Source organism: Dryobates pubescens, chromosome 14 (genome assembly GCF_014839835.1).
Source record: "Dryobates pubescens isolate bDryPub1 chromosome 14, bDryPub1.pri, whole genome shotgun sequence".
NCBI classification, from domain to species: domain Eukaryota; kingdom Metazoa; phylum Chordata; class Aves; order Piciformes; family Picidae; genus Dryobates; species Dryobates pubescens.
In genome coordinates this window covers 12,825,106-12,897,194 of record NC_071625.1, presented here as the reverse complement: position 1 = coordinate 12,897,194, position 72,089 = coordinate 12,825,106, and the positions used below count along the sequence as shown (strand labels likewise).

The 72,089-nt window shown below is 41.3% G+C and overlaps 1 protein-coding gene across 1 annotated transcript; it reads right to left on the bottom strand.

Annotated features, from left to right (window-relative positions):
- Positions 1-28,260: 28,260 nt before the first annotated feature.
- On the bottom strand, positions 28,261-47,830 carry SLC30A8 (solute carrier family 30 member 8). Its single transcript, XM_009897146.2, has 8 exons — positions 47,620-47,830; positions 38,529-38,733; positions 34,511-34,649; positions 32,110-32,263; positions 31,401-31,590; positions 30,295-30,400; positions 29,488-29,622; positions 28,261-28,478 (listed from the first exon to the last, which is right to left on the bottom strand). Exons 1-8 carry the CDS (start codon positions 47,697-47,699, stop codon positions 28,333-28,335), a joined length of 1,155 nt encoding a protein of 384 aa, XP_009895448.2. The 5' UTR covers positions 47,700-47,830; the 3' UTR covers positions 28,261-28,332.
- Positions 47,831-72,089: the final 24,259 nt, after the last annotated feature.

Here is a 72,089-nt window from a genome sequence, read left to right as displayed (position 1 = left end):
AATCTCATGCCTGTCATGCCGCATCTCACAGACTCTTCTTCATACTAACCCCTAGAAATTTTCTGATGGCAATGAGATTAGTGCTCCCTGCTGTGGCCAGGTTTACCTTCTGCCATGCAGTGGGTTTCTTGTGTTCCAATCAGTCAGAAAACACCTCCTGGGGTGTATGAAATGTAAGGAATTATGTGGGTAGCTTTCCCCCACAGCATCAAGACCGCACTAAGGCATGCCCAGAGTTGGGAAGGAAGTTTCATTGTGGTAATGTAGCTGTAACATCAGGAACTGGTCTCTCTGGGCTCTCCAAGTATGTGCTTGGTTTTAGGGTTTAATGTAGAAATACCCTTGGCTAAATGTGCTGAAGAGTGCTGTTGGAGTGTAGAGTATTCAGTTCTCCATAGTACCAAGACTGCAAACAGCCAGATGTTTTAGCATATGAGTCCAGAGGACTTCGAGGGACCCATTCCTATGATTAAAGGTATGCACATGCTGAAGTGCTTTGCTGAATGAGAGCAGTTTGAAATATGGGTTTGTACCTCCTCCACTTGAAAAATCATAAGCAGAACTGAGAAGACCAAGGAATAAGAAGGGGGGAAAAAAACTGGAAGAAATATGTAGGGGTATTTTGGATTCTAGATATGACGTATCTGCAGCAGCTATTTTATGCACCCACATCAATTCTTGTGTGTATAAAACAGAGATTTTTAAAACTTTTTATTGTATTTTATGAATTGACAGTAGACTATATAATACAAGGCAAATATAGAAGAATAGCAAAAAGAAAAAGACATGGCTGAGAAAGTCTCTCAAAAGTTTTTTTTTTATGGTCTTTGTCAGGGGAACAACCTTCCCATCCTTCACTTTCTGTTGTTACCTGCACATAAAGATGGAGCATTAGAACAAAATCTGTTCAGAAAATTCTTTCAATGCATCTCCACAACAATAAAAGCGTTTGAATTAGCCGCAAAAGTGATACAATGATGTTGGTTGCAAGCAATACAAAATTGATTAACTAAAATGGGATGTTGAAAGGCTAAAAACCGAATCCTTTTCCATGTCAGGTGTAAATTCCTGCATCTTGTTAGTATTTTACTGCTATTTACTTGGATAGTCTTGTAGTGATGTAAAAATAAATGGTCAGATTATGCTGGCAGAAGAACATGCAAAGTGTTAATGTTCTGGGAGGTGTATAGCTTAGAGACAGTTTTGCTGTAATGCCAGTTACTTTATGTTGCATTTGTGTGTAAGTCCATTTGGTAGAAAAGGAAAGAGCTCATCTTCACCACAAAGCCACTTTAGCTTTGCTGGGCACAGGAGCAGTTGAATCATTTGTATGATATAGTCAGAATACTCTATGATAAAAATGAGGTATTGATTCAAGGAGATTTTAATTTAGATTAGTTCACTTAAAATGAGTAATAAATTGAAATGAACTCTACAGAGCTCACGTTCAGAATGAATTTAATTGCCACCTCACTGAAACCTTAGGCAAGGAATAATTCTAGTTATGGCCCTAACCCAAAATCACCAATTTTAAATAAGAACTGTACAAATAATTTGGACAAGAGAATGGCAGATGTGGTGTCTGATTTGTAAATGAATTCTAGGGAGGGGAAAAGAAAAAGAAGGAAAAAAATTGTTTTTCTAGAATAAGTCAGAAGGAAAATGTAATATCAGTACTATTCTTCAGTACTAACAGCTCCTCATGTATCTAGTGCTGTGTTAATGTTTGATCAAATCTTGCACATTGCTAATTGTATTTCTTTCCAAGAACAAGTTTGGTTTTTTTTCCTCTTTCCCCCTCACCATCTCTCTGGATCAGATTTTTAATAAGTTATTCCTTCACTGAAACCTTGTACAAGAGCTGACAGTTCTGTTTGCCAAGATGTCTTATGCTGATTTAACCTATTTTGCTTTACATATTGTTTATTCCTGCAGGTTTACAATAGGCATGCTTGGCACTGGCACTCTGACTGTTGGTATATATACACACATTCACACACTTCAGTATATGATTTCCTCTTTACCCATTTTCAAGCCCCCAGTTCCTTGCCCATTCTTTTTACTGCACTTCTGATGAAGATTTATTTTCTTCATCCATTTCCCCCTATCTTGCTGAATTTCATTTCCACATGTGTTAAATTTGGAATACAAGCTCTAAAATAGGTGACAGCATTGAAAAAACCAAAATGCATATATCTTGCTGCTTCTTTTTCTGTAATGAGAGCTTGATGTTTATTCTCCATCTTACATATTTATTGGGATATTGGGGTGGGGTTTTGGGGCATTTTTAATAGTGAGTTTTCATCTAAGAATTATAGAATCAACCAGGTTGGAAGAGACCTCCAAGATCATCCAGTCCAAACTATCACCCAGACCTATCCAATCAACTAGACCATGGCACTAAGTGCCTCATCCAGGCTTTTCTTGAAGATCTCCAGGGACAGTGACTCCATCACCTCCCTGGGCAGCCCATTCCAATGGCAAATCACTCTCTCTGTGAAGAACTTCTTCCTAATATTCAGCCTGAACTTCCCCTGGCACAGCTTGAGACTGTGTCCCCTTGTTCTGTTGCTGGTTGCCTGGGAGAAGAGACCAACCCCCACCTGGCTACCACCTCCCTTCTGGTAGTTGTAGACAGCAATGAGGTCTCCCCTGAGCCTCCAGTTTTGTCACCCTTCTCTGGACATATTCCAGTACCTCAACATCTCTCTTGAACTGAAGGGCCCAGAACTGGACACAGTACTCAAGGTGTGGCCTGTCCAGTGCTGAGTAAAGGTTGATGGTCTTTGTTCAAGGCTTAGCTCACTAGAGATTCTGAGAATACTTTTAGACATCTAAAGTCAATAATTTTTATGTTGTTTTTTTTTTTCTGGGTGAATATGGAGTGTGTGGAGAAGAGGTCTTGCTTACCATGAGTAGATCTTCTGGATGTATGGCACAATAAAGTGTCCATTGAATGGCACCATTCATACTCAACAAATGTATGCAGATATTTGTCTCTTAAGTGCTACAGAATATGTCACATATTCATAGCAGTAGGACCTTTGATAGTCAAACTATCATTACATCAAAACATAGCATTCTTATGTAGATATGTCCATAGCACAGACACTTTGGTCCTTTGCTGCCTCTGTGTGGTGACCCTCAGCTCCCAGCTCGTCTTCCCTCATGGACCAGCCCTGCTCCTTCTGCTCCCTGAAAAAGGGACTAGAAGGTGATTCCTTTAAAGTGATCCTGATTCCTCTCATTCTTTCCCACACTCCCATGGGCAAGCACTGTGATCTATATACATAGGAAGTCTATCCAGTATGAATTCATGTGGTCTGTCTAGGGTTCATAGTGAAGGACAGGGAAGCATCTATCAAGCCCTCTCATTTTGTCTCCTGGTCTGGGAACCATGTGCTGATTTCTGCACATGCCTTTCTGTACCCTTCCAGGCCTGATGGTAACTAGGATCTCCACCCCATCTGACTTCCATGAGTTGTCAGGATTTACTCATTGTCCTTTGTCTCTGATTGGGGCGTCCTAAAAAGCTGCACTTCACTGCATGCTAGGACTGTGATGAGCTGCTCTCTCAGAGTGTCTTCAGAGCACAGTCAGACATTTCCATTCATTGCCATTGACACCAGTTGCAATGTTCCTTTTACTTTTCTGTACACATTCTGTACAGGGTTGTTTTATGCACTGAACCCTTCCAGTGGTGGTCTGATCTAAAAATATATCAGGGTGCCGCTTCTTCTTTCCAGAGGAGTAAATCAAATGGCACTAGCAAATTTTAGACACTTTAATTTAAGAAGAGATACATTTCTAGGAGCAGAGATAAAGGGGAAATTAATACATTTTCTCCATGTTGTGCAATAAATTCAGGTCTAGACTTAGAAGTAATTGTATTTGGCAACAGAAAAATACCTGTCTTTGCTGTCTGATTCAAAGGCTATGGGCAGAAAGACACAAGGATTCTGTATGGGAGAAAAGCCCCCAGCTCTTTGATTGCAGTTTCTGTGCTCAGATGTAATTATCTGTGTAAAAAGGCAGCATTACCAAGAAGTCCTTGGAAAAAATGCTGGCATTCACTTTCAATAAGACTTAGAATTGTGATCCTGTACAATCTGGTCCTTTCTGTCAACCTAATGTGTCTGTTTGCACCTCCTGTGACAAGTGAGAAGATCCTAAAATTGCTTTTTGCTATCAACCAAATTTGCAGTATTTCTAGAGAGATGTGTTTCCCTCAGGAGTCTGTGACCATGTAGACAAATATGTCCAGGGCTGTTCTCCAGCACTGTGTCCAACTGATGTACCATAGCCTGTATCCATCAGTCCCAAAACAAGTTACTCATGTGCAGATTGCCCATGGGAAGGACTGCTTGGCCATACCAACTTTAAAACCTTGCCTGGGAAGGGAGCTAACTGCTTGGGTACAAAATCATGCCAGAACTTGTTCAAAGAGTTTACCTCTGTAAATGGACGAGGACTTTGGGCACATTTTAATTTGGCAGTATAGACATAGCTAACTATGTTGGAAAAAATGTGACATATCTCAACATTTAGAGTCAGAAAAGGGGAAAGACACACACTGCACTGTGTCCAGATGTGTTGTGTCTAGATGGTTTTACTTTTGGTTTCTTCTCCATGTCTGCTTCAGTTATATGATCTCCAGAGCAGATGTAACAGTATTTCATCTTCCTTCTAATTTTCTTCCAGGAGAGCATTTAGATATTATCTAGATATTAATTAGATTTTCCCCTACAATTACATCACATCAAATGTTAGTAGGTGTAACTTTGATTTTAATAGAAATATATTTCTGCTCTGTAGATAGAACCAGCTAATTAGCAGAGGGGATCTCAAAGTCAATGTATGGAAGCTCCTTCCCCAGATTTGATTAAATGCTGATTGCAGGACTGTCATTTGCTCATGAGCGTTAATAGGATATTTAACATTGCTTGTGGTATGGTTGTATTTTGAGTTAGGTGAATTAGCAACTGTTCAAACTTTGCAAGAACAGGGTGTCAGCTGTGTGGACACTATCTGATGAGAAGCTGCTGGACATGGACAAGCATCACAACTGACTGAGGGGAGACCTCATTGCTGTCTACAACTACCTGAAGGGAGGTTGTAGCCAGGTGGGGTCAGTCTGTTTGTTGTGATCAGTTTTTGAGGCTTTTTGTCCCTTCAGGACACTGCTCTCCCAGGCAACCAGCAACTGAATGAGGAGACAGAGTTTCAAGTTGTGCCAGGGGAGGTTCAGGCTGGATATTAGGAAGAAGTTCTTCACAGAGAGAGTGATTTGCCATTGGAATGGGCTGCCCAGGGAGGTGGTGGAGTCACCATCCCTGGAGATCTTCAAGAAGAGACTGGATGAGGCACTTAGTGACACGGTCTAGTTGACTGGAAAGGGCTGGGTGATAGGTTGGACTGCATGATCTTGGACATCTCTTCCAACCTGGCTGATTCTATGATTTGTAAATGAGGCATTTAGGCAGCTGTGTTTTTCCTGTGGCTGGAGGCAAGAGAGAGGCACTGGAAGATGCTGAGCTGTGCTCTGTCTCTCAGAACCCTGTCATAAGGGGGCAAGAATGAGATGGTGCTCCTGGCCTCAGGAGTCTACAACCCCTTGGCTGTGGAATTTGGGGAGTATTGTGGGAAAGCTTGACCAATTACTTGAGCTATTGTGTTATTTTCCACTTAATATCTTATGCTGATCACTTCTGGAGACACAGTACAGGACGAGGTGGTTTGTTTACCTCTCCCTGTTCATAGATTTCCATTAACTTATGAATTATCTCTGAGATTTCTCTCTATTTCCATTGATCTTTATGTGGCACTGCAGTGACTAGTTTAGGGTAGATGCCCTAGTTTTAGATAAAGTCAAATTACATTAATTCTTCCTTAAAGTATTAACATTTCTGCTTCAGGAAAAGCAAACATACAAAAGGTTTCACTCCTTCTCCAGCAAGTAAATCTGTAACATCATTGAGACTCAGCATGCATTTAAAGGTTCATTAGTGCCTTAATAACTAAAATGATACTGAACCATTTTGGCAATTATGATAACACAAGTGTGCATGAATAGAATATTTTTCACCATGCTACAGTGTGCTTGCAAAGTAATCCTGCAAATACTTGCTGCCTAGCCTTTCTTGTCTCTGAAATGTTTAATTAATTCAGTCAGAGGCTTTTCTGTTTGCTTGGACTGGCTTTGATTTGGACACTACTTGAGACAGCATTATGCAAATTGATGGTAGATGTGCAGAAAATGACTTTTCAGTCATTAATGATTTTGTCCAATCCCTGTCTTGCTAGACAATGCTTCCCCAAATGACCTATTTATTTTTAAATGTTACAATTCCTTTCTCATTCCCCTAGATACATTGGAAAATAGTGATAGGATTTACCTTTAGCTAGGAAAATAATTTCCTCTTCTCTACCCTTCACAACACCTGAAATGCTGGACCACAGCTCCCTTCAAAAGAGTTCCCAGAGATGGAGCTCTCCTCAAGATTTTACACGGAAAACCAGAAACTCTGCAATCTGGCTGTCAAAGACCTGTGCTCCTTGTGCAGTTACAACAGGGATGTTGCATCTTGACCAAGAAAAGAAAGTCATTTTTTCTGTCTAGAGGTAGAACAAAAAGTCTAAATCCCAAATCAGCAATCAAAAAATGTAGGTCAGAAACTCCTTCATACAATTAGTTTAGGCAGATAGTCTTCATGGATTTATGTGCAGGTCATACTTACACTACTTAGTAAAAAGTTTCAGTCAATGGGAATTAATGGTCAACTATTACTATTAATGGATACTTTCATTCTTTAGCTGTTTTTAAAATGAATTCCCATATGTCTAGGTAATGAAATGTCATTCTGCCAACCAAAGCAGTTGTTATACTGCAATGCAGTGAAGGGAAAATATAATGTGCTGGTGTAAGGAAAATTTATCTGGCTTCAACTTCCTCTTCACTCAAAAGTTTTGAAAGAAAAAGTGCACCACAGTTCTAATAAAACTTCAGGGTTATAATGCTGATACAAGAACTCCAGGAGTGTTCCCATGCTGATGTTACAAATAATAATACATGTGCAATAATTGCAGTCTTGGAATTGGAATGTGAAAAACAATTGAACTTTCTCAGCTTCTATTGCATCTCTCCTCTATGCAAATCTGTATGCTTGCATCAAACTGTTTCCTTGAACACTAGGAATAAATGCATCTGTAGGATAATCTTTTTCCCTAGCCTATTTTTGTGTTTTGTTTTTTTTTTTTTTGCAATACTCATGAGAAGATTTTCTTCCTGGCATTTCTCCTTTGTTTTAAATAAATAAATAAATAAATAAATAAATAAATAAATAAATAATAAAAAGGCTATTTAGTACAACAGTAACATTTGAGGAAAACATCTGCTTTCCCTCAAAGCCTATTCCCCCCCACCCCAGGAAATTAAATCCACACTCAAACCCCCTTTAATCTAGAAATCCAAAGTTCATCTGATTTATGCTGGCATGTATTTACACAAAGTTTGTATACGTAGGTTTCAGACACTGCATAAGCACTCAGTGTCCTATGCAACTGTCAGACTCATTCCTGTTTATTCATAGCATACAGGAATGAGGCATCTTCTGCAGCTTCTGTCATTGTAAACCCTGATTACTGCTTTCTGCCATAACTTCTTGTTATTTTCTTGCTGTCATCAGCAGTCAACAGTCCATCCATCACTGTTGCTTTGATGATTGCCAGAGCCTCTGAATCAGGACCACACTGTCAGTTTGACATCCTGCTTGTGCAATAACCTTTCCACTGCAGTAGAGCTTTCTAGCAGCTCCAGTGCCAAGGGGACAGGCTATTCTTTGGAGATAATATGCGTGCAGATGGAAAAAAAAGTCATATCTTCCCTATTTATTTTTGGTGTGGTTGTTTTTTCTTTTATTCTTGTCTGTTTTGATTTGTCTCTTTGGTCATTCTTATTTCTCTCCCACGCTTGTGTTGTTGCTCTGACAAAATCTCTTATCAAGGAATAGCTTTTATGTACTTCAGCTAACCACAGTTAGCAGCAGCGCTTTGCACCCTGGTATTAGGTCTGATTTCATAGAATCATAGAATTGTCAGGGTTGGAAGGCACCTCAAGGATCATCTACTTCCAACTCCACTGCCATGGGCAGGGACACCTCATGCTAGATCAGGTTGCCCAGAGCCACATCCAGCCTGGCCTTAAAAACCTCCAAGGATAAGGCTTCTACCACCTCCCTGGGCAACTTGTGCCAGGGTCTCACCACCCTCATGCTAAAGAACTTCTTCCTAATATGCTAACTCTCCTGAATTATTGTTAGTTTTCATCTAAGTAGTTTTAAACAGCATGTTTAAAACTGGGAAACCGTAGATTTGCTTTCAAATATTCCCATATGTGCAAACTCCCCCTACACACATACACCTATATATATATAGAACCATTTTGTTACATGCATAAAGCAGGAGAAAGCAAGTCAGGGTCGAGGCATGAGAGGAACTGATGGTTTAGCTTTTGGAATGGTATTGTGTCCTTGCATATCTGGGATTTCCTTGGTGAAGGAACGCCATGATCACTTTACCATGTGTATTACAACCTGGGATATGCAGGCAGGCTCAGAGGGTTTCCATTTTATCAGTTATAGTATATTAGTGTCTTTCATGACACTCTCTGATGTCAAAACCCCCAAACAAAACAGATACTTATGTTTTGTTATAAAATGTGTCCTTTTTCTTCTACCCAACACAATCTTGTGCTCTTGACAGTCTTATCTTGAACTGCTTTTTCTTGTACTCAGAGGCTTGTACTATTAAATTGGCTAAACATCTCTGAGCATAGGATCCTGCAAAACATCTGGTTCAAGAGCACTTTCCCTTGTTGCATATTTGTTATATTTCTTATTGGTGCAGTCCAGGGTTGTTAAGGCAACGCCAAGTTCCTGTTTTGATATCTGGAGACTGACGTTGCCACAAAGGATTTGTGTATTCCCCACTGTAGCACAGATCTTCCTCACTGTAGTCAGTCTGACACACAACAAGGGGAGTTACCATTTTCCTTACTTCACAGAAATCAGCTAATGCATACAAAAAAAAAAAAAAGAGGAAGCTTGAACATCTGCTCAGAGATGATAAAAAATGAAAGTTATACTGGGACAAGGCTTTGCTTTCTACTTCCCATTATCAAAAATCATTGTATTTTCACAAGAAATCAGGAGGCTGTCACTCTCCTTGTAGTTACAGTCATGGGCTGCATCATCACTAGTAACCCAAATACAGTTCATAGTTTTCCACGTGCAGCTGCCAAAGGAAACAGAAAGCCCACCAAGTAACAGAAAATGTTGAAGAAATTAATAAGCAGCTTTTGTACAGTCCTGAAGGCAACATTTGAAACAGCATGTAGGTAAAAAGGTCTTAAAAATAGGAGAAAAAATATTTTGGAATTGAGCTTCAACCCAAATGTTGAGAGCCACTGAATTATAGAATATCATTTGATGCAACTATCACAAAAGATTATGTTCAATATCTCTATGGCAGAAAGTGCACCAGAAAATAAAGGGAGAACTGCACTTCATTACTGAAAAAAAATGAGCAGGCGTCATTATCTGCAAGCAATCAGCTCCCCAACTGCCAGTGAGTGGTCTGCCTTTGGCCGTGGCATCTGCACATCAGGAATTCATCGGCTCCTTTCAGAAAGTTTATGAGTAACTTTCTCATTATTTGGTCAGATAATTTCCAGTCTTGGTAAACAGATATATTTCAAACACATGAAAATGACAAAAACCCAACCAACCAAACAAAAACCCAACAACAACAACAACAAAAAAGACCAACCAACCAACCAACCAAAAAAACTGCAATAAATTTTTAGATGATCCAGGATCATAGACATCAGTTTTCCATAAGGATAAATGTCAGACTCTTTCAATGCTAGTTTTAAGCTGGTGTGTCCAATGTTGCCTTAATCTTCTGTTGTTCTGTGAGGGAAAACTCCCCAAATCATAGAATCAATAAGGTTGGAAAAGACCTCAAAGATCATCAAGTCCAACCTGTCACCCAAGACCTCATGACTACTAAACCATGGCTTCAAGTGCCACATCCAATCCCCTCTTGAACACCATTCCAATGGCTAACAACTCTCTCTGTGAAGAATAGTTCAGATGCTTTTTTTAGAGGCATGCAAAACATTCCCAAAGGGAAAGAGTTAGACATTCCTGCAGCAGAGTTCTCCACAGGTTCAAATGGTAGGGTCAATGATAGAAAGTTATGATATGAGGACAACCTCCTCCATCACAGGAAAGCCAGCCATTTATCCAAGCTTGGTTTTGTGTGCAAGCAGAGCTGTGTGACTACCAGAAGAAGGGAATTCCAAGAAGAGAGGAGAAATGAAATTAGAAGGAGAATGGATACCTCCAGTGTATCTCCTTGTCTGAACTTTCCTGGTTCTTTTTAATATCATTGTTGGATTAAATGCCTCATGGGCCAAGGATAGGCTGCCCATTTGGAATAGAAATTGCTCTCAGACAAATCAAAAGGACAGAAGGGCACCACCTTCTGTGAAAGAAGACAAGAAGACTTAATTATTGCCCATTCTCAAGCATTCAAAGGTCACACTCAAGCTCCAAATAATACGAGACCGGCTTGAAACTCACCGAATTGAATGGAAGGTTAGATTTATTATATTTACTGCTTGATTCCTGAGCCTCCTAGCAAGGAGACACTTGTGTTACATTTTCAAATTTCCCAAGGACCATTAAGGTTGAACCTTGTGGCTGTGATTTTTTTTTTTTTTCCTTTTAAAAAAGAGAAGCTGAGATTGGCACTGAGTCACTTGTTTCCGGAGGTAAATTTCCAGAGATAAACCATAAACCACTGCAGGAATCAATGAGATACTGACAGTTGTCTGCACCAGATTTACTAAAAAGTGGCAGAAATCAGACTTCAGCTTTACAGTTATAAATAATGCAAAGTGCAATTTCAAAGCAAGGAGGACTTAGGGCAAGAAATTCTTTTGTCACATTTGTGTTCTCAATTCCCTGTGGCTCTCTCCCACTGCCCATATGGCTACATTTGCAAGTGCCTATGTTAAACTTTTCTACTGGTCACAGAATTTTTAGGGTAGTTTGAAGAAGAGTGTTCTCCTCTATCAGCAAGATTTTGCTTTCCAGGTGTCTTCTGCTGAAGAATTTTTGCAGTCTGAAAGTTCTTTGTGTCTACAGAAGTTACCTTACAGAAGTTTCCTGCAACATAAATGCTACCATAGACTTAGGAGTTCAAACTTAATTTGGTATCTAGCCATCCAAGAATTATGACACCTCTCAGCCTCTAGGACAGAAGGCTGCCCTGACAGAGTAATGCTTTTTTGCAACCCCCTTTCTGATCCCTATGAGGAATAGAATACAGAATTAACCAGGTTGGAAAAGACCTTTGAGATCATCGAGTCCAACCTATCACCCAACACCATCTAATCAACTACACCATGGTACTAAGTGCCTCATCCAGTCTCTTTTTAAACACTTCCAGGGATGGTGACTCCACCACCTCCCTGGGCAGCACATTCCAATGGCCAATCTCTCTTCCTGTGAAGAATTTCTCCCTAATATCCAGCCTGAACCTCCCCTGGTGCAGCTTGAGACTGTGTCCTCTCATTCTGTCACAGGTTGTCTGGGAGAAGAGACCAACCTCCACCTGGATGCAACCCAGAATCCTGAGGGGATTAGCTGATGCAGTTGCTTGCAAAGCCACCACTCTCCATGATACTTGCAAAGTCACAGCAGTCATATGAAGTCCCTGGTGACTGGGAAAAGGGAAACATTGCACCCATTTTGAAAAAGGCTAGAAAGAAGGGCATGAGGAACATGAGGAACCCATCAGCCTCACCTCTGTACCTGGGGAAGATCATGGAACAGATCTTTGTAGCAGCTGTATTAAGGCACCTGGAGGATAGGGGGTTGATTTGAGGCAGCCAGCATGGTTTCACCAAGGGCAAGCCCTACCTGACCAACCTAATAGCCTTCTATCATGAAGAGACTACATCAATGTAAGATCTACAAATGTCATCTAACTGGATTTCCATAAAGCCTTTGATACGATCCCCCACAACATTCTTCTTTCTAAATTGGAGAGAGATGGATTTGATGAGTGAACTGTTCAGTAGATGATGAATTGGTTGGATGGTCAAATCCAGTGGTAGTAGTCAATGGTATCTGCAAACTTGCTGAGGGTTCACTGTCTATATCATTCATGAAGGTATTGAACAGCACTGGTACTAGTACAGACCCTTGAGGGACACCACTTGTCACCCGTCTCCATCTGGACATCGAACCATTGACCACTACCCTTTGTGTGCAGTCATCCAACTAATTCCTTATTCACTGAACAGTCTACCCATAAAATCCATATCTCTCCAGTTCAGAGAGAAGGATGTTGTGGGGATCTGTGTCAAAGGCTTTACAGAAGTCCAGACAGATGACATCTGTTGGTCTTCTCTTGTCCACTGAAGTAGTTAGACCATGGCAGAAAGCCACTGGATTGGTCAGGCAAGACCTCCAGGCTCTTTTCAAGGGTGTGTAAGTCAGGAAGTACCACACCACTCCTAGCTCCAAAGTTTATGCTAGATCAAAGCAAGGACAACTAAGGACTAATAGGAGAGCTTCTTGCTCTCAGGCACATATAGTGGATGGCAAAAAGATGAAGTTTCAGAAGATGGCTGTCCAAATGCAGACATCAGGGGGCTGGGACTTGTAAGCTGAGAGATCTTTGTTATGAGCTGCTTTTCTCTTATTTCTCAGCAAGTGCCAGGAGTGAAACTGCAACCTTAAATAGACTGATATTTCGCCATCACCTTGAGGAAACTGAAGATTTCACCTGCAGAGTCTGAGACTTTCCTTCTGTGCTAATGTGTGCAGAGAAGACAAGGGCAGGCTTCCTGGGGGAACCAAAGTGAAGGAAGGATTTCTATTAAAAAACCCCAGCCACCAACATTTATTTTGTAAAGCTTATTTTAGTCTCCTGTTTTGTACCCCATCCAAGGGTAAGCAGTGACTACTGTTAATGTTGCTAGTTTAGAACTGAAATAACTTTTGTTACAAGTAAGTGCCTTTAGGCAGGGATTTTTATAGCGATAAGAGCATCTTTGGGCTATCTTATAAGTAGATCTGACAAAATTAGTATGATCTTGGATCCTGACCCTAGTTATTTGGTATTATGAAAGTTAAAGACTTCTCTACTTTGTTTTCCACCCTTCTCTTCTAATAAATAGCTAATATTTTGTATTGCATCACAGTTACTGCATGATCATTGTAGATGACCTTTTATGTCTCTTCATTAAGACCACTGGTCATATTTGACTGCAACTTTTTGAGATCAATAAATGTTTAATGTGTTCACTTCTCAGTCTAATTTTATGTGACACCTTGCTGAGCCAGCAAAAGGAATGGAGGACAGATGGGGATATGCAGTGATATCCAAGAGGTATTTATATACACCAGCTATGGATTTGTGGTATGTTTGCCAGGATTACTAAGCTGTTTTCTCATCAGTAAGTCCTCTAACTACCTGCCCATAAAATGAAGCAAGGGTCATCTTGCCATTGAAATGCAGAACTAGGTTTCAATAGATCAGGATTTAGGTCCTATCCATGCCACAGACTTTAACTGTGACCTTGGACAGATCACTTATTTTCCCTGCCTCTCACTCCTCTGTAAGATGAAATAGGGATAATAATACCTTACAGGTGAGAATGGATATGTCAGCATTCATGTGGCACTCACACTGTTATTCAGCTCAGGGTCCTACCTCTGCCTTGAGCTAAGATGGGCTCAATCAAATTGCATTTCACCAACAGTTTGTTCCAAAGTGACCTTCTTGTTCTTCTAATATTTAGATATTCATAGGTGATGACTGCTCCCAAAATGATCACTCTGCACCCTGATAGATCTGAAGATATTTGTTCATCCTGTCTTTGGTGCAGTCCCTTCTCTTTTCCCAAATATTAAGCTGGATTCTGCCTTCATCTAAGGCATTTCAGAAGCAGAAAGCTTTCTGGGTACTCAGTGTTGCCCCATAGTCAGTAGCAGGATTTCATTTCATCTGTGTAACAAAGCACAGGTGGATGGGAAAGAAGACTCTGGATAAAGAATTTGTTGGTTTTTTCTCTATGATGTATATAATACATTTGTAATGATTACACCATTCAGCCTGCTCTACAGCATGCTAGGGGCCATTAAGCATCTGTTTATCTGTGCAGCAGTTAGCCAAGGTAAGCCAGCAACCACCTAACTCAGCTATGTTTTGTTAACAGTGAAGATTTAATAGTCTTCCAGAACACACAGGATGCCCAGAAGTTTGCTATTTAAAAGATTACCAAAAGGCCTTTGTATAGTTGTGGTGTGTTACACATAATCACTGGGATGCATTTGATGCTGCTGTGTGGTTCTTTGCCACTTACAAATGCTGTGGGCTCATCTGCCTCCTCTTTACACAATCATCTTCATGACCTCGTGCATCTGGCAGAGGACTCCTTTAGTGTCAGTACACAGGGGGCATGGAAGAGACCTAGGGAGGTCATAGTTGTGTCTTTCTCTCCCTTTCTTTCCCCATACTTGAAGAATGGCTCATACAGAGTGGTTCTTTTTCCCTTCCCTGATGGACATGCTCCAAGAGACATTTGGGTAAAATCAGCTGAATTTCTCAACAGTGCCAGAATCCTAAACCCCCAGCACATGATAGCTACATGGTACAAAACACAGGCAAACCCCAGCTTTGCCATATGCCATTGCCTATCAGTGATGGTTAAATGCAGTGATAAAGCAAATAATATCATGCAAATAATATCATGCTAATTTTTTTCCTGCATTTAAAATCCCAGAAAGCATCCAAGGCAACAGGAAACATGCTGCTCTGGGCCTGTGAACAGAGTAATTGCCACCTCCTCTCCACCACAAATGTCAAACCACTCTGGGTACCCATCAAGGCAGCCCTCCTGCTGCCTGAGGTGGTAGTAATTAGAACCACCAAAGTTGCCTTTCTCTTAATGCCAGAAAAAGAAATTTAAAAACCCCCACAAAAGTCACACTGAATCTGCCAGCTAGCCTTTGAATACAAATACACAGGGAATTCCCAACAGACATGGGATCAGTGCAAAGAGCAGCACTGGAATTACTGACTGTAGCTAGTAAATTATGAAATAAAAAAAAAAAAAAAGAATAATAGGAACCAGTCTTGTCTGTGTTATCTCAGATGTAACCACCTTTTGTATTGGAGAAACAAACTATCTCAAAATGAAAGCAAAGATAATGAAAGACACACTGGGCAGGAAACAGGCATTATCCTTTTAAGTTGTGTCAAGTGTATTTTATCCCGAAATGGGAACCATGATAGATAATTGCTCATTAGTGGCAGCTTGAGTTTTCAAATTAGAATCAAAATCCCATTTTATTTGATACATAAAAGGATAACAGAGAGCTAAAAGCTGTCCTAAGGCACTGCTGTGGTCTGGAGTGCCTCAGGGAAAGACTTCACAAAATGGCCCTAAAATTTAAAAGAAAAATATTCCCACAGGGAGGGTTTTTTTTGCATTGATGAGGACAAAAGGCATGTTGAAATTGTTCAGCTTTACAGAATGCAGTGTGAAAGAAAAGGTCATGAAGACTAAATATGAGCTAACAGGCACAGTTTACCAAGGGGTGAACTAGATGTTTGTTCAGTTCCAGTCTGCGCCAGGACTCTCAAAGGGGCGATGCCTACATCCTTTTGTGTTTCTCAAACTGTGATACCTAACAGCGACCTTGCTACTGGCATGTACACTGCACATTGATGAAATTCTTAATGGTACTAAAATCAAAACTGCATCTTCTCAACAACTACCCTTCAAAATCAGCCTGTGCATTACAAAAGGAGACACAGCACACACGCTGCATCAGGCCCCTTCTAGTCCCTTCAGTCAATTTGTGACTGGAAAAGGCTCTGCCCTCATCAGTGAGTATGTTACCTCAGTTAAGTGTGGAAGAATAGAGATAAGGAAACTCTGTGTGCATGTTGTGTCCCCTGAGGGAGGACTGATTCACATAAGAGGATTAGAGAAACAACTTCAAGCGAATTGATGTGTGTTACGTTCCTCTTTATATTAATCTTTGCATTAAAGTCCTAATTTCAGCTCCCAGTGAGAATTCATGGGGTAAGATTGGTGTTTCTTGAAAGTCTGCACTCCAAAGTGACAGATATTTATTAACCTGTAAAGATCTTAGTGCTACGATAGGTATGTCTTGTCATTGCCGGCAGATCCAGAGAGGTGATTCTGCCACTCTGCTTTGCTCTGGTGAGACCTCACCTGGAGTGCTGTGTACTGGTCTGGAGCCCTCAATATAGGAAGGACATGGACCTGATGGAGAGGGTGCAGAGGAGGATCATGAAAGTCATCAGGGGGTTGGAGCATCTCTGCTATGAGGACAGGCTGAGGGAGCTGGGGGTGTTCAGCCTGGAGAAGAGGAGGCTCCAGGGAGACCAAATAGCAGCCTTCCGATACCTGAAGGGGGCTACAGGAAGGATGGGGAGAGACTGTTTGCAGAGGCCTGTGGGGACAGAATGAGGGGTAATGGCTTCAAACTAGAGAAGGGCAGATTTAGATTGGATATCAGGAGGTTCTTCAGTATGAGAGTGGTGGAACACTGGAAGAGGTTGTCCAGGGAGGTGGTTGAAGACCCTTCCCTAGAGATATTCAAGGTGAGGCTCTATGATGCCCTGGGTAGCCTGATCTAGTTGGGGATGTCCCTGTTGACTGCAGGAAGGTTGGTCTGGATGACCTTTGGAGGTCCTTTCCAGCCCAGACCATTCTATGACTCTGTGATTCTGTAAGACTAAAGAAAAGTTTGACCTGAGGTCCCAAAGTTCCTGATGAAAATTCATTATTCTTTAATGACTGATTCTTTTGGTCAAGAACTTGTTGTGAATATAATTTCAGACTCCCTAGTACAAGAAAGATGCTGACAGACTGGAGTGAGTCAATGGATGGGCCACTAAGATAGCTAGGGGCTGGAGCATGTGACATAGGAAAAGGGTATGAGGGCTGGCTTTGTTCAGCCTGGAGAAGAGATAACTCATGGAGATCTTACTGCTAACTGCAACTGCCCAGTGGAAGGGTGCAGAGAAGACAGACACAAGCTCTTCTTAGTGGTGTGCAGTGACAGTGGAAAAGGCTAATAGACCAAACATGAAATTTGGGAAATACCACTTTGATATAAAGAAATCTTCTACCATGGCAATGATGAAATATTGGAATAAGTAGTCTGGACAAGTTATGGAACATCCATCCTTCAAGAGTTCTAAAAGGCAACCAGAGCTGAGCAGCCTACTTTAATTAGGCCTGCACTGAGCAGTAGATTGGAGTCAATGACCTCCACAAGTCCCTTCCATCTTACATTAATCTGAGTTTATGAGTCAGATCAACAACAGGTTTTCATTAGCTTATTCAATGGCTTGCATTTTCCATACTGTCTTTCTGAGCTGTCAGCAGAGAGGGAAGCCTTCCTTGTTCCTAGCTTTGGATAAAGTGGGTGCTATCATGACCTGCTTGGGTCTTCATATTCCTGAGAAATACCCAGACAACACTGAGGCAGAAGGAAGGAACTGAATGAAAGCACCATTGATGATGGCTAAATCCAATATTTGAAGCATAAATGCCATTTTTTTCCCCCTGGGGTATGCTCCTTAAAGCTGTGGGGTTTGTTGTCTTTTTTTTTTTAATGGAATGTCTTTGGAGGTCTTGGGAAATGCTTCTTATTTCATCTGCAGCTGCTGGTTCAGGCCCTTAGGAGAAGCAGAGAAAGAGACCGAGGCCATTTGGTACAACCACAACAAAATGAGACATTGTAAAAGCTGTACTCTGCCCAAGTATACTTCTTCTGAAGTCTGAGAAAAATATATTAGTGAGGTAAATGGGAGTAAATAGGGCCTGAGAGCATTTCACCTGGGTTTTCATTTAAGAATTAAGCATTACTCTGTTTTTCAGACTAATCTTGGTGCTTTATCTTATTCTGCACTGGCACACTTGCAACTGAAGGAAGTATTCATACAGCAGAATAATTCACATGACTGTTTTCCCTCCTGTATGGATCTACTTCTTATTTTATTCTTTTTTTCCACATTCCTCATACACGTTTGCCAGCCCAAATTGTGCTTGTTACATAAGCTGACAAGTTATCTGTGTAATGGTGTGTTAGGGATTTAGCTAGAGAAACAAATTCCCTTGGTGTGTAAGATTAGAACAGCATGTGTATATGATGGATTTGTGGACTGAAAATTCAATCAATTTTACTTTGATTATGAAGGCAAGGTTAAATGTGAGGAATATTAGCAGAAGCATAGGCCCTAGCTCTTCAAACACCCATGAACTTTAAAATCCCTGCAAAAGTGTTTTCAGTGTAGCAAGGTCTCATTAGAAATAGTATATCATCCCTTTCTGGTTTCTATTTCTTCCATTAAGCAATTAGAATTGCTAAATACTTCAGTAATCATCTTTCCTAGCCTCACTTATGTTTCACAAGTTCCAACTCTTCTGGATGCCCTCACAAGAAGAGTGCTTCCAGGTTCATCTGCACTTTGTGGAAGAGCAGAGAGAGCAAGACGAAACTCATGGGTTGCAACCGGACTCAATGATCCCAAAGGTCTTTTCCAACATTAGTGATCCTATGATTCTAGAAGAAGTATTACAATTCAAGGACTTATCAGCAGAGACGTTTGACAGCACAGCAGGGTTGTTGAATACTCATGCTTTTGAATAGTATGACAGAGTCTGATGCAGGTTCCATTTTGTTTAAGAAATAAGATCGCCATTAGGATGTGCTTTCTCATGTTTACCAGAAGGTTTCTAAACCCCTGAGAATTAAAGGCCAAGTTGTTGCTGGAATGTATCAGGAGCTCTTCTCCTTATTGTTTGTTTTAATATAAAGAAGCAAACTCACAATTTAAGCTAAAATTGCAAGTGAAAGATACCTCCCCTTTATATAACCCAGGGTTTTGCCTCTGTTACCGGTAACATCACACTCCTGTTTATTTCCCAGCGAGTATTGTTTGTAGATTCTTTCAGGGAAAAAGATTTTTCTGAAGTGAATATAAAACCCAGAGGGAAAAATCCACCTTTTTATTCCTTTTAAAAAAAATAAATAAGTATATATAAAAACCTGCAGACTTGTCCCTTTTTGCAAATTCTCTTTGAAACAACTCAATGAATTCCAAGGGTTTAATGGTTCAAACTGAGAACAAACATATAGCCAATTACTCTTTTGAATGAACATGTAAAACATAGAGCTACAAGGATAACATAAGGTTACTGAGGCACTTTGTACTTACCAGAGCTTTACTCTCTATTACCTGATGGACTCCTAACCAGCTTTGGCTTTTCATTGACTTTCCTCACCTTTAATTTAAGACTACATTGACTTTTCCTGTCACTTTAATCCATTTCTAGCATTAAATTTCTGCACAGCTAGCTATAATGCTGCTCAGTATTGATTATACTCTTTCCTCTTGATAATGTTTTGTAACAAAAATTGAAAAATAATTAAAGAAGCTTCCCAGTGCTTTGCTGGTTTTTAATAGTTAATAATTCCATGGGTCTTTTTTATTTTTTATGTTTTCTTCAGTGTTTCATTGTTTATTTAACACAGGTCGATGTGTTTGACAAGAGGAAGATGTGAAGAGGTGGCTGTGCAGAACTTACTCGATGCTTGGCATTCACCATAAAATGACAGCCACATGAGAGGATATCCTTACCAAGTCCTGGTGTTGGAATTCAGGAAGCTGAAATCTAGTTCCATGGCTAATGCCCAAGCAGCTTCCAAGCAGGGTTACTATAAAAAGAGGGAGTGACAAGGAGGATTGGAAGTTGCCTCGGTCTCAGGACTTCCCAGCTGTATAACCCACCAATAGGGAAACACAACAACCCTGGCTTCATGCTTAGGACAGTGTGAGCATCCTCCTTTCATGACCACCTACAGATGAACTCCTCAGGGACAACAGCTACTCTAGAGAATCAAGACCTGTCCATACGTAAGGTTTGCACAGACAGTGCCTGGAAAGCCAGAATTAATTTCCTCCATGCCCTTGCCCTAAAATGGTGGCAATATTTCCTTTTCATGCAGCTCTTCCCTGCATGGAATGTGGGGTTTTATACCAAGGTACTCAGTAGGGACTTGCCTCCATTACCACAATCCTGGACTGATTAAAAGGTATTTCTGTATTATAGGAGAATTGGAATTACCGAAGTGAAAAGATGAAAGAAAATATAGTAGTCTACAGGCAAATACTATATGGAATAACACTGTGTTAGATGAGACTTAAAATACTCTGGGGAGATTCAGAAGTTGCTTGAAGAATTACACAAGGAAAGAGAATTATTTCCACCACCCCCCCCAGCCTCGGGATTTAAGTTTGAATTCATTGTTCCATGACAGGATGTATCCTCTCACCACTTAGTGGAACACATAGAGAAAACTTCACTCTTCTTGTTTCTAGTAAAAAAAAAGTTAGTCATGCTTGCAGCCCAGGATCAGTCATGTGCCTCACTGGGTAAGTCTTCAATGTATTTTTTTGGTATAGAAAAGAAGGGACATTTCCCTGATAAATATAAAATGCTTTTTCCAACCAAAAGCATTCTGTGATGAAGACAAGTACTGTGTTCATTCCTGTCTGTCTCCTCCTTGACTAACAATGTCATCACTACACAGGCTCACTCCCTTGCTTGGACATTATAGAATCATAGAATTGTTAGGCTTGGAAGGAACCTCAAGGATCATCTAATTCCAACCCCCCTGCCATGGGCAGGGACACCTCATACTAGATCAGGTTGCTCAGAGCCACATCCAGCCCAGCCTTAAAAACCTCCAGGGATGAGGCTTCCACCACCTCCCTGGGCAACCTGTGCCAGTGCCTCACCACCCTCATGGGGAAGAACTTCTTCCTAACATCCAATCTGAATCTACCTATTTCTATTTTTCTTCCCATTCCCCCCAGTCCTATCACTCCCTGACACCCTAAAAAGTCCCTCTCCAGCTTTCTTGTAGCCTCCTTCAGATCCTGAAAGGCCGCAATTAGGTCTCCTCGGAGCCTTCTTTTCTGCAGACTGAACAGCCCCAATTCCCTCAGTCTGTCCTCATAGGAGAGTTGCTCCAGCCCTGAAACATAATACATGAAACATAATACAGAATAGCAAATCTCTTCTCCCATGAGACTTCTTTCTCTCCCAAGACAAAAAAGGCACACCTTTAACTGTCTTCAAAGTCAGCCTGATTAAGTGAACACATCATTAAGAAAAATTAACTATGCAGTTTAAAGAAAATTAAGATGATATATTTCAATGCACACTTCTAGGAGCAGCTTAAACCAAACCCCAGCTTTTGTTTTGCTTTATTTCTCCTCGTGTCTTGTGTTTGGGATCACGTTTGTTTTTTTAAGGATGAATCTTGTTTTGGTGTTTAATGCAACCCATTCCATACAAGAAAGTGCTAACAGGTATATATGATTGTATATATCACACATATATATGATTGTATATATAATTGTGTATATGTGTATATATATATACAATCAATTGTATATACAATTATATATACACACACATATTGTATGCATACACAATTGTATATGACTGTATATATCATATACATATGATTCCTGGGCAGAGCATTAAAGTACACACACACACATACCCCCAAACCCTGGTTTGTGTAATGGACATGGTGTGTGGACATCAAGTGTGGTGTCAGAAAAATCACTCTGATTTTCCCCATCCTGTTCCCTCTCCTGCCCTTGGCTGTCCAGTCCTCCTAGAGCAGAGCCTCATGAGAGCCAGGACTGTCTCTTCCCATAGGTAGCTGTGCCTGCTACCAACTCTGTGTGCTAGAAGAATACAAATTAACAACCTTAAGCTCCTCTTGAAAAGCCTTACAAACTCCCATCTTTTATACAATATTGAAGCCTATAGGCTTAAGCCTCTCTGTCACACTTAATACCAGTTTTCAGTCATATCTTTGCAATTGAAACTCAGTGGGGGACTAATGAATGACCAACTATTTTCTGCTAATGTGCAGTAGAAACGAGTGTGCCTGATCAATCCTTAAAAACACTCAGAGTGGTGAAAGTACTCAGAGAAAGTCGAAATGCTATTCTTTTTCAGAGAACCTTTCTTTTGTTTTTAATGATCCCTGATTTCTGCATTAAATTCTGCAAGTGCAGTTTAAAGGGCAGAGGGAGTTGTTAAATTTCATTTCACATTCACACTCTTCTCCCGTTGGCACTCCTGTGGAATTGTTACTGCTGCTCATGCATATTGAGGGGGGAATGCACCCCTTTTGCAGGCAGAGTGCATCTCTTCTGCTCGTTCCCAGCCATTTCCCAGCCACCTGTAACTGTGGTAGCATTGAAGCCCACAGGACTGGCCATTTATGCCCCTACCATTTTTTCTTGCTTCCTACAAAGGCGCTGCTTTGCAAAAACCATCTCTGTGGCAGAGGAGGACTGGATGCAACATCCTCATGAGTCCATCAGCAGTTTCTGCTGCTCCTTCAAAGTGCACCACATCCTTCAAAGCGCAGCACATCCTTCAAAACATTCCTAGCACTTGCCTGTCAGCAAATGAGAAAGCAGAGCAGGAGCCAAAAGTTAAGCATCCAGGCTGCACACTGCTGCTGGAAGGCACACCAGTTCCAAGTGTTTTGACATCAGAATTACTGAATCAGAAGGAGCTAGCCCAGAGTGCCTTGTGCCTCTTTGTGGATTAGCAGATTGTGCCATGATTAATGAATTCCTGCTTTTTCTCATTTAGACAGAAACCAAGGAACTGCTCCAGTCAGCTTCAATCTCCAAGAAGAAAATTAGCGCAGAATATAACTGCACACAGCAGAAGAAGGAGTCAGTGCTTCACCGAAGTCCCATAGCCAAGGAGCTTGTTAGCTAGAGCATACAACCAGTCTTACAGCATGTGTCACAGCCAGACATTTCTCACTGCATGTCATGGCAGTTTCTATGGTGTGTAGTAAGGAGATACAACACACCCTGGCAGAGCAGGCAGCAGTGCAGTTTGTGAGACAAAGCTAAAGAGTGCAAGCCATAGGGTAAAATACCTCTGATGCCACCAGGAACAGCATTTCTAACTTTTGTTCATTCATTTCTTTTCACCTTTTGGTGGTTGTTGGAGGTGTTTTGTTTTGTTTTATTTTGTTGTTGTTTGGTTCTTTGTTGTGGTTGTTTAATCAAAAATCAACTCCCAAAACTGTAGTGAAAAGCAGATATGTTTCATATCAACATTACACCTGGGAAAATTCTGAATGTGCATTAGTAACCATGTGAAAACCCCTCACTTGCACTTCCATTCCAGCCACTGTTCTCACTGGTCTGCTCTCCAATGCTGCTTCTGTGTCCAGTTCCGGGCCCCTCAATTTAAGAAGGATACTGAGACACTCGAGCACAAGCCCTATGAGGAGAGGCTGAGGGAGCTGGGGTTGCTTAGCCTGGAGAAGAGGAGGCTCAGGGGAGACCTTATTGCTGTCTAAAACTACCTGAAAGGAGGTTGTAGCCAGGAGAGGGTTGGTGTCTTCTCCCAGGCAACCAGCCCCAGAACAAGAGGACACAGTCTCAAGCTGTGCCAGGGGAAGTTTAGGCTTGAGGTGAGGAGAAAGTTCTTCCCAGAAAGAGTAACTGGCCATTGGAATGTGCTGCTCAGGGAGGTGGTGGGATCACTATCCCTGGAAGGGTTCAAGAGGGGATTGGATGTGTCACTTGAAGCCATGGCTTAGTTAGTCATGAGGTGTTGGGTGATAGGTTGGACTTGATGATCTCTGAGGTCTTTTCCAACCTTATTGATTCTATGATTCTGCTGCAGTGCACTCTCGCTAGACATTAACTGTCTGACATAAAGTCCAAGCAGAGAGAAGTCAAAAGAGACAATTAAGCAAATGGATGTCTCAGTTCCTTTCTTGATTAAACTTTATGTACTCAGATGGGAAAGGATTTTTTTTTGTTAGTTGAAAGAGATTATCAGCAGCCTTAAGAATATGAAAGAGTACCTTAATCTGGAGCCAGCTCGGGCAGTATTTTAGCTGTGAAAGTCCTAAATAACCTTAATGCAAAGTAAATACTTGGATCAATATGTGATGTCTGGAATGGTTTTTCTTCTTTGTTTTTCTTAAGTCCCTGTTATTATTGTACTTAGAATGGAATCATTAAAAAAAAAAAAAGTGGTTCATTATACCATCATTTTCAACAAACACGGAGCAAAAGGCAGTTTCTTTCTGAGGAGCTTTTATTTAATCACACAGGTTGAAGAGGAATGGGAACGCTTGTAAGCAGAAAGGGTATGTGATAAATGTCATGCTGGCATTGAAATTTGAATAGGTTGCCAGTGGAAGCATTGCTGGAAAAGAGACAAAAAGCAAAAACTATAAGAACAGAGACCAAGGAGTATGAAAAAGGAGGGAGAGCACATCTGCTATGGCTGAGGGTGGCATATTGGAGCATGCTAGGTTTTACAACAGAGGAGAGAATGCTCAGAGCTAAAATAGTTTGATATAACCTCTTGACAGTGGTAAAGTGATATTGCAGTCATACACAGTCAATGTTGTTTAGACCACCATTTTCTGCCATGAACAGGACTTGGACATCTTGTTTGGCCATTCTCTGGCGACAGCAAATTACTGCCGTGATGTCTCACATTAAGTGGGCAATCATATCCTCAGTTGTATATCTAGTTCTCATAATAACATTTCAGACAGGAGAACACAGGATGGTGTCTATGACTACAGTCACAGTAAAGGACTATTCCATTATTACTACTGACAGATTTGTGCCTTAACTGTTTCCAGTTTAAATAACTATAAATATTTCTGTCACTATAAATGTTTCTGTCACTGTGTGTTGGTCGTCTCAGCATAATGTTGGCACTTAGGCTCTTTGTTGGTGCTGAATGAGGAAAGTTCAGCTTTGCATGTTATTGTTTCATAGTTTCTGCTCTAAAAGGTCTTGAGCTTCTACAAACTCTTTATCCTCCGACTCTGCTCAGCATGTTACATTCTGGTTGTGGACAGTGAAAAGGAGAGTGTGCTCTTTGGGGAATGGAGAACCATATAATTTACAAGCTGCAAAATGACTACATTAAAATTTAGGGGAAGGTTGATATATGTAAAATTTCAGTGCCAGCCAGTAAAGCCAGGCACTTGCCCATGTGAAATGAACTCCACCACAAACCAGTCAGATGTGGAAAACACACCACTTATACAACATTATTCTGTTTCCCAGGAGTTCCAAGAATGATTTAGAGACAGCAATTTTTGGGGGGTCAATTTTCGTATTGTAATTCTCCAGACAATCAAAAGTTAATGAAAGCAAAGAAGGCTACAAATTGCCTCTGAATTTCTCAGCCCTGGCCTTTGTGTATCACAGTAGTATTTCTGCAGCAATCCTCCCCAGCCAGTCAATGTTCTGAAAACAACTTTGTGCCAAGATAATATCCCTGAAGATCAGACTAGATGGGGATGAAGATCAAATATATTATTTACATTCATATACATAGTGGAAGCATTAAAGGTCCAGGTCTTTGTATGAATATTCATAACTGCAGGTAAATATTTGCCTTAAATTAATTTTGAGTCTACCAAACTTAGGTAAAATTTTGTTAGGATTTATAAGCCACTACATTACTTTTGCCATAGTGTTCTGGTAGAGGAAATTCTGCAACAGCAAGCAGAGACACTTGCACTGCGTCTAGCTTTTGCTAAAGACATGTAGTTTAAGTCTTTCATCTGAAATACAAGGTCTACTGCTGCTAACAAACTCAAATTTCTCCTCTTCCTTTCCATTCCTGCCCTGAGCTTTACTACTCACATACCAGGCTACCATTCTCAGGGATGACTGTGGATGGCAGGTGCTACCTCACTTCCCTCTTAAACCTCCTTTTTTACAACTCCCCTATTTTCTCTTTCCTTAAGGATAATTCTTGTGAATTAACTCCTTCTTTCATCCTGACTCTGTACTTCTCTGCTCCTTTCCTCAAAACTTAATGAAAGATTTCCCCATCCTTTCAATTCATTTGGACAACAATAGCCTCATAATCCTGGTCCTGGATCCCTAATCTTTTTTTTTTTTGTCCCCAGCCCCTCTTGTGTTGCTTCCATCCAGCTTTTCCACATCTCTACTACTCAGCATAGCTTTCTTGGTGGACCATGTAACTTTTGTGTTCATTTCTTTTCCAAGAGTTCTTCTGGTCTTTCTCTCTACGTCAGCCTAAGCCTCAGAACTGACTCTGAGTCCCATTTGGATGACTCTGTCACCCATTCATTATATTTTGTATTGTCCCCGACCATAAAACTATTCCCCAAAATTCCCTAATATATTCAGGTCTGTGTCCTCATCTTATGCAAAGCACTCTGAAAGACTTTTTTTTTTTTTTCTTATGAAGGCCACACTATTAACTTTTCCTCCCCAGCTAATGAAAAGGATGGTCAGGTTATTTAACAAGCACAGCAGAGTTGCCTTTGACAGGAGGCAACTATCCTAAATTATACCAGCAGATAAACTGGCCAGAATACAAGTTAATTTATTCATTTAGGGTTTCTTACTGTGCTTTGATTTATCTGTTTTATCTTCTGGAATTTCAGCTGCAAAGGGCAAGAATTGTCTTTATCACTACTGAATACTGCTGCTATATACTCAGTTCTTTCAAGTCAGTAAATAATGAAATACTCTTGAAGTTCTTAGTGGGTGTTGTGTTTTATACCTTTTCTGATTTCAGTGGGAGGTTTACCTGACTAAGATCTGCTGGGATACCTCCATAAAGCATAATAATTTCTTGTTCACCCTACCAGGTAAGAAACACCAACTTAACACGTCAATCTATCACCACATAGTTATGTATGATCCATAGCCCAAAGCCCCTAATAATAAATTCTATTCTCCTTAGGATGATAAAGTAGAAAACTAATGTGAACCTGTTGCAAATAAAACTACATTCCCTAAAAAGCAATATTTCTTTACACCTCAATAACACAGTGCCTTTTTAATCTGTCAGTCTGGAAACTCAGTACCACTTGGTGTTGCATACTTTATTCTGTTCTGAAAAATCTGTTAATAAAATGAGCCCTACAGCTCATTGCTGCTAGTTTTGCATGGAAAGTGAAGCTGCACTCTTAAGGCCAAAGGCAGAACTGAAGTTGTTTTGTGAAGAAGCAGTTAGGCATGCATTTTGAAGTGCAGTCTCTTGGTTCTGCCAACAGGTAAGAGCTTCATTCAGTTGAGTGGACAAAAATAGAGGCACTGCAGCAAGACCTGACTCTCTTTTTTTCCTCCCTCTGCAGTAACCATTACAAGGTATGCAGAAGAGGAAGATTTCATACATCCTGTTAAGGAATCTGGGAATTAGCTGCCTGAAGGAGAGGCATATCATTTCCCTGTACAGGGAATGGCTTTGTGATATGGCAAATTAGTTTTAATTATCTGATACAACTTCAGGGATGTAGCATTACTGGATAACACACCACTACAAAGGACACTAGATATGATGTCATGTTCACAATGGTCTACAGTTTTATTTTGTCCTCATAATTTCCCCCCCTTTTCTAGGAGCATCTGGTCACAACCCAGCAGTACCTTTTGACATGGACACCCAAAACTAATGCACCATCAGAGCTTATCATGATGCAGTTACGAGCTGTCTTAGCAGTGGAGAATACTGCCTGTGTCAGGCAGAAAAGAATTTGGCTGTGAGCTAGCTGAAAGACAGATAGGGCCAAACAGAAAACAAAGAGCTATTTGCCTAATGTGAATGCAGTGAATCCCCCTGTGATCCACACTGCAGACTGTGGTGCACATTTGACACTTCCCTTAACATGCAGCAGGAGTCGTCTCTACCAAAGGGCAGGGAGAGCAGGTACCACCATTTCTTTCCCAGATCTTTTCATCCTTTGTGATAATTTAAATATTCTTTCATCCTGAGTAAGTGTTGTGCTTTGCTAACACCAAACTTATGAAAGTTGATTAGTTCTTTGTTACCTGTGATTACAAACAGGCACTCTTAAATGTTGTTTTAGTGGCCATATGCTGCTCTAGTTAAGAATAATTTAGATACTTCCTCTTGCGATTGCAAGTAGCTGCTGATGGACCTAGTTGATGGATGGACCTAATAAATGTTCTCTTCTGGTAGATGTTGCCAACAAATAAAGGCCCATGCACTGCTCACAATATAGGGCTTTTTAGTTCAGTTCATTAGCATTTGGTTTTAATCAATTAATCAGCACATGTATTGTCCATTGACTTATAAGAGGGGTGATCGCAGGTCTACACAGGGTACTCCTCCCTTTAATTGCTGGGCTCTTGGCAGAAGACACAGTCTTGTTTCTGATCCTCTCCCCATTCAATCTGAATGGTGATGGAGTGAAAGCTGTAGTGCTCAAAGAGGGCTTGGGTAATATCTCTCAAAATCTTCTGGCTGTCCGCTGTGTCTGCTATTGATAGCAAACAGAAAGAAAATCACAATGCAAGTAATATAATACAGCACTTTAAAGCAAAGTGTTCACTGACAGAAACCTGTTTGCAAACTTCTAGCAGAAGTTTGTTCTGAGAAGTGTTTCTTGTCCTTTTTATCCTCCTTTCAAGAACCTGCATGTCAGCAAAAGCATGTTCATTCAAATGTGGACGGAATATGCAATTTTGGCAAGAGCACAGCTAAGAGTAATCACCACAGAAATTCACTTTGGCAGAAGAGTGGAGGAAAGCAGGAATACTTAATAAAGATTAGTTCATCCAGTCAGGGAGCAGAAACTGTGCCAAGTGATTCAGGTGGCTGACAGACCCCACTGTTCTGGGAAGGGGGACTCCACGTGGGACTTTGCCTCTGAACCGATTCTTAGCCGAACCTAGGTGGAATATTTCCTTTAAATAAACATTAACATGTACAAAGAAACAGACAAACAAGAAAATCAATCTGAGTAGTGGGCAATTTGTCAGCAGGGATAAAGACTACATTTAAAAAAAAAAAATTTTTTTTAAAGATCAGCTGTTCCCCTGGAGGTACCCCTATGCTCCAAGCCATGTTTTAAAGATTATTGTACAGCTAGAGACACATAAGGAATGCAGATTTGACCTGTAAGTGTTTTGGGGGGGTTTAAAGGGATCAACAGTTTTCAAGTTTGATAAATCCACTTCAAAATACACTTGATTTTGTAAGGAAAAAAACCCATCCTGGGTCTAGTTTTTCCAATTTATTTAAAATCTCTTGTAGTTTACTTCTCTGCTCCTCTGCAGTTTTCAAGTCTTGCATTTCTGCCTGTTGTTTTGGTAAGGTTTCTGGGAGGAGGATTTTGAGAGCTGTGGTTGGTGCTATTTTTTTCAACCAAATGATGACATTTGTTGTAACAAGAAACAGATATAGTCACTTGTATCTCAGTCAAAAGAAACAGACCTTTACTAGGCAGCAGTTGAATACTTACTCCCTGTTTACAGAAATTTACTGACCTGTGGCAACATGAGCAGATAGAATAGTCTGATTCATTGTCAGAGACCAAAGATGAAGGTTGTGAACAGACTCCACTTTCTCAACTGCTAAAATTCTTGCTTTCACTGCATCGTAACCAAGTCCTTTTGATGTTCCTTAAATGGATAAATAGGTGGAAGAGAAATATTTTGAAGAGGCAAGAATGGTGGTCATTAGAGGAAAAGGCATCCTGAACTTTTATTCAGTTAGATGTATCACAGAATCATAGAATCAAGCAAGTTGGAAAAGACCTCAGAGATCAAGTCCAGTGACTGTTTTTCTAGATGGGATTTCTTATAAATGATGCTGAACCATAGAATCATAGAATTGTTAGGGTTGGAAGGGACCTCAAAGATCAGCCAGTTCCAACCCTCCTGCTATTGGCAGGGACATCTCGCACTAGATCAGGTTGCCCAGATCCACATCCAGCCTGGCCATAAAAACCTCCAGGGATGAGGCTTCCACCACCTCCCTGAGCAACCTGTGCCAGTGCCACACCACCCTCATGGGGAAGAACTTCTTCCTAACATCCAATCTGAATCTACCCATTTCTATTTTGGGCTCCCTGACACCCTAAAAAGTCCTTCCCCATCTTTCTTGTAGCCCCCTTCAGATACTGAAAGGCCACAATTAGGTCTCCTGGGAGCCTTCTCTTCTGCAGACTGAACAGCCCCAAATCCCTCAGTCTGTCCCCATAGGAGAGGTGCTCCAGCCCTCTGATCATCCTCAAGGAGAAAGATAGAGAAAAACCAAAATACAACAGCATTCAATCTCAAACTGGGTCCTACCTTCCATTAACACAATCAAAATATCCCTTAAAATGGTGATGGTTGTTGCCAAAACAAAGATGGAAAACACAAACGTGCAGATTGGGTCAGCTACTTTGTACTCCGGCTGGAAAGACGTGAACAGATTGCTTTGTTAATGTCACTCCTGTTGGTCATTTCCATTCTTAATTAGGTAATCTCTAAGAATAATATATTCCATTCACCTAGCATAGAATGAGTGCTGACCCTCTTTGCCAGTTAGAGAGCCACAGCACAGGGAATGAAGTTGCTACGTAAGAAGAAAGACACCAAGAAGCCAGTGTGTGCTGGGTTACACCCATCCTGGGGGTAGGTCTGCGAGAACCGTGCTTCCCCCCAGAGGGCAAAAGAAACCTGATCCAGGAGAACAGAGAGGGATTTGGTTTCCCCCTCCCAGGAGGGGGGGGTCCCCTGGGTCAAAGGTGGTCTATTCCACTGCCCCTTCCTGTCCAGCAAGCCTATGAAAAGGAGGACAGTGCTGCCATTTATCCTCCTTCCTCTGCCTCTATTGTTTGAGAGGACCAACAGCTGCAGCCAGCCTCCTGACTCATCCATGTGGTTAGGGCTGGCCTCTCCTTACTGCATCCATGCTTCTCTAAAGGACTGAAAATCCAGGTACATCCAGGGAAATAAAAGGCCATCCAGGCTTGGTTTTATATATTTTCTTATTTATCCTTATTCCTTGCCCTTGTAAACCCTCCCTGTTACTGCTATATATATGTGTTGTTAGAAAATGTACTTTTCCTACTTCCAAACTGACTCCAGATTATTTTTTGGTAGATTTACCTCCTTCTCTTTTCCCCCACCCCCTTTCTCTCCTTTTTTCTTATCAGAGAAAAGGAGAGGTGGGCAGAGGAGGAATTCTCAGTTTGCTACCATCTGAACTCTTAAACTCCAGTTAAGGGTCAAACCACAGCAAAGTGTTCCTCTCTCAACAGTCATTTAAATTCCCAAGAACTAATGTGTCTAAATTACTATCTATATTATTAAGATGGAGAAAATATTTACCTAGCAGCTAGTGTCACAATGCTATGAACACAACTGTTACGCTTAATTGTGAGGAAGGCAAGTGAACTAACAAAACTAACCTTAAAGAAGATGATGAGTGCACTAATTAGCACACTCATACTCTGGAACAGATCTCCAATGGCATGCACAAAGGCTGCCCTCAAACTGGCATTGCTCAGAGCTGGCTTTTCCAGGGGGGACAACGTATGTTCCCTGGCCTGTGCCCCATGGCTGTGCCCATGGCTGGTCTGGTGCAGAATCAGGCTCAGTCTGCAAGAGATGTCAAGCTACAAATATCAGTGGGATTACTGCATCTCTGAAAGCAGTGATGTCACATACGTCATCACTACTCTCACGTCTGAGTGCTGAGTAATAAAATCAGACATAGTAAGGGAAAATCCATAGTGATTGAACAAATAATTCCTAGGCAAATCAGTGCTTTGCATAGATATAAAAAAGTATGTGAAAGGGGTAATTAATCCTCATTTCCTATGGCATTCTTGAAGGTTCTGACATCTAATAAACAGTGAGATGGAGGTTAATTTTTTCCTGAAGTTTGTGCATTCATAATTTTCCTTCCCGGTGTGGAAGCTAACAGAATGCATGAGAATACCTTCAACCTTGAATGAGAAACGGGATGTCTCCCTTCTCCTGCCCCTTTCCATATCCTCATGAAAATTATAAACACTTAATATTTTTCAGGCAAGTATCTCTAATGTTTTTTACTGAAATACAGCGGCAGGTGTAAGGTTCAAAAGTTATATAGAAGAGGAAAACAAAGTCACTTACAGGATGTTGGCCAGTACGGCACAAGCAGAGGTAATGAGCATCACTGTGGCATCAATATTGTAATTGGGGTGTAGTAGCCTCATACTAGCCAAATATGCCAACACACCAGTCACCATCCAAATGATCATCATAGACAGCAAAGCTCCCAGAATTTCTAGGAATTAAAGCAATCTGATTTTAGCAAGAGACATAACAGAAATGTTACACATTTTAAGAGGCTGCTGCCAGTGGTTTCAGATTTGTAAGCTTTGTAACCAGGGCAGTTAATTCTTGTGTGCTGGCAGCCTTGCTGCTCACAGAAAATGGGCCAAAGCCTTTTCTGGTCGTAGCAAATAGCAGTCCTGTGTGGTGGATGTGGTGGCCTAACCATGTTCTGTCTGCTCCTACTTTTGTCCCCTTCCCAGTGTTGAGTTCATTAATTATTTGCAGAAATTAGAGAGGTGAAAAAGATAATTTGGGGAGTTTCAGGAGGAGCAAAAGGAGCTTTAATGGGAAGGAAGAATAAAAGACCAATTCTTTGACATCTTATGTAGTTGTCTGGCCCTGCCAGTATGGGATGAAGACCCTAGGAACCCACCCTTCTTCCCCCACAAGATTATCTGGTCATGGGAGCAGAAGTTGAAGGGAAGGAGAGTGGCACAGCTCACCAAAACCCACTGCAGACATATTGCTCCTCCAACAGCTCTCTTGTTTCTGCACAGCTCTTGTCACTTCACGTTTCAGAAATGCAGTGACAGCCCCCAGCGAGGTCCTGCCAGCAAAAATCTCTCCTTCCTCTCTTCTAGAACTTATCCTTCCAATGCCACAAAATTATTTTTGTGCAACCAGCTGTGATGAGGACAAAAGAAGCTATTTTTTCCCTGGGGCCACAAAATTTAATTTTGTCTCTATTGGCTCCGAGTTGGGCTCAAATAAATCCAGCTCCCAAGGCCACCTTTTATTGCACTGCCATAGGAGAGGTCCAGGGATATTTGTATGAATGTGTGTAGCATGTTTCTAATAGGATGTGGGGCTAGTAATTGCTGTGTGACTCGAATGGGTAAATGTGGCCCAACTGAGACAATGCCAAAGAGAATGAAAGCTCACAATAAAGTGAAAGGCAGTAGAAGGCCAGGAAGGGCAAAGAAGTTGCATAGTCCTCCACTCTCAGTCCAAGAAAGCAGGAGAAACTCAACTTATGATGATGAGTGTGTTTTTCTAAGGGTCACACCTTTTGCAACAGCCCAAACTTCAGGTGCTTATGAAAAGAAACATTCTGTCTAAAATTTACAAATCATACATTACAGTGCACCAGCAGGGAAATCTGGTTTTGTTTACAAGTAGGTAGAGAGAAGCCAACACAAAGCATTCTGGTGTTTATATTTTCTCCAAGTTACAGGTTGAAACTCTTCAAACTTGGCCTCACTGAGGTGTTGATAGCCATGCTGTCACTCGCCTGAAAGGACCCAAGAGTTCTTGTGACCCCCAGTATAAATATCTGTGTGCATGTGTGCATATAATACACAATGAAGTATGTTAGAGGGCATCTTTACCTACACAGGTGAAAATAGACATTAATTTTCAGTGCAGTATCTTAGCAAAAGTTTAGCTAAGCTTACAGAACAGTTCAGCAGTAATAAATACTTTACTCAAGATGCTCTCAGTTATGTTTCTTCAGAACTATGAGTACTAACAGAAAACAATAGCATAGGCTTGTTTGTGAGTCTCTGAATCATACTAGAAATAAGAAAACTGAGGATGAGGAGACCTTTCCTACATGGAAATAGGTCTGTCCCATACTATCAGTCTCATTCCATTCTGTGCTTCTAACTGTGCTGCAGAAAGTAGCTGCATACCCAAAGGATTTCACTGAACAGCTGTCTTGACTGGTTCTAATGCCTCATTCTAGGTTAGTGGAGGGGAGGCATTTGGATGGCTTCTAAACCTGCACCCTGTCATACCCAGTCTTTGCATGACAAACCCTGTTTATCAGTATGAGAAAAGCAGTGAAAAAGAAGCTTCCAGTGTCATGGAGGGCTGCAGCTGCCAGACCTCAGTAAGTCAGTACCCAGTAACTCTGCCACTCACCTGACTGCCCTCAGCTACTATTTTAAGGATCTCACCTACATATTAAACTGGAAATATAGATCAGAAAATAAACAAAGCTGCACCACCCCAAAACTATATTAAATAGATGAACTGGCAGGCATGTCTGTAGATAACACATGACCATGCCCTTTACTTCTTTGAAGCTCGCTGGCTTGCTTTCTCTGTTACGTGTTCTAGGGGCTTTGAGTGCCTCAGTGCACAATCTCTCAATATCTGCAGACCTATGTTACACACCAGCATGTCTTCCAGTCCCTGGCTATGATGACTTCCCTTTCCCCTTCCACATGTTCATACCGTGATATGTGTTTGCTACCTGCTCGGTGCCACCCAAAAGTGAGCTGTTTGGTGGGAGGTTTGGAGGCAAGCCACAGGGAGAAGAGGCTGACGAGGAAGCTTGTCAGGTCCACGAGTATGTGTGCCGCATCGGTGATCACCGCCAGGCTCCCGGCGATCTGCCCACCTGTGTGAGACACCCATCTGTATCATGGCTCTGGGCAGAAGTTTGAGCTGAGCAGATCAAACTCGAGAGCTGCTTTGCTGTGAATTGAAGGGAACACTCAGTTTTCAGTGATCACATTCACAATCCAAAGCTCTTCAAAGATAGCTTCATTTGGCATCTCATTCATGCAGTGAAAGTTAAGATTTAACAGAACTGAGCTAAATTTCTTTGTCTGAGAGAAAGTCCTAAGGACAATAAAGTTGTGATACTTTACTGCTGGGGGGTGATATTACTGTTGGACTGTTTTATGTTGACTATTTTAATATCATATTTCTTTGAGAGAAACAGTATTAAGGATTTCCAGCATTCTCCTGCTGTCTTTTCACAGATTACTGATATCTGTATGTGCATACAAAAACTCAGGGAATTAGGTTGTGGGATTCATTTCCTATTTGTTACAGGAACACATGTATATTATTCCTGAGTTTTGGATGGCTGGATGCCCAACTGTTTATTTGTCACAGGCAACACTCAACGGGAATAAAACTAAAGGTCCTAGTATAAGAGCTGTGATAAACAACCAACCATTTTGATGAGGGCATAGAGACAAATGCTCTGTACTCAGGACCAATCTATCCTTTTGCATCTGTAATTCATGGTTTAATTTTCCTGCTGGAGCTGGAAAAATGTGGCTGAATGTCATTTTGCTTTGGAGGGTTTGGATTTCACGTGAATTCTGAAAAACAAACAAAACCAACCCAAACCATTTTAGGTTATCTGAAGCCACATTTCTTTTACCCACTAAGCCAAACATAATTATATTGCCAAATTCTTCTAACTGTGTCTCAGAGCAAAAGGCAAATCCAAAGAAACTAAAAGATTGCTCTAAGCTACCCCAGCTGCCAGTAGCTTCAGGAGAAGATAGGGATCACAGGCAGGAAGCTGTCTGGCCACTTGTTATGGCAGGGGAATCTTTTCATCAGAGTGGGAATGCAGAAAAATGAGAATGTGAGGTAATACAGGCAAAATGTTTAGTTTCTATATTTGGCAATATCTTTCCATCATTCTTCAGGCATTTAATTAATTTCACTTCACCTGTTTCTCCTGATCACAACCCATAGGAGAACCAATGAATCCTGGCAAACATCATAAAATGATTCATTCAAACCTTTGGCAAGACACCACTGCCAAAGGGACATGTAGACATATCTCTTGTTTCCTTAGAGATGGAAAGCCTTCACGTCAGCAGGATGGACTGTCTGTACATTTTCCTCCCACACACAGATTCTTGATTAGTATACTTAATACTGTATGGTTTGTCCCTGCAGGAGAATGTGTATTGCACATATAGGACATGCCTTCTTTTTCTCTTTTGCCTCCCTACACATCCCATTGACAGCTGTTTGAAAGCTGCTTCTCAAAAAGGGAGCAAGCATGACTGCAGGATTTGGAGGCACCTCAATTTTGGCAGTGAAATGAAAAATCCCACAGAATAGGGATTTCCCAGAATATGCACAGGTGTAAATGCACATATATTTCCTGGTCATGACAGAGCTCTCAAGACTTCCACTGCTGACAAGGTCACTGTTTCTCAAGTGGGAGGCAATTTTGCATAGCAGAGGGAAGCAGGCTTGCCTGAAAGTGCACAGATGTTAATAACCAAGGCATCAGTCATCTTTCAGCAAACAAATACATAGAGCACAAGCTGCCTGCAAAACTCTGTTGCATTTTAGATGCTCTATTTACGTGTTCTCTGGGATAGCATTACAAAAGCTTATACCTTCTAGCCTGCTGTCTTTGAAATATATTGGCAAATTATCTTTTTTTTTAATGTATTGCTGGTGTATCTAATGCCTTCAAGTGAGTTTCTGACATCTCTCTTTGCTTATCTTAGCAACCTGGTCAAACCTTTATATTCCTTTTTAACGTGAGGATGCATGCTGGGTTTCTCTCTCCTTCTAGTGCCCAAAAGGAAATAAATTACTTTGAAATCCACACTTAGTCCTCAGAAACTGAGAATCCTTGGAATCCTTCATCAGTTTGACTGATATCTCCAAATCTATGGAGATTGGGATGGATCTGCATCAGAAGAACAGAAGATAATTGTCTTTCTGAGAGAGTTTGTGCATCGGGCTCAGCCAACAGTGCCCCTTTTGGGAGAGCAGTAAGGGCTGGCACAGATGGTTTGAGCAAAAATATCATGGGAAAGATGCAGAGATTCAAAGCAGCACAACTTTCCAACCTCTTCAAGAGTGTCAAGGCTTTATTTCTTCTGTTTAGCATAATGATGCCCAGAGAAGCTGTCTGCCCTTAAGAGAAGAAGGAAGGGGAACATATTCTTTGTTTTCAATACTAAAGCCTGTGTGATAGTTGTAGGCTCTTATTGCTATGTGTCAATACTCCCAACAAGTGGTCTTTATGACTTACTATTACCCACAATGGATGTTTACAGCTTTGTATATGACAAAGCAGTAGCAACTGTCAGTCACTCAATGGTCAATCATCAGGCACAGGCAGTCTAGCCTAATGATTAAAGAAAAAATTAAATGTGTGGTTCATAATTACAAAAATCTCCATAGACTGCTGCCTGCAACTGCAGTTAATAACTGGTTTGTCAAAGTGTAATGGTCTGAAGCAAAATGGCCTTCAAACTTGTTACTTAAGCTGTCACTGCAAAAAAGCTGTATGATTCATTAAGCAAAATGAAACATTTAGTTAACATATCATCTGTCCTTCCAATTATCCTCTAACACTGCTGCATTCACCAAACTGAAGCCTACTGATTATACTGCTTTGTTAATAGTGCATTACTTCTGGCACTGGGATTACTGCATGGAGATTAGTGGTATGCACTGGTTTTCACGGGGAGAATGCATGTCCCCTGCAAACAGGGCTTCGTGCAGGTGGACTTCATGGGAGGGGAGAGTTGGACAAGTCCCTGCTGGGTTTGGCAGATGGTGGGGAAGGCAGAAATGCAGCAACTCATTCAGGCCTTCTACTTCTTACCTGTAGGGAATACACAGCCTTTCTATTTCATTTTCATGGGACTCTAGAGATGCTGAAACAGAGGAAATGTGTTTCAGAGGTGTTCCTGGCTGATTTTTGTTCCGTCCCCTTGGCTACATGCAACAAAAGTCTGTGGGATTCCTGATGCCTTACCTTACCTCACCTCACTGTGGAGAAGGGGAAATGAAAGAGCCAGAAACTATCAGGTGGGTATAAATATCGCAGAAGCCATGCAGAGAGCAGATCAGTGGGACAAAATGAAAGCCAATACTCTATGAGCAAGCCAAATGCTTATATTAGATCTTGTAGGATGGGTCCAGAAGTGAAAGCTAATTAGACAAGGGAATAATCTTCCGTTGATCCAGAAACACACCAGCAGGCCAATTTAAAAAGATAAATGTGCCCTAGTATAAATACATTGACTTAATTGAAGCAAAGCAGATGGTGAATCTAGCCCTGGATTTCCCTGGATTTTGTAAAGAATGCTGCTTGCAGCCTTCATCAATGTGGAGGTCTCATTTGCCTCAATAAATATATAGTCTTTTAATTGTTTACATAAAAAATGTAACCCAATTTATTTAGAAACCTTTTGTGACACGATGCTAAGAAATGCTAACCACTTTCAGCCAAATAGGACCTGGGAGAACAGTTCAGACCATTCACTGATCTTTCTATTCCTATACAGATGCAATCCTTAAATGAACATATAAAAATAGTTTGATTAATTTTTATCTCCACAATTCTTTTAAGGATTAGGGAGAAAGGAGAGCTAGACTATTCGGGTGAGTTCACCTCTGTGCATCACAGGTGCCTGTAGTCAGAATGTGTACAAAAGTGCATGAATACAGATGTGCTGGGCATCAAACTGAGCTCTTTTTGGGCAAACATACTCCCCTATAATCTCAGCAATCATGAAGAAGATGCAAATTACTGATGCTAAACAGAGCTTCCTCCTGGCTTGATGCTGCTCCCTTTTTCTGTTCTCATAGGCCCGTGAGTAGCCGTGACAGTGATATGCTGGATTAGCTTCAGTAACTTCTGCTTCCTGCTGCTGCCTCTCTTCATTTAAATTCTTCTGATGCCAGCTCATCCTTTGGGATTGAAAGAAACAGAAGGTTAAAAAAAAGAAAAATCATGGTTATTTGGGCATCTAGCCTTGCATCCCAGAAACTCTGTAATTAAAGCTTTTGAAGGATAAAAGCAGCATTGGAAACAACGGAGCTGGTCAGAGGAGAAGCTCGCTCACACCAGCAGGACTCTGCAGGAGGGAGCTGCACATGAAATGATTGCTCTGGCTGTGCTTCCCAGCTCCTTGGGCTCTCCTATACCATGCAGTGATTTATGAAGTACTGGGTGAGTTTCTTAGGCTGCGTATTTTATACATGCAGGATGATTTTGAAAAAGCCGTCCCTGATGCAAATAGGAACCAAACTCAACAGAACATGGAGAAAATTCCATGGAAGATTTGTGGGGTTTATTCCCAACATCCTTAGCAAGATGACTATTTAAAAATAAATAAATAAATCTTTTTCTCAAATGCAAATGACTAAAGATATTTCTCCCTTCTGTTTGCATGCAGAACAATTTTATTTCAGATTTCCCCATATGTACAAAACCTACCAATCTCCCAGCAGCACTTGTGTGGTTATTAAAAGTTGCAAAGACACTTAATAGTTGGGGGGAAAAAAATCAATTCTCCAGAGTATGCTGACCCCTCTGTGCCACTGATTTTCTAGAAAGGTGAGAAGTCCAGGAGATGTGGCTCTTCCAGCATTGCTCCATCACAAGATGATTTCTCAGCCAAATCTGCTCTACCACCTCAGTGCTGTTCTTCTCAGGGCTCCTACATAGGAAATATGAGATGGGGGTAGAGAGGCCTGAGGCCAAGAACCTTGAGGAGGAGACTCAGGGGTGACCTTATTGCTCTCTACAACTACCTGAAGGGGGGTTGTAGTCAGGCAGAGGTTGGTCTCTTCTCCCAGGCAACCAGTACCAGAACAAGAGGTTACAGTCTCAGGCTGTGCCAGGGGAGGTTTAGGCTGGAGGTTAGGAGGAAGTTTTACACAGAGAGAGTGATTGCTCACTGGAATGGGCTGCCCGAGGAGGTGGGGGTGTTCAGGGCGAGGCTTGACAGGATGCTTGGTTCCATGGTTTAGTTGATTAGGTGGTGTTGGATGATAGATTGGACACGATGATCTTGAAGGTCTCTTCCAACCTGGTTTATTCTATTCTATTCTATTCTATTCTATTCTATTCTATTCTATTCTATTCTATTCTATTCATACTTACATTGTAATTGTGGGAGCTCCTGGATGACCATGACAACTGGTGCTTTCATTAAAACAGCCCAGAGTCTCCCCCAGGGGAGGTCCCAGGGTGGTTTGGGAAACAAGGACATTCCCTATCCTTTATCTTCCAACTAAGAAGAGCCTAAACGACAAAAAATCCCTGCTCTAAACCATGTCCTGGGAGACTTGGTTGGAAACCATTTTATCTCTTTAGATAAAGCATTTACTGCCACAGCTGCTTCTAATGTGGTAACTGTTGGTAAATTATCCCCTGCTGTGTACTGAGGCTTGTATCATATTATCACAGCATCAGTCAGGGTTGGAAGGGACCACAAGGATCATCTAGTTCCAACCCCCCTGCCATGGGCAGGGACACCCAACACTAGATCAGGCTGGCCAGAGCCTTGTCCAGCCTGGTCTTAAACACTTCCAGGGACGGTGACCCAACCACCTCCCTGGACAACCCATTCCAGCACAGTGTGGCATCAAGGGGGAATTCTGCCCAGAGGCAGATACACAGCATCCATATAGAATCATAGAATGGTCCAGGCCAGAAGGGACCTCCAAAGGTCATCCAGTCCAACCTCCCTGAAGTCAGCAGGGACATCCCCAACTAGATCAGATTGCCCAGGGCCTCATCAAGTTTCACCTTGAATATCTCCAGGGAAGGTGCCTCAACCACCTCCCTGGACAACCTCTTCCAGTGTTCCACAACCCTCATAGTGAAGAACTTCTTCCTAATATCCAATCTAAATTTGCCTTTCTCTAGTTTGAAGCCATTGCCCCTCATCCTGTCCCCACAGGCCTTTGTAAACAGTCTCTTCCCATCCTTCCTGTAGTCCCCTTCAGGTATTGGAAGGCTGATATTAGGTCTCCCCAGAGCCTCCCCTTCTCCAGGCTGAACAGCCCCAACTCCCTCAACCTGTCCTCATAGCAGAGGTGCTCCAGTCCCCTGATCATTTCTGTGGCACTCCCCTGGACCCTCTCCATCAGGTCCATGTCCTTCCTATATTGAGGGCTCCAGACCTGTACACAGAATTCCAGGTGAGGTCTCACCAGAGCAAAGCAGAGTGGCAGAATCACCTCTCTGGATCTGCTGGCAATGCATATTTTGATGCAGCCCAGGATGTGATTTGCCTTCTGGGCTTCAAGCTCACTATGTGCTCATGTCCAGCTTCTCATCCATCAGCACCCCCAAGTCCTTTTCCTCAGGGCTGCTTTCTATCACCTCATCCCCCAGTCTGTATTGATAGTGAGGATTGTTCTGGCCCATGTGCAGAACCCTGCACTAGCTCTTGTTGAACTTCATGAAGCTCACCCATGCTTGCCTCAACAGCTTGTCCAGGATGCCATCCTGTCCTTGTGGTGTATCAACACCACCACATAGCGTGCTCTCATCTGCACACTTGCTGATGGTGCACTCAGTCTCACTGTGTATGTCATTGATAAAAATATTAAAGAATACAGGTCCCAGTGCAGACCCCCGAGGGATACCATAGTCACTGTTCTCCACCTGGACTTCAAGCCATTGAGCACCACCTGCTGGATGCGACCATCCAGCCAATTCCTTATCCTTATAATCACACCTTACAGCTGTTTGAGGTCGGTGTGGGCAGGGGTTGTAGCCTGCAAGCCTACATGGGAGCACAGAAAACTCCACTTTTGCTTTCAAGTCTGAAATCAGCTTGGGGGTGGGCTCAGCTGGCCCAGCAATTACAGCTTCTTTTTCTCATTCTAAGAACTTTCCTTTGGGACCAGGAAGAATTGTTTCTTGAGTTACATGAAAGAGACTTGTGCTACAGGAAGTACATGGATCTTGACAACTTTCTGTAGCTTTTCTGCACAGTTTATGGAACTGTCAAGATGCCTAAAATCTTGCTGGAAAGAAATCATGCCGGTGGCTGCCAGTCTGCAGTAGTCAATGTCAAGAAAAACAGCTGCTCTGAAATCAAACTTCTTCCAGCTGCCTTTTTGGGACAGCCTGAGGGGGCTGCCAGTTGCTCAGTGGGTCCAAAGCCCTGCCAGGTGACCAGCAGCCCACATCTCACCTATAGGGAAGAGGGAGAGGCAACCACAGAACTCTGGGCACCTTGGTCCCTTGTGTTCATCAGCGCCGTGGAGATACCAACAAAAGGAGAAGAGCTGATCTACCTTGGTGGCCAGGTCCTGCCACTGTAGATAATGAGCATGGATTTGGTTTTGTAAATATTATTGAGATGTTCCAAGGGTGCATCCTGTTCCCCTGAGTCAGCCAGTTTTCCAGCCAGGTTAGCATGTGGTCCCTGTTTGCTCAGCAGAGGCAATTGGTTCACCCTGTACGTGAGGAGCTTGCATGAAAGAACTACTGTTCAGATTTAATGCCCGATGCCTGGAGATGGTGAGTTAGTGAATTCTTAGTCCTTTGTCAGCATTTTGCTTTATTTTCCTCACAATAACAAATAAATGGGAGCTGGGCTGTCTGGGGAATGGGCTACTCATCTGGTGACAGAGATCTCCACTAGCCAGTCCTTCTCCAGTCCTTTAGTTTTACATTCGTCAGGCTCCTCATGTACACTATGTCAGTTATGCACAATATTTTACTGATGAATTAGAAGGTACCACAAATTGATTCCTTCCAGATGGCTGAACAAAACACTATAGTTGTCTCACTCTCCTCTGGAGACCAGGGCATGCAAGTTTTTCTTTCTCACGATCCCTCTCTGGCGTTAACTTCCAATGCTTTTGTACGGTTTGAATGTAAAATTAATTTCCTTTTAACTCAGCTGGTGTTGGACGTTAAATCATCTTAATGACAAGAGTCATGAGCAGCTCAACAGCCTGCCAGGGCAGGGATGCCAAAACTATATCTACAGATTCTTTAGCCACCGCGTCCTTTCCTTGCTGTTAACAAAATAGGTCACTTTGTGATCACCCTCCCCTCTCTAAGCTTCCAGTCTCTCCATCAGCTAACAAAACCTCAGAGTGCCACTGAGGGGTAGGAAAGCACTGCCCACAGATCTCGTTGAACAGATGCAAAAGCAAACAGAGGCAGGGTAAATCCACAAATGTCACATTTTTCTGCCTGAAGGGTACTTAAATAAAAGTGGCCCGATTGTCAGAAGTGGCGAGCATTTGCTGCTCCCTTTGAACTCTCAGAGCAGCATCTGGCTCAAGGACTTAGGAAGAGTCCTACCAGCTCCCATGCGTAACCATTATTTTTTCTCTCTTCCAAGAGCAGCCTGCCACTAATTAAAAGAATCTAAGAGGCAGTTTTATAAATGTGCAAATCAAAAGCTTAAGGTGCAGAGATCAGCTCTGTCAAACCATAAACCCCTTCTGTGTGTGTTAGAGCAAGATGTAGCCTTTAAGCATCAGATCTCTGCACCAGCACACTGCAAGCACAGTCCCAGATTAAAAAATAATCTTTTTCTTCATTTCAGATTCTCTTTCCTTTGTAAAAAATATAGTCAGGGGAATATCACAGAAAGGCTCCTACTGAGTCATGCCTAGAAGGGGGGAAGTAGAAAATATTAATACATATAGCAGATTCCACACAAATCATTAGCAAGGGCTTTTGATTACGACTTCCTTTTGTTTGTTTTCACTTGATCTGTTGAGTGCCTTGATCTGCAGGCTGATGGGAATAATTGCCATCCTCCTAGACCATTATGAGGTCCCCAGCCAAAAGAGCAAAATGTGGAATCACTGCACTTCCCACAGGAGATCATCTCCCTCACAAGGGAAAACAGTAATTTTTTAGTGCCTGAAAGGATAATGAAACAACTTTCAGACAAAAATATATCAAAGTCATAGTCTCCTCCCTTATGGTAGCAATGCTCTCATTTCAACAGATGCACCAGTTTTGAATATTTCTAAGTCCTTTAAGACAATCTTTATAGCCTGGCTGTCCAAATTTTCCTTTTCTTTATTGTGGACACAAGCCAAAGACAAATATTTACATACATTTAGATGTCTAGTAGATGGAAGATGGTTGGAAGATGACTAGAAACAGAGCTTATGTCTAATAAACCTTTGTAGATCTTTCTTCCACGAACCTGGCAGATCTAGAGTGTTCAGTTCCATGGTTTAATTATGATCTATGTAAAGATAAGGCATCCTTTCTTACTTGCAAGCTGTCTGCCTGGTGGTGAAGATCTGGATTCCATGATCTGGATTCCAAGATCCTTTCCAAATGATTCTGGGATTCTGTGATATTTTAAATAGTTCTTGTACTGTTAGAAATAACAAATGGCCATTCCCTGCTTTCCTTCATCACATCATTCATCATTATATGTATCATTGTTATAGCCATGCATCATCAGTTTCCTGAGCTTGTGTCCTACTTGTTTAATTTCTCTTTTCTCCCTCTTTCTATTCCAGGTCTAGTATTCTTTCTGAGATGAAGTGGGCATACCAAAAGAAGGAAGAATGGAGACAGCATATGCCCAGTACTGGGCAGACACAGACCTTTCTACAGGGCCCTCATATCATCTAACACAAGGGAAAAAGTAATGAGATGGGTTTTGCTGAGTTCCCTAATATTGTGTGTTCCTGGGGCCAGCTGGCAAGCTGGTAAAAATGAGACATAACAACAGGCCTCACAGGTAAAATGCTTCAGGAGTCACAAGAAACATCTGAAGTTTTCCTGAACATTGGCTTTTGCAAAGCACAGAGTGGTGAAAAGCCTTTTTCTGATGAGGACTCTTTGATCCCATGGAAGTTTTCATATCATGTGCAAGAAGGCAGAAAAAAAGAAGGAAACTATTTCCTATATACTTGTTAGAAAATCAATCTCCACATGAAGAAATCATCTCCCAGGCTCACGTCAAACTTTTGAGTGGTGCGAGCCTGACAGGCAGGAATCAGTTACAAGCCTAAGGCTTCCCTGATAGATAGGTCACATTTTAAAAAAAAACTTTTTCCACTAAGACAAACCCTAAAGTTTTTTACACACCTTTGCTGCTTTCAGCATTGCCTCCTCTTTTTTGACTCACATCTCTTGTCTTTGAGACAAAGTATAAACAAACATCTTGAGACTAGCAGCCTTGAGTTTCACTTGCGGAGTGGTGCTCAAAATCTCATTATAATAGCATATAAAGCACATGATCAGAAATCCAGGAATTGCTGGATCAAGTCAAAATCTAGTTCACAGCATAGTTGGTACAAGCTAATGCAAACCCACTGATTTATGAATTGAGATATTGACTATTTCTGGTCAATATTGCACTGCTCTATTGTCAGTAAGAAATCAAGCAATCTCTATTTATTCATTCATTTATTCATGCAGTCTCCACCTTGACAGACTTTTTTTCAAGACTAAACCAGATAAAGCCCTAAGCAACATTATTTGACCTCTCAGTTGACCCCACTCTGAGCAGCAGTTTGGACCAGTCACCTCCTGAGGTCCCTTCCAATCTGAATGATTCTAGAAGCCTACAGCTGATCTGATTTTGAGAGAGCTCAGTTAAAGCCCACCCCATTGCAAGCATTTTAAAGTCTTTCATGGGAGACCTCAATGCATCCAGACCTGCTAGTGACCACCTATCAGCATGGCATGAAAAAACCATTCTCCCTCACAGCCTTGTGTGCATGGAAGAGGTCCTGTATTCCTGTATTCCTACCCACAGGGTTAAACAAAACCCGTTTTTATTCCCTGTGTATTGTAATAATGGCATTTATTAAGAAGAAAGAGGCTGGGGGATGGCAAAGAACTAGGCAATTTGTGTGCAAAACAAATTCTGTTGAAAGCATTAGAGCTGTTCATTAAGTCTACACAGAGGGAAGGGGGAAATGTGGTAATTTATACCAACAGCTAAGATGAGCTTACTGCTGCTGATCGGCTTAAGACACCTGAAGCTGTGCAGGCAGCCAGTCTGTGCAAGCCTGAGCCCAGCAGGCTGCATTCCCCTGCCACGCTGGCTCTGAGCCCCGAGCTGGGGCTTGCTAAGCTGCAAGGGGAAGAAGGGCAATGGCTTCCCCTGAGATGAAAGGTCTTCCAAAAGGGAGGTAGACCCCGGCTCTCACCCCTGGTTTCTGGTTATTTGCTGGGACAGAGTAATTAGATTGTGAATTTAATCAGATTTCATCTGCCAAGAAAAGCCCAAAGGAGGAGAAGCAAAAAAGCCACATGCCTGGAAGACAAGTCCTCTTCCTCCTGGAGAGCTGTGTTATGCTGCCCTAACTCAGCCACCTCAGGATCTTTGCTGTGAAGCCCTCCTGGGTCTGGCCCTCAAGCTCTGGAGTAGTTGGCCGTACCTGCAGCAGTCAAGCCAACAGCTGCAGTTGTTGCAACGATTCACCCCAACTGACTTCAGTCTGAAGAAATAATTATAAGAAAGTAATCAACTTCTCCAGAAGGTGAGCCAGCTCTTAGATGGGAGGGTCAGCTGCCCCCAGTGTGCATCCTACCCCTCTTCTTACTGGGAATATCTCCTGTTCCTGGTGCTCTAGAGAAAATGTGCCCTTCCTGACAGAGCAACCTAACAACTATTGCTGTCTGAGGGCACCCCTTCATTGCACTGCATAAAGGCTTCATTCAGGGATGTCCTTGTCTCCAGACGTAGTAAGGGGCTAATGGACCTCAGCTACTGAAGCTGTACCCACAGAATTGCAAGCTATCAAAAAAGCTCTGGGAGTCTTCAGTCACTAAAATGTATTGCAGAATCATAAGATTTTATATATTTTTTTTTTAATATAAATAGCACCACAGAAGTCATCTTGGACAAAGCCACCTATATTTATGGAGCCATGTAATAATATTTAAACAATAATCCAGACACTCAAATAACTAAAACACCAGTGACACCAGGATAAGAACATGGAGAGGCACATATCCATTAGAACCATCAGTGTTTATGCCAAGCTTCTGTCCCATGTGTTTTAAGAGAGCTAAAGCAATAAATAAGCTAAAAACCAATGGGATAATGGAAATGTCAAGAGCTGCTAAGCTGACACTAAGCAGCTATTTTCTTCTTAAAATACTTACTGGCCTGAGTCAAGGGGAAGAATGAAAACCAATTCAGCTAAAGACCTATTTTGTGATAGACAATTGTACTCATCTTTTAAACTAAGCTACAGCACATCCTGTATTTTCAGAGGGTCTTCCCTTCCTCAAGCAAGCATTCTATTCTATTCTATTCTATTCTATTCTATTCTATTCTATTCTATTCTATTCTATTCTATTCTATTCTATTCTATTCTATTCTCTCACAGGACCTCTGGCACATGAGAGGAACATCAGCTCCAAATCAAACAGACTATCTGCATGAATATAATTTTGCAGGATCAAGCCCTTAAAGCCATCACATTTCTTTCAGGCCAAATAGATAATTTAGACATTCAAGTATGAAGGGGCCTTGAGTCAAATGTAGAACCAGTAGAACTATTATGATTCAGCCTAAAATTGCAACATAATCCATGAGGTTTTGCATCCCACAATAAATTGACTAAGCTTATAAAGTGCATAGCAGGAGACACTTGCTTCAGGAGTAGATTGGTTCAATCTATCACAAATGCAGACATATCAGGATGCTGTCTACTCAATGCATCAAGCATTCAATAAGAAAGTTTGAGAAGGAAAAAAAATCCAGCAAAACATCTCAAAAGAAGTGAAAGATGTTCCTGGGATGCACTGTGAAACTCCCTGTCAGCAGATCGTATTGCTCACCAAGACCAAGCAATGGAAGTGAAGGAAACAGAGAGTTGTGTTACCTGTCTAAGGCCAAGGAGTACTTCTTGGTGTCCCTCTCACTCACAAGGCAAGCTCTTTCAAGCCCTTTTGTGGCAGCCATGAGGAAAGTCAGTGGAGTTTTGCTTGTGTTCTTTGCCCACTTAAACTCTCCTTTCTCTGCTGGAAGCAGATGGGGGCAAAAACCTCCTCCTGATGTATGCAGTAGTCTGCCAAATATTTTTAAATGAAAAGGTTTTAATAATCTTCTCAAGAAGCCCACCGCGAGAGAAAGCTGCTTTCCTGGTGCTGGTGGCGTCACTAGCATGCCAATCTGCAGCTTGCTGAGTGAGTCAGATCGGAGGGTTGAAGCCTCCCTCCCTGTTTGTATTTTTTCCCCCTTGATGTCTGATGCTGTGATATGCTCTTTGGCCATGCAGCCGGTCCGTGCCCTCCTGCTTGCTGGCTCAGGGTCCAGCACGGCTGAGCGCACACTGACGTGCATGCAGGTGCTTACTCGGTTGTCCTGGAAGGGAGAATGAAGGTGATTAAAACAGCTCAATTTGCCTGGAAACAGCCAAACCACTGTTTGCCTTTCTGCTTCCTCAGCTGGGAAGGAAAATACACCTCCCACACTCCAGCTCAGCACAAGCCTCTTTAATCCACACTGTTGCTCTAAAGACTTATTTCTACCCCTGGCACATTTGCTCCTAAGACTGAAAAAGAAGAGACTGCTTATTATTACCATTTGCAACACAGGTTATTGGAATTTTCATTTCACCAGGAAGGACTGCAGGTTGTTATGTTGTTAGTTCTGTCAACAGCCACAGTCCCTAGCAAGGAGATCTCCAGCCTCAACTCTCACAGCCTGGCCTCAGACATGATTTTCAGCACTGATGGAAATTCTGCACTGATGCTGGCTGTGTTTTACCCTATTCTTAGTAGAATCAGACTGTGATTGAGATCTCTACCTGCACACTGCCTTCACAGGAGACATTTGAAACAGGCAGTGAGGAAATGCTACGTGTTGCATTTAAGTTCTGCAGCCTTTTTTATCATGAAAAGCCTAATATGTATGTGATGAGATGGAATCTACTGTCCCTTCCCTAAGGCTGCAGAACGCATACTTTGTGTAAGATTCATGAAGGGGCAAGAGGGCGCATTTATACATCATACAAGTGAAAAGTTTTATGCCATCAGAGATCCACATGTTGTCTTCCACATCAGCTGTGCAAACACCTGCCTAAAACCTGTGAGTCAAGGAGCTCATGATATCTCAGACATCTCTCTGAACAGCTGCTGGCAAGTGGCAGAAATACATGGTTTTTTTCCACAATGCATTGTCACCTCTGCCTCTCTAAAGTCCTTTTCTCAAGAGGCTTTTCCCAGATACTTATACCTACCTATGGACCCTGATAAGCCACTTTCAAAATGGCTTCAAAGCATCAAAGAGATGCTTTTCTGACTCGTTCCTGGGACTTTCCATCTTCTTCTAGAAGCACATTAAAAAGTTGCTCTTTAGTGCCTTCTTAAAGTTACAGACACTTACTGTGCATGATACTTTATGTGGATGGCTGGCAAGGTTGGTTTGCAGGCTCAGGTCCAAAGGATGAATAGGCTGGACCCAGAGCACTTGCACAAATCTCATAGAACAGAAGTAGCACATTACTTAACACCCAGAAACATACTTGAGTAGCAATTTTATTTTGTCTCCTCAAGGAAGGAACAAAGGCAGCCTTCCCAGTTGTGCACCTTAGAACCTAACATAGGCTTATAATTCATATTTAACAAGGGCTTCTGCTCTCTCCCCGTCCCCACTGTATGTCCCTGTATGCTTCTCAACTCATTTTTCCTTTAGAAATTACCAAACACCAACATTCTGCTGCAGACTGTGGATGCCTGAAAAATAAACCTGGCCTAGGACCTGATTTATGATGGATTTCCATCTTTCTAAGGTGCTAAGCCGAAGTACCAGGTCTAAGCACACTCAGTTTAAGGAAAATTTAAAACCTACCTCAGAAGATTACAGATAAAGCCTGTTTCTGTTTCAAATCACTAGAAGCATTTAACTTTTGTTAGTGAGAGAGATGAGTTTCCATCATTTCGCAAAAGGGTCTGGAGCCTCAGGTGCACACCAGCAAAACAAAAGCATAGATCATTCCCAGCATTTAATCTAGAACTTTGTTTTGTGTCTCTGTTTGTCAGTGCTGATGGTTGTGCTTTTCAGGAGATAGGCTATGAGGTAGGATGGAAAGAAATCTCTTCAGAGCATTCCACAAAGCCTTGGGTTTCCTCTTTATACAGACTCTGAAACTCATTAAGAGACAGCAGCTGCCTGTGGAATTTCTGCTTCAGAGAGATTATTCAGACTATCTCAATAAATTCATCTTCAACTTCTAATAGCAATGCACTCTGTTTCTGAGTCTACATTAAAAATGTCACCTGTACAATCAGACCAGTTCCAGTGACCCCAGCCAAGGACATATCTCAAGATTTGCATCCAATGCAGATGTGCGAGGCATCACACCGGCTTTTGCAGATGAAAGCTCCATGTCATTATTACCCAAAATCATCACCAGGAAAAAAACCAAACAACTTATCCTTTGATCCCATTTCAACTTTAATCAACCACACTTTAAATATGAAAAAAAAGCCCAACCTCTCATCTCGTCATTATGAGAGTAGATACTGACAGCTTAAATCACTCAGCAGGCAGTGTGAGCTTGCAGCCCAGAAGGCAAATTGCATCCTGGGCTGCATCAAAAAGCAGGGCTGCCAGCAGATCCAGAGAGGTGATTCTGCCACTTTGCTCTGGTGAGACCTCTCCTGGAGTACTGTGTACAGGTCTGGAGCCCTCAATATAGGAAGGACATGGACCTGATGGAGAGGGTCCAGGGAAGGGCCACAAAAATTCAGGGGCTAGAATACCTCTGCCATGAGGACAGCTGAGGGAGCTGGGGGTGTTCAGCTTGGAGAAGAGGAGGCTCTGGGGAAACCTAACAGCAGCCTTCCAGTACTTGAAGGGGGCTACAGGAAGGATGGGGAGAGACTGTTTCAAAAGCCTGCAGGGACAGGATGAGGGGCAATGGCTTTAAGCTTGAGAAGGGCAAATTTCGATTGGATGTTAGGAACAAGTTATTTACTATGAGGGTGGTGGAACACTGGAACAGGTTGCCCAGGGAGGTGGTTGAGACCACTTCCCTAGAGATACTCAAGGTGAGGCTTGATGAGACCCTGGGCAGCCTGATCTAGTTGGGGAAGTCTGACTGTGGGTAGGTCAGACTGGATGACCTTTGCAGGTCCCTTCCAGCCCAGACAATTCTATGACTCTATGATTCTATAAATGTGCAGAGGGAAATTCAGTGCATGAAATGAAAATGACAGTGGAGTTGTTCAATTTTACCAGGCAAGAGACATCTTAGAAATCATCTGCACAGTTCTCCCCTTTTCTCTGGCATCAGCTCGAGTAGCTCTGTACTGCACTGCCTGCAACCTAGGGATCCAGACATTTATGATTTCTGGAGCTTGATTATTACAGGTTTTGCATTTGTAGAAAGAGTAGTTTTTCACTCACTGAAGCTCCAGTGCCTTCTACTGGAACCTCTCCAGCCATCTGCCATTTGGGATGCAAGGCTGGAGGCAAGACAAACTGAGAGAAACAGCACTTCCCTCTCCTTGTGAAACCTGTGATGCAGTAACCTTTTGTGACTGTGAAAAGTCTCTGATTTAGAGCCAATGTAAAAATCATTTAAAGGATGTTAATCTTCAATATTTTAAGATACTGAATTTTTAAACTTCAATATTTTTGTCTTGGGTTTGGTGCCAATATTTTAAGAGAATGGAGACTTTTGATAGCCACTGACTATGTCTCAGCTGAGGGGTAGAAGTCCCCTGTAATGCCTTATGTGGGTATTTCAAATAACACAAAGTTGAAGAGAAAAAGACTTTGTACTTTTCAAGCTCCTGTCAAAGAAACTTGGGATTGCATAGTACCATTTTCTGGTGCACATCTCTACCTCCAATAGTGAAATTGTATACTGCTGCTACCAAGTCAATTGACAATTCCTTTGCAGAGCCTGGAGCCTCAGGTCAGGAGTATCATGTAGCTATTCCTCACACAGGTTAAGTGTCCATGCTCTGGGTTTGCCTTGGTGAAGCCAATGGTGTGAAACAGCCCCTCCCAAGACAGGCATCTCTAGAGGAGCTCAAAACATTGCTATGGATAGCAAGAGAGCCTGGGGTGCCCAGGCTGGGCAAGGAGCAAGGCATCTTAAAGGTTTTCTTTCTTCAAGGTGTGATATGAATATAGGTCTAATTTATATGATCACAGAAAAAGCAAACTTTAGCACTTTTTTATATTTTTGTTGGTCTTATTTATTCAAACATTAATTTTTAAATCTTATTTTCTTGGGGCAAACACTTTGAAAGTGTTCTGAATCAGCTTCCCAGCATCTCAGCTCTCATGGTTGAATCCACATTGTCCAAATAACCCAGCTCTTGTTACATTCCTCGGAGAGACTAGACCTTCAGAAGTAAGTAATGCCAAAAAATGTTATTTTGATGCAGCTGCTTCACTTTCCTGAGAGTCTGGTGAGCTCCTTTTGTGTCAGAGTGTCCCAAAAGTCCTGTTCAGGAATAGCACAGAGTCTACCATTAGAAGAAATTTTCAATCTAGGCTTTAGCTTAAAAAAAAATAAAGAGATAAAACAGTTGAAAAACAAATGCTAATGAGTTCTCAAATGTTATTGTGAGAGAACATGTCAGCTTTTGTTATAAATATATAGTATTATCTTTCTCTCAACACTCAAGTGTTTTTCTGTCTCTTTTCCATTGGTATTGCAAAGGGCTTCTGCTTGTTTTTGTTTTTATGATGTCTGAAGTTGGTTGGGGAATTAAGCCTGTAATTGCATTGCTAACAAGTATTTCTTAGATACATTTATTTTTCCTTGGGGAAAGAGACTGTTAGGAAGAGAGTACACATATTTTGGCAGCAAAAGAGACAGCTATGACATTTGGTTCCTAAGTTACTCTCTGGGTATAATTTTAATTGTTTTCTTCTGCTAATAAAATATAGTAACTTTACTGTCTAGATTCTTTATTATACTTCCAACATGCATTTCATTGCCATGCTCTTTCTAAGTATATCTGGGTCATGAGGATACATAACAATGTGTATTGAAAGCCAGTTTGTTAAAGACACAAAGAGTTCTGCATTATTTCTCACCAGTACAAAACTAATTGTTTTTTCTCAGCTACTGCATATATATATATTTACTTTCTGTTTTATCACCCCTATTAGGAAAAGGACAGAGCAACCTGGTAAAAGCATTTGCAGAGACATCCTGCATAAAGGCTTCCAAGCAACAAGGAGTTCTCAAGCGTGTTGGTCTGCAGTTGATGTTCAGTCCTCTTGTCTTTCTTGCCCGAGTCAGGCAGGCATCAGCAATTGCTCAAGCACTTTTTCCTTCCTTCAAGGCTCACAATTCACATATTCAAGAACTAGGAGGTTTTTGAAAAGTGAGCTGGTTTTTGTTGAATCCCTTTCCAGTTTCTGAGTACATACAATTTGCTCAGGCCAGGTACTAGGGCTGAGTGCATCCCAGTTGCAGTGCAAGAGCTCCCATCCACACAAGCCCACCTGCATCATTACACAGGGGTGGCATACATAAAATGCAATCCACATTTCTCTTGTCTCCTGAAAATTGTTACCTGAGGAAGATTTTCTCTGCAGACAAGTATTTTCTCTCTCTTTTCTGCTAAGGAAAAACTGGAAAATTCAGACTAAGTCCAGGGCTGGGACTTCTCTTCCAACCTTGGTGATTCTGTGATTCTGTGTGATTCAAAGACTATCATTCTTGCACTGTATTGTGGTGTGTAGCAATGAAAGCATGAAAGGGACCCAAATAGGTCATATTGGCTGTGCTCCAAGGCAGACAACACCACAGGATCCTGAATGAAGCATCTTATAGATGCAGCATCTCTTAGGTTCAGGCACATATGTGATCCCCAAGCAGTGTCCACCTGGACTCCCAGCCAGGATGAAGGGACATCAGCCTTGTGGCTTGAAGCCTAACCTGTGAAAATAGTTGTAAAGTTTCTAGTTTAGGGAAGCAAAACATAATAAATAAGCTGTAATTTTAATACCATTTTCAACACACACACATACCTCTGAGCTCCCTGCTTCCTTCCTGGGTTCCCTGGATACCTTTCATATGGTGCATATGCAGCATCTGGAAATTAAATGATGAGCTAAATAATGTCTCTCTTGTGTACAGAACACAGTAAAAATTACAGTGAGTTTTTATAACTTTCTTAATATAATAAAAGAGACTGAATGCTAGTTTTATGGTATGAGATTTCCAGACTGCTCCCAAGTCAGCAACAAGCTATTCATAATGTTTTATTATAGTATTGTCATGATGACTGTAATCAAGTCCCTGAGCTACCTGATGATACCAGGGGTGGCATGAAGCTGGTTAAGTACTGGTAAGTTTGCAATTAATACAACATTTAAAGCATCTCCCTCTTGCTTTTTCTAATATTAAAAGTCTGTTGATAAACTTGGATCTAGTTTTCCCTTTCAAAAGTATGTGGGGTTTGTAGATGTCTTTATGGTACCAAAATAGGAGCTGATTTGGTGAAACAGAAGTTAGCGTTCCTGCTATGAATAAACTTTTTCACCATCCTCCCTCTACACTCCCCCACTGTCTAGAGTTTTCAAACATCAGTTACAAATGTGATCTAAGTGAAATCTGACAGGAAGGCATCTAAGGAAGAGCATGCTGGCTTTTCTGATAGCCTTTTTCCTGCTTAAAAAATATTAGGGCATTGCAGTGTCAGCTGGACCCCAATTCCTGTAGAGCGTCTTGGCTCACCTTAAATCAAAGGGTGAGTCAGAGGGTTTCTTTTCATGCCTCTTTTCTGTATTACTAACATTTTGAGGAGCAAAAAAAGCTATCTATTGGGGTTTTCATACATCAATCAGTGAAGTACTTGCTCCACATCATTGTTGTGCTAGTGCTTCACAGACAACAGCACATCATAGCCATGAGTTTTGAATGGAAAAATTTTAGATGTTCTCCACTTGCTAGCACCAAAATAAAAATACCTCTTTCCCCATTTCAGCTGCATGGCTGCACTGCTCATTGCTGTACAGCTTACCCACATTTTTCTGGCCTCCTCCTAAAAGCCTTGCAATGATGGATATTCCTCATGCAGTCTGTTTCTGTGCTTAATTATTCTTGCTATTAGAAAGCTTTTCCTAATGCCTAACTTAAACTTCACTGTAACTTAAGCCATTATTTTATCATGGAGAATTAATTCTTCCCCTCTCTACAGCTACCTTTTATGCATTATGCCACAATCGTGCCTCTCTGTTGTTTTCCTTTTAGCAAACAGCTCCAGTTCCTTTGGGTTGTGGTTTTGGACTGTTCTCCCCTGGATATTCACTGGTGGCTGTATCATTTCTGAGCCATGGTGGCCAAAAACATGCTCCAGCTGGGGCTGTGCCAGTGCTGAAAGAAGAAAGGTTTTCCACTCTGTGTCACATGGACAAAATCCTACTTATATATCTCATTGCAATATAGACTTCTCTGGAAACAGTATCATTAGTACTGACTTTGGTTCACCTTGTGATTTATTACCTGCCCTCCCCCCAGCCAAATCTTCTTCTGTTACACTGGTGCTTATCCCACTTTGGTTATTGCGTATTTGAGTAGATGATTATCACTACCTGTGTATAAACACCTTGGACTTGGTTTGATTGAACTGCATCTTCTTTTTCTTCTTCTTTTTATTTTTTTTTTCCACTTTAATAATTTATTCCATTTGTCAAAAGTATTCAGAATTCTCATCCTCCAGTCCTCCAGGTAACCCTTTCCAGATTGGGGTCGACTGAAAAATTAATAAACATATTCTGTATGCCTCTGTCCATAGCAGTGATGAAAATACTGAATATAATGCTGGTGAAGGACAGGGCACAGTGAAACCCTGACTTAATGAATTACAGTGCATCAAAGTACACAATTTGCAATTGATTTAGCACTGAACTCAAAGATGTAGATACCTACTGCACTTCCTGTGATTGTTGTAGTGATGCTGCAACATGGTAACATATACCTAAAAGCCTGGTAGAAGCAATGATAGCACAGTAAAACACTTTGGAATAATAGATGGTGTCCTGGAAAAAGTCATAGAATCATAGAATCAATAAGGTTGGAAGAGACCTCAAAGGTCATCCAGTCCAACCTGTCACCCAAGATCTCATGACTACTAAACCATGGCACCAAGTGCCATGTCCAATCCCCTCTTGAACACCTCCAGGGATGGTGACTCCACCACCTCCCTGGGCAGCACATTCCAATGGCTATCAACTCTCTCTGTGAAGAACTTTCTCCTCACGTTGAGCCTAAACTTCCCCTGGCACAACTTGAGACTGTGTCCTCTTGTTCTGTTGCTGATTGCCTGGGAGAAGAGACCAATCTCCTCCTAGCTACAACCTCCCTTCAGGTCGTTGTAGGCAGCAATAAGATCTCCCCAGAGCCTCCTCTTCTCCAGGTGAAACAACCCCAGCTCCCTCAGCCTCTCCTCATAGGGCTTATGCTCGAGGCCTCTTTAACATCTGTGCCCAAGAATATGGGGAAATATTGGTCTGTATCTAATATTCTTCTGAAAATTTGGCCTCTACTTTTGCCACATAAAAAGACTTAGGTCAAGGCTCAAAGCGTGGATTCATTGTGAGGGTTTGATGGATGTAGCTCCACACCAACAGCCTGCCCAACAGAGAGTACATGCTCCTGCTCATGTGGCTCTGCAGCCTCCCCATTTACATCAGGCTTCCTTCTGTCCTGAAACTCACAGGATCCTCCACCTTTTCTACAGGATCTGTAATGAGATTTATTTGTTTCAAAAGAATTGCACTTTAAGCTGATATTAGAAGTCCACAATTTATTTTTACATGTCATGAACTAGGCAAAATTAAGGGAAAAAAATAATCCCCTACACATTTAAGGAATTTTTCTGTTGAAAGATGTTAAAAGGGGGGGGGGGGGGGAGGAAATAAACTGCTAGGAAAACCACATCTGGTTTGGTTTCGAGGTTATTATTGCCCTCAAACAAATAAACAAACAAAATATTTCAGAAAAAATTCTATGCAATGTCATGGCATACGCCTCTGAAGCCCTTGTAATGACCTTTACTGTGGTAATACTTAATCAACCAACAGCATATAATGGCTTAATACATGAACTGAAGCCGTGTCCAAATCATCTTTGGAAGACAAAATGTCACAAGGAAGGCATCAATCAACAGGAGTGAGTTCAGTTGAGGGCTACTGAGATGTTCAAGGTGGGAGCACTTGTCCAGTAAGGAGAGGCTGAATAGCTGGTCTGGTTCAGCCTGGGGAAGAGATAGCTTGTGAGGAGCTATAAAAGCAGTCCCCAGTGCCCATGAGGACATCATTGAGGAGACAGAACTAGGTTCTTCACATCTGTGCTTGGTAGGATGATGAGAAATAATAAGCATAACATGAAAAAAGAGAGAGAGAGAGAGTTTGGACATAAGGAGAATCTTTTCCTACATGAGGAGAGTTGTGCACTGGTTGCCCAGTGAGGTTGAAACATCTCTATCCTGCAAGTCTTTCAAGCCCTGAGTGGATGCATCTCTGAGCAACCTGTCTGACCTCAGAGCTGACCCTGCTTTGAGCAGGAGGCTGGGCTAGACAACTCCTAAGGCCTCCCCCCCAGCACTGATTTTCCATGATCTTATGATTGATACACCAACTAGAACAGGCCAGGGCAGTGATTTTAACTTGCACTTTCAATCTACTCATACCTTTAGCTCTGGATCACACATGAAGTCACACATTACTTAGTGTTTCTCATGGTGTAAATAAGGTGAGCAGCATCTATCTCACCCAGCTAGGAGACCCTGGTAGTAATGAAGAAGTCAACAGCTTGCTTTAGGAGAATTATGTCAAGCAGTCTGAGGAAACATCTGCAATTAAAATAATTGCTGTGTTGGAACACAGCACTTATTCAAGAAGAGCCAAGAAACAGTCAGTGTATCATTTTCCTTGCACCAAATCTATGGTAGTTTTACAGCACAGATTTGCAGCTTAAAACTTTCAAGTGCAGTGAAAGATCATTTATCTGATCTGTATGGTACAGTTCAAATGTTCTGTGATAAAAATGAGCTATTGATCTCAGGAGATTCTAATTTAGATCAGTTCACTTAAAAAGAGTAATAAACTGAAACAGCCTGGGAAGTTTATGTTTCAAATGACTTATCAAGGAGTTAAAAAATTTAGTAACCTGAGCCAGCAATAACTTCAACAGTAGTCAGAGTCCCAGATTGTATTGAGCCAAACTTTTTGGAACTATTCACACACATATGTGCCTAGCAGCTCTTTCTATTACACTGATGTCCAGAGAGATGCTCATGTCTAGTAGATCTATATGAAAATAAATAACAGGTAAGAGGCATTCTGAAGAGCTCAATATATAACCCTAGCAGTGATACTTAGCAGCGATACTGAGTAATGGAGTTTCTGGCATCAAATGTTCTAAGTATGAGAAGGTCAGCCCTTGTTTCTCATAGATTTTCCATCCCTGAATCTTGAAGTCTTGCCAATGACTTGGGGAGATTTCTAGAAAAGGCTTGATTAATTGCTGAGAATCTGACTAAATGGGTACTTTGGCCATCCTGGTCCTCACAACCACAGTTTGATTTTAACTGCCTAGCCTGCATAGCTCTGCTGTACTTTTGTTTTAAAGAAGTGTATGAAATAAGCATGAATCAAGTGGATTAAAACACTACAGAGGTGAATGTATAAATTTCTGTAAGATTACACTCAATTTTCAATGAGTTAGAACTGACTGTCCCTCACAATTAGGTGTCCTGTCCCCAGTGGGGGCCATTAATGACTTGGATAACACAAAAGCATGGGTGTCCTCAAATGTGAACATAAGGAACAAAAGGGAACTGAAAGGACCTGAGAGCGTTAGAATATCAAACAACACGTAGAAGTGATCTGAAGTTGAAAAGATGAAGTGTAGCATAGGCAAGTGCAAAAAGTGCTACAAGCTGGAAAGAGGAACAAATAGAAAAAGAACTGGATGGCAGAACAGCAGAAAAGATATTTGTAGGGAATCATAAGCTAAACATGAGATAGTTATCTCATGCTGTTGCCAAAAAGGCAGCTTCTGTCCTGGAAAATGGGCAGTGGTTGTCTCATCAGCACTTCTGAAGTGTGACAAGGAATGTCATGTCCTGATTTAGATGTTACATATCCACAGAGATTAAGACTCTCTGTTTAATGTTAAGACAAGTGGCGCTTATGACAATAAAATGGGTTTTACTTAGCTTAGCAGACTAGTGGGAAGGTAGAAGAAAGGAAATACTGAAGAGGAGGACAAGAAGGACAAGCAGCAGATTGTGATAGTTGCAGCAAAAGAGACATCTACACAAGAAAACTGTCTAATGTCCTGATCTGAGCTAGAACAGAACTGATTCTGTTCAGTTATTTTATTTTGCAGCTAAGTCTTTTCTAAGTGTCTGTGCTTGTTCAATTTAATGATGTATTTTTGCACACAGTGTTTGCTTCTAGAAATGATGATGTTTGATCTTACTACCAAGGATTAGAATGCAGCTATGCTCTTGCTTATACTTGTTCCCATGAAGACTAAGGTCACTGATAAATCTTGTGTCCCATGTTGAGTGCCACAAAGTAAAAAATCATAGAATCATAGAATCAATAAGGTTGGAAAAGACCTCAGAGATCATCAAGTCCAACATGTTAGCTAACATCTCATGACTAACTTGGCTTCAAGTGCCATGTCCAATCCTTTTTTGAACACCTCCAGGAACAGTGACTCCACCACCTCCCTGCACTCTTGGGCAAGAGCATACATGACATGTGTCCCAACACTGACCAACAAGGTATCCCATTCTGTATATGTCATATTCAGTATAAAGCTGAGGGATCACAAGGGTCAAGCTCTCTTCAATGGCCAACATCCAAGGACGACTTTTGTTCTGCCTTCAATCCCAATCCATGTGTTCCTGAATCAAGTTCAGGAATACAGATCCTGAATCCAGTTCCCGAATCCAGTTCCCACCTGCCACTGTGTCCAGTCTGGAAATTCGCTAGGACCTGCCCTATATGCATCAGTGCTGAAAGTGACATGATTGCCATCAGGTGATTGGCTCAATATTAAGCTTGTGTATATTTGCATATGTTTCATTATTTTAATTAAAGTTGGTATAATTTTCTTTTCCAATCCGTAACTATCACTCCCTTATTTCCTTTTTCTTCCCCTTGGGGAAGGGAAAGGAGTTATTAAAAAGCATCTGTCATTCATCTAGTGGCCAGATCAGCCCTAACCCTTGACATCCAGTTAGAAAAATGGTAAAGCAATGGAACAAGTAACCAAGGGCACAAAATCCCTGTCACCAAAGGTTTGGAGAAATGTTTAAAACAGATATGAATTGCCCCAAGGAAGCTATGAAGTCCAGCTCTGAAGTAGGCTCTCAGTAGTAGGTAAGAAGAGTCCCATATAAGATGATGGAAGAAACTACAAGAGGTCTTAGTTAAAGTTACAATAGACTCCTGGGAATGAAGGACCCATATTTAATTATCCATGCAAAGATGTGATTCAGTTCTCCCTGTGAAGAGGTTTTAAACTCCAGAATCTTTTCTGCACATGTAAAGCTGCTAGAATTTTATAATTTCAATATACCAATGTTGACACTTACAGAGCAGGGAGAAAAAAAAAACAATCAAAAAAGGCATCTTGTTTTCCTCAGCTATCAAATTTTCAGACTTAAGGAGGATTTTGACCACCTCATGTATCAAGGGGATATGCAGGGGATCAATGCACTCATGGCTGAGTGCCTAAATCATCCTGAATTATTGCAAATGATTCCAAGTAGGAAGAGACCCAATTTCATTACAGAGTTTGTTTGAAATATGTTATGCTGGAGCAGATAGTCTGATCCATCTCCTACAGTTCCCACCTGCTTGCTCTTGTGAGCTGTATCAACAGCACTCTCTGCTACTTGCACTGCTGTATTTTGTCAAATGGCATTTCCTCTGTGTCTTGCTTTCTCGTTAGACCAAACTTTGCTCTTATTAACAAAATGCTACTCGTTTGACATCAGTGCAGCAACACAACTGCAGGCAGACAATGGCTGGTTTTATAATCACCCTGCTCCAGACTCTTTAGATCTAGTAAAGGAACTGGGAAAAGACCAGGCTGTCTATGAGCCATTAACTTACAGACTATTTCACACTTCATATGACTTTTCTCTGCTTTCAGAACCGTGTAGCTGGAAAAAAGCTTGTCAAATTTTAGTGACTTTTACAGCTTGTGCTCATGCTGTCTGGATTAGTTCACTGAATATGGATTTCCAATCTCTCTTTTACTTTCTTAGGGTTTTTACAATTATAATTATTTTCTATCATCATCTGCAGTAGCAAGTTGTCAATTTTACTTTGTCCTAATTGCTGCTAATGACTTCTTGATGCAAACAGTTGCTTTCCATATCTTACTGTCTTGGAGGTGTTTATGTACAAGTCTTTAGAGCAGTATCAGGAGAAATAATTCTTGGTAAGAGCTAGGTTTTAATGTAATTTTCTCAGTTCCACTTCAGTCCAGATCTACTGACTACTTCACAAGAGAGTGGAAGTGAGAATGCTTAGAATTACTGAGGACAAGGTTGTAAAGATATGGAAGCACCCGAAAATGCACACAGCTGACTCACAACAATTAAAAATGCCCAAGCATCTAAGCTAAACTGAAATCAGTGACAAGGATCTGTGAAACAGCAAATGAAAATAGAATGTATCAGAACACAAACAAGATGCATGTTCATGTAGGCTTTAAAATATAATACTTAAATGTGCAAATAATGAAAAATAGGGTAATAGCTATCTCAAGAGAAACAGATAGCAAATGAAAATTGAATGTATCAGAACACAAACAAGATGCATGTTCACTGTAGACTTTAAATTCCAATACTAGAATAGAATAGAATAGAATAGAATAGACAGGTTGGAAGAGACTTTTGAGATCATTGAGTTCAACCTATCATCCAACACTATCTAATCAACTAAACCATGGCACCAAACACCCCATCCAGTCTCTTCCTAAACACCTCCAGGGATGGTGACTCCACCACCTCCCTGGGCAGCACATTCCAATGGCCAATCACTTTCTATGAAGAACTTCTTCTTAACATCTGGCCTAAACTTCCCCTGGTGCAGCTTGAGACTATGTCCTCTTGTTCTGGTGCTGGTTGCCTGGGAGAAGAGACCAACTCCCACCTGGCTACAACCTCCCTTCAGGTAGTTGTAGACAGCAATAAGGTCTCCCCTAAGCCTCCTCTTCTCCAGGCTAAGCAACCCCAGCTCCCTCAGCCTCTCCTCACAGGGCTGTGCTCAAAACCCCTCCCCAGCTTTGTTGCCCTTCTCTGGACACGTTCCAGCAACTCAACATCTTTCCTGAACTGAAGGGCCCAGAACTGGACACAGTACTCAAGGGAGAGTGTGTCTTTTCTTTTCAAGACTGTAGTCATTTAGAAGGAGTTATTTTGTGATATTTCATGCTATTGGTATGGCACTGGCTTGAAGAACTATTTCTAAATAGTTATCTATACTTCTGAAAAACAGTCCTACAAGTAGATGCTAAAGTTAACCTCAGTAAGTGGTTAAGGAAGAAAGTGGGGGTTTGGCATCCATGGCTACCACTTCTGTTGTAGGTTTCCCAACCTATTCAGTTTTACACTTGTTTGGATCAGTCTCTGGAATTCAGCATCCCACACAACAAACCATTAATGTAGATTGTGTATTTTAGTAAAGTTCAGTTTCATTTTTAGTTTCTGGATTGTTTTGTTTGTTTTGCTTTTTTGTTGTTGTTGTTTTACTTTAGTATTTCAATAAATAGAAATCCTGCTAACAGCAGGGGTTTTCTCCAAGTTTTGTTTAACCTTTTGATGTTTGAACAAGGACAGTACTGGCATCTGTCAGAGATGCCAATAAAATTTTGTGTATTTTGCACAGAAGAGACTATAAAGAAAACCTTTTACAATAATGTGATTCAAAACATGGTTGTAAGAGAGGCTCATATCTTCCTGTTTGCTCTCACCTTGAGATTTATCATAGTGGAAGTTCATGTCATAAAACAATTCAAGGTTGTTTTCTACTAAGCATCTTGTGCAAATTGCATTGGACAGCAGAACAGAATTGGTTTTAATACTGTAAGATACTGGAAGGTGAATTTTGGAACCATTTCACATGTCTAACCATTAAATATTGTCCCTTTCTGTCAAGCATATGGTAAATATTTCTGACAGAAACAGAAGGGCACAATCAAGTTTATGTTATTGTTAATGCAGTGTTTGGTGCTTTAGCCAACTGAACAGGAAACAGGAACAGGAGAAAAACAAGAAAGCTCTGGGGGGAAAAAAAACCCACAAATGTAAAAACAACCAACCCAAACAATCATTTTTTCACTATAGATGCTCACTGATATATCTGAGAATTTTCATGGGGCAGGCACTATTTCATCTCAGACAGCAGAAGGTAAAAAGAGAAAGTTGTTCTTTCATAGGCACCTTAGTTCTAGACGTTCAGACCAGTTGCAGAGCCTTTGGCAAATGTTTCCCTCTTTTCACAAGTACTGTCCTCCATTTCTGAGTTCATCCTTTGTTACAATAAAGATTTCATGTGTCAGCCTCTGGGATAAAGATATGTAAAATTAGGTGTCTGCAAGTCAGTCTGTATGTACTCTTGATGCCAAAACTATATACCCTCAGTGAAGGTTAGGGTGATAACTGCTGCCAACCTGGCGAGTGCTGAATTTTTCTGCCAACTCTCTCCAAGTCCCTCAGTCTAACAATAATTAGAGTTCTATTCAATTAGTAAACATAAGGTGTCCAGTGCCAGTTGAGATTACCTGAGATATCTACACAAAGCTGGCAAATACAGCACAGGACCTACAGGACACTCATGCTCTTCTGTACTTGCAACCGACGGTCGAATGAACATCTCAAAGGGGCATCTCAAAAAACTCTTGCAGCTATGTTTAGGCACCTGAATCAAGCCTTTACATTTAGACATCTTAATTTAAGTGTCTCAGTCTTGAGCTGAATGCTTGTACTGCATACAAAGGGGCTTTCAAATCTGAATTACCTCTAATCACTGAAAAAGCCTACAAGAATCACATGGGAGGTAGGGGCTACCCCCTTAGCACCAGATTATGTGTATCTTTGTGGATACTAAACAATTTCATGTGGCAAACACTGCTGTTAAGTTTAAGTGGCTAAAGAAATACAATCAAGAAACTGGGGGAATTACAGTGGCAATATAGAGTTTAATCTGTTTATTCAAAAGGAGGATATTGACTGTTTCTGTTAAACCAGGGATTAGACAAAATATCAATGCCAAAGTTATTTTAAACAGCCTTAATAATGGGTTTGGGTTTGGGTTGGTTGGTGGTTTTTGTTTTGTTGTTGTTGTTTTCTTTTTTAATTGGAGTCAATAAATGGGATGATAAGTTTCCAGACCACCTCTAGGAGAATACTGTTAGTACAATAATTAACAGCTAACAACCCACATATTGTTAGTGAATAAAGGTTTACTGGAGCAAGACGAATGAAATTAGGAAATGTCTGTTCAAATTCCAAACAACCACAGACTCCCTTTTCCCATAGGAATGGAGAGATAATTAGCATCTCTGAAAATTAGTTCATTGATTTGGATGACTACATATAGATTCAGATACTTTACTCCAGCCCAAATGGAATATTTAGTTATTGTTAGTGGTTTCCTTTATGGAAAGTACTACCATGGAAATAGACAAAAGCCATTTCTGGGATTTCTGGAAGTAGCAAGATAGGTAATTGCTCTGATTAACAAACACTTTGGCAGTACAATTCAGTACTTAACTCCTAATGGGTCGTGGCTCAGAGAAGGAAATTAACTGAATTTGTTGAATTATTATACTGTTCTTATTTCTTTAACAACATCTTCTTGTCATCTTCAGATTGATTCTGAGCTCTGTTGTAAATCTTGGTTAAGTCCTCAAAGACAGGAGAGTCCCCAGTTTCAGCCTGGTTGTGGTTATAGACTTCAGCTAGGCTCTTTTCTCCGCCAGAGCTGGGAAGCTGAAGTCAACCAGCTCTCCATCAGAATGGGTTATTGAGGTTGTCTTGCCCCAAGACAGAAATCAGACAAGTGGCTTCAGCTTTCTCTATCAGCAAAAGAAGACAGCAACTGCTTCCTTTTCTTAGCTTGCTCCTTCATTTCTTTCTCAAGAGCAGCCACAGCCTGAAGGAAGAGTTCACAGTGAGGAATTCTGCCACACCTAGTGCAGGAGGAGAGGTCTCCCCACTCCTCCTTACCAGGAGTTTTTTTGTTGTACGAGCATTGACAACAGTATCTCAGCAGTTGTCTCTCTCAGTGTATGAATGAATTTCCAGGAGAAATGGTCTCTCCACTTTGAGCCTCCCATGGAAGCATGTTTAGCTTTAATGAAGAGATAAGCCAGTGTGTGAATTTATGTAATGTATGCTTAAAGCACTCTGGGTTTAGTAAATAGCAAATATCCAGAGGGAGCCACGGTTGCTCTATGAATCTGCAAAAGCAAGGTCATGCAAAGCTCACTGCCTCCTCTTCCATCTCTAGAACACAGAGAGTAGAATCATAGAATTGTTAGGATTGGAAGGGACCTCAAGGATCACCTACTTCCAACCCCTCTGCCATAGGCAGGGATCCCTCACACTAGATCAGGTAGCTCAGAGCCATATTCAGCCTGGCCTTAAAAACCTCCAGGGATGAGGCTTCTACCACCTCCCTGGGCAACCTGTTACACCTTCATAGTGAAAAACTTCTTCCTAACATCCAATCTGAGAAGCCAGAGAGAGAAAAAACATGTAATGTAGGAAGGTGCAGGGTATTTTCAGGTAATATTCACAGGTCTCTTGGCCATGGCACGACCAACACGAGCTTCATGCTCCAATCTTGTGAAGCTTTTTTGTTGTCCAAAGAGCTCTGACTACCCTTTATCATAGATATTGATGGAGACCTGGTGAACCTGCTTTATGCTCCTGCTTAGTTCTGTTCCTTTCAATAGCAAGGATCTGAAACTTCAGTAATTTTCAGAGGCCCAGGGGACAGAGAGGCATGGTGCAGTTTTGACATCAGACCTTTGTAGGGAAATTGCTTCTAGTGCATGAGGGGGTGGTGAGCCACTTCAAGTAGTCAGATGCATTCCTGACTTCTTGAACCTGCACAATGACATTAGAAGAAAGAGTGTTTCAGAGGTATGCATGAAAGGGAAAGACAAGTTTTTAAAACCTCACAGAAAACAGTCCATGAGGAATTCTGAATCTTAAAAAGCATCCAGACTGAAACTGTCGGAAGGATTTGTGACCTGGAGAGAGAAAACCAAAAGAGATGAACTCGCTCAGCCTTTGAAGGCCAAATAATATTGCAGAATGATAAAAAGTATCTATAAAAGAAAGATATCAGATAATAGCAGGATTTCTAGAGAAACAGCAGGCCATTCCTTAACAACAATATTGAATGGCTGGAGGCTGAAGTTTGAAAATAAATTGAAGAATTAATTAAACTGCCAGCTGAAATAATTGAAAATAGAGCAAGTCCATTTGTTTTCTAAATAAATGACTTCACAAACAAAAGGTTTTCTCTGTGGAAACATTAATGTTTTCTACTAAAAATCATCCAGTGCTCCAAATAGTTTTCAGCCAAAGACATTTTCAGTACAAATATGCCTTTCATAGAATTGTAGAATCAATAAGGTTGGAAGAGACCTCAAAGGTCATCAAGTCCAACCTGTCACCCAAGATCTCCTGACTACTAAACTATGGCACCAAGTGCCATGTCCAATCTCCTCTTGAACACCTCCAGGGATGGTGACTCCACCACCTCCCTGGGCAGCACATTCCAATGGCTAACAACTCTCTCTGCAAAGAACTTTCTCCTCACCTCGAGCCTAAACTTCCCCTGGTGCAGCTTGAAACTGTGTCCTCTTGTTCTGGTACTGCTTGCTTGGGTGAAAAGACCAGCCCTTCCCTGGCTACAACCTCCCTTCAGGTAGTTGTAGACAGCAATGAGGTCTCCCCTGAGCCTCCTCTTCTCCAGGCTAAACAACCCCAGCTCCCTCAGCCTCTCCTTGTGGGGCTTATGTTTGAGACCTCTCACTTTGTGGTGCAACTTACAAGCACCTTGCCCTGTAGTCATGAAGACTATATGTCTCCCTATCCTCCTCAGCAAAAAGTCTCCTGATGTATACAGTTTCTCAATAAAAAGGGAGAGACAAGTGTTCACAGAATCACAGAATTTCAGGGGCTGAAAGGGACCTCAAAAGCTCATCCAGTCCAACTCCCCTGCCAAAGCAGGATCACCTACACCAGATTACACAGGAACACATCCAGATGAGTTTTTAATATCTCCAGAGAAGGAGAGTCCACAACCTCCCTGGGCAGCCTGTTCCAGTGCTCCATCACCCTCACTGTGTGAAAAATAACTGTTACAAGAGAGGTTTAAATTAAGTAGATTTGATTATGGTGAGTTTGAGCAAATCACACCTCCTATGTGGGGAGTTCTTTCAGAAGCATTCTGAGAAGCAAGAAATTACACTGATTTCAGGATTTGAAGTAATTAAGGAGGAAGGAAGCACTTTCCAAACAGTTCTAGTTAGTACATGATATGATCCAGTATTTGTTACTCAGGTCCTTCTTAATCAAGGTCTGCTATCGTTTTAGAATATGTACTTCATCTACACAAAATTCTGGTTGAAACTGTAACCATGCTCTTGAAAACTAGGCAAGGAGTCCATCTGGCCTTCCTTTATCTATAAAAACACTGGAAGATTGTAGAGCCTATGAAGCAGAAAATCATTGCCAAACTGACTCAAATTTCTTTCTTTTTTTTCCCTTTTTAAACCTACTTACCCATGCCAACTTTTCTGTCAAACATGTTTCAGTAAATATAATAGAAGAAGTTTTTCTGTTTGATGATATTTCAGGAAGGCAGAAACAAAGAGAGTGTGATGACAGCTCAGTTGAACTTTATGAAGTAGAGGTCAATTTACAAAACAAAAACCCAGAAAAAGAGAGAAAAAGAAAGAGAAGAAAACTTCCAAGAGAGGATAGCAGTTATGTGGAAACTTGCTTAGGTCTTAATTTGTACTCTGCTGAAATTCCTTTGCACTACTTAGGTGCTGCCTTTGACTTAGTTCCTAGTAATGCTGTAGGGAAAAGTTACACAGATGGCAGATGCAAGAAGAATTTATTGTCAATCCTCCCATTAATAGATAGGAATGTAATATTCATTAAAAAGATTCTAAACTTCAGTCAGCCCCTAATGACCATGCAAATTCCCACATCAATGCATAATAGAACAAAAGAGATCTGTGCATTAAGAATTACTTCTACCACTTGCTATGGCATTTCACTGAAATGTCTTATTTCAAACAACCTTTTGCAGAAGCTACTTACCAGATTTGCTTGTGGGACATAACAGAATAAGGGGGAAATGGCAGACGCTTCCCTGCAGATCTCTTTTGTTTTGCTTGGCTAGGTGAGACTTCAGTGTGCCACAGGTAAAATCCAACATAAATGCTTTATGCTTGGTGTAATTCTTGTTTCTGCAGTACAAATGAAGCATTGGGATCATTGACCCCTGTGTGATGTGAGAGTATTGTGTGAAGATCTTTGTATATGCAACAAGAAGCTCTGCGCTCCTCATGCCCAGGCTCTTGCATGAATAATGAGAGGAAGGTATCTTTGATTTGGATTCTGGCTGGTAGTGATTTCTCTGTCTTTAAGTTGCTTTACATAATCTTTCCCCTTACAATAAGGGGATATTGTTAAAAAAAATAAAAAAGAGGAAAAAATGGTGAATTGTTTGCAGTGCAAAGCCTGTCTCCTGCCCAGTTAGGGACTACAGCGAGATTAAAAAGTGCAGTGAGTTAAACTCAAGAAGTAAACATTAACAGGGACATTTCCAAGTCAGAGTTAGGCTGAGAAACTGTGCTGGCAGTAGGAGGGAATGGTAAGGTTGGTGGACATTATAAATTTAGTCCAATTAGTCCAATTTAGATTCCTGCTCTAGGGATACACTTTCCCTTGATTACCTGGGCAGTCCACTGACTAACCTTGTAACTTAGGTAAGGTGTCTCCTCACATTGACCAAGACCTCTTCTTTCAAGCACATTTCAGCTATTCTATGCCTAAAATTGTTGTGGGAAGATCACATATGATTGCTTCTTTCCTTCTGCTAGAAAAAATGAAAACCTAATTCACCATGAAATAAGAACGTGTACTTAAATGATAGCTAAAATGACTGTGAAGCTCTTCAAGCTTTGTGAGCTTCAAAAAACCATGAAATGCCTGACAAGATTAGCAAAACACCAGGCCCCTGAAGGTGTGTCCTTCTGGTCAGCACACCATGCTCAGGCGTTAGGAGAGCACCAACATCACACTGGGAATGACCTACCACTTAGATAGGGTTGATCTGATCAGTGTACAAAGGTGTCCAGAGCAGTTCTGTCAACAGCAATAACATTTTTAGGAGAGAAATGCGATGTAGACCCCCTGACCTTGGTGTGCTTATTTACCTTTGAGGATATGAATTCAATTTTCTCTTTGTCTGTAAGAAGATGATGGAAAATAACAAGGTAAGGCTTCGGATTCATCTCAGGTGAGGTTCACTTATCAGGTACAAAATTACTTTAAAAACAATTACATTTCTGCATAACAGAGAGTCAGTGAGCATTAGATTTTTATTAATGTTTTGGTTCCATTTCTGCCTATGAGTACAAGAACATTTCAATATCAGGGGTTTTATCTGATAATGACACTATTCAAAAGGGAGTAGAGTTGAAGCAAGGAATACAAAGTCATGCCTGAGTAACTTTAATCATTAATAACTTGCTCATTTATAATTGGCTAAAAAGCCTCCCAGGTTTCAGTTGTGAGTTCAATGGATTAACAATACAAGGACACTGACCTGTCGTGTCTTTGCAGGAGGAACTCGCTGAGTGGAGATGCAGGAGCAATGAGTTCATTATGCATTCTGGGCAGGGGAGGATCAATCGTACTTCAGAGAGGGAAGACAGAGAGCAGCAAATGTGGTAGAATTAATGGAAAGGCTTTTTTTTTTTTTGGCTCTTTTTTTCTTTCTTTGTGCTATGCTTTCTCTAAAACATGACAAAAACAGGGCTCTGTATTATGTCTCAAAGCAGAACTAGCTGTAAAACCAGCTCACACCATTTTAAAGGGGAAAAACCCACAACTCTAACATTTATTTTGGCTTCTCAAAAATGTCAGGCAGAAAAGAAGTCACAACTGAACAAGAAATGGATTCAAATTCTGTTGGATTTGGGGAAAGAAAAAAATCACTGCAAGAGCTCTCCAAGAAAGGAGTTGCTTTGCTGCGTAAATTATTTACTTTCATTCCTCCTTTCCACAAGTAATAAAAGAAATCTGATTATCACCACCTTCTTGCTGCAGTTTACATAAGTGACAGGTTGTGGCGATGTGTTTGCTGTGGGGCACCAACACAGCTCTTGTGGAGCAGCAAACTCCTCTTCTCTGGACCATGAGCTAAAGCAGAAGAAATAGACTGCACCAACTCCGGCATTACACTGCAGGGCACTGGTTACTGACTTCCATCAAGCCCAGGCCAGCCCAGAGACTAATAACCCTACAAAAATTTAAGCTAGAGTTTGACCAAAGCTTTGCAACTCTAACCCAGTTAGATCCCTGTCAGTTTTTACTGCTCCTATTGATCAGCTCAGAGTCCTTAAGCTAGAGCCAGCTGGTGGATCTGTTCTTCATCTGGAAAATGCACTTGTATTAAATTTGGGGAGTACAATTTGATTGCATTTTTTCAAAGGGAAAGCATCCAGTTGGCTTGTTCTGACAGTGTCAGATTACTTTTTGTGTTTATGTTCCAGTTTTATTCAATAAATGAGCTTCTGTGCATGGCAGGAACCAGGGTTTTTCTAATACAGGACATTAGTACAATGAAAATATTTTGTTGTTTTGACTCAAACTATCTAAATGTTTACTGAATGGGAAGTTTCACTGCTCTGGCTCTAAGTTTTTGTTTATAATTGAAAGCAGCACCAGGAAAATCACTATTTCTGTAAAAAACAATACAAAACAAAACAAAAAAACACCAAAACAACAGAATTAACCAGGTTGGAAAAGACCTCAAAGATTACCAAGTCCAACCTATCACCCAACACCATCTAATCAACTAAACCATGGCACCAAGTGCCTCATCCAGTCTCTTTTTAAATGCTTCCAGTGATAGTGACTCTACCACCTCTCTGGGCAGCCCATTCCAATGGCCAATCTCTGTTTCTGTGAAGAATTTCTTACTAATATCCAGCCTGAACCTCCCCAGGTGCAGCTTGAGACAGTGTCTTCTTGTTCTGTCACAGGTTGCCTGGGAGAAGAGATTAGCCCCCACCTGGCTACAACCTCTCTTCAGGTAGTTGTAGACAGCAATAAGGTCTCCCCTAAGCCTCCTCTTCTCCAGGCTAAGCAACCCCAGCTCCCTCAGCCTCTCCTCATAGGGCTGTATTCCAGACCCCTCCCCAACCTTGTTGCCCTTCTCTGAACATATTCCAGCAACTCAACATCTTTCTTAAACTGAGGGGCCCAGAACTGGACACAGTAACAACAAAAACAGCATTTCCAGTCCAGGTCTACCACTGACAGTGATTGAAGAGAAGCTGGGGAAAAAATGGAAAAGATTTGGGAAAAAAGAAGGCAACCTTCTCAAAGCAGCAATATTTCTGACATGTTTCTATTAGTATGATAGCTCATTCTGCTCTGTCAGATGGTAGGTTGATAATTTACTGTAAGGTTGCAGCCTAGTAATGAATAAATTTTCTTATCTAGCATATACAGATGTTTTCATGCTTATTGCCTACTTTAGGGTTTATAACTTGACCTACTCTCACATCTGAGCAATGCCCTCACAAATCAAGCCTCAAAGCAAATTCTCTACTGGAATTCAGTTTTGGCACTTTGCCTATCAGGGTCTTGGTGTAAAGAGCATGGTGGTGTTCTAGCCTGACTTTGACATCTGAAAGTTGCCCAGCCAGAGTACCAAGATCAGACTAAGTATCTCATCAGACTAAGTATCATTGCCACTGGAGATTTCCATTTCAACAGGAAGATTAAGGTAAGTAAATACCAATATGTGATAAAAACATTTTCTGAGGTGTATTGTTTTCTTGGGGGAAGCACAAACAGCTTTAGTTTTAAGCATATCCAGAGCTGTTCTCAGAATGATGCTTGGCTGAAGGCTCCCAGTGTTAAAACCTGTTTCTCTAAGGAACAAAGCAATGTCAACTTACCAAGACTGGCACTTTTAACAACAGAGCTAATATAATGTCATCATTTACAGGCTGTCAGCATTAAAGGCTGTGGATTTATTATTTGAGATACAATAATGCTATTTAGTGGACTCGGT

What these genes read in the sequence shown, in the direction of transcription:
- SLC30A8 (XM_009897146.2), bottom strand. Translation starts at nt 47,699, where the DNA reads ATGGCTGCCACAAAAGGGCTTGAAAGAGCTTGCCTTGTGAGTGAGAGG. An exon ending in TACTCCTTGGCCTTAGACAG is followed by an intron (nt 38,734 to 47,619) that starts GTAACACAACTC and finishes TCAATCCCAAAG; the next exon opens with GATGAGCTGGCATCAGAAGA. An exon ending in TTTGATTGTGTTAATGGAAG is followed by an intron (nt 29,623 to 30,294) that starts GTAGGACCCAGT and finishes TATCCATTTAAG; the next exon opens with GAACATCAAAAGGACTTGGT.